The 72,089-nt window shown below is 39.7% G+C and overlaps 2 protein-coding genes across 2 annotated transcripts; one reads left to right on the forward strand and one right to left on the reverse strand.

The window, feature by feature from the left end:
• Nucleotides 1-20,120: 20,120 nt before the first annotated feature.
• Nucleotides 20,121-24,298, reverse strand: LOC141632282 (uncharacterized). Its single transcript, XM_074444842.1, has 4 exons — nucleotides 22,804-24,298; nucleotides 21,478-22,194; nucleotides 21,217-21,363; nucleotides 20,121-20,830 (listed from the first exon to the last, which is right to left on the reverse strand). The coding sequence occupies exons 1-4, from the start codon at nucleotides 24,296-24,298 to the stop codon at nucleotides 20,121-20,123; spliced, it is 3,069 nt and encodes a 1,022-aa protein (XP_074300943.1).
• Nucleotides 24,299-27,930: 3,632 nt separating this feature from the next.
• On the forward strand, nucleotides 27,931-28,593 carry LOC141632284 (uncharacterized). Its single transcript, XM_074444843.1, has one exon. It carries the CDS (start codon nucleotides 27,931-27,933, stop codon nucleotides 28,591-28,593), a length of 663 nt encoding a protein of 220 aa, XP_074300944.1.
• The last annotated feature ends 43,496 nt before the right edge of the window (nucleotides 28,594-72,089 follow it).

Below are 72,089 nucleotides of genomic sequence, written 5' to 3' on the forward strand. Positions count from 1 at the left end.
GATCTTTGTCACCAACCTTTAATTTCTTATTATTCACGTGTAATATATCCGTGGTTTGATCTAAGATGTAAATTCCATTCATGGAAACTGCTTTGCCATAAACCATTTCATTAAAAGAGAAAATACAGCTATTATCCTTTATTGAAAATGCAAAACCCGTGTTTATCGAGTACGGAAACAGAAATAATGTTCTTAGATAAACTAGGTACATAGTAACAGTTATATAAATATAACTCAAAACCACTAAGGAGCTGGATTACATATGATCCCATTGAGACTGCAGCAACTCGTGCTCCATTCCCAATTCTCAGGTCCACATCACCCTTTGCGAGTGGTTTGATGTTTCTTAGGCCCTGCAAATGATTACACAGATGAGAGCCACAACCAGTATCAAGTACCCAAGTTCCGAAACTTGCATGGTTAATCTCAATCATATGAATATAAGATGACATACCAACAGGAGTGACGCGGCCTGCTTTTATGTCCTCACGGTACACGGGACAGTTCCTCCTCCAATGTCCAGTCTTGTGACAATGGTGGCACTCAATGTCACCGCCCTTGCTCTTTGTCTTGCCTTGTGAGCCACTAGTCTCACCAGGCCCACTCTTACCGTTTCCTGGCTTCTTAAACTTTGGCTTTCCTACAGTTAGGTCGCCGGGAGCTTTGCCCTTACCCTTATTCTTGTTGGAAATCAAGAACATCTTGCTTCATGCTCCCACTCAATTTCGTATCCTTCTCGGTCTGTACGAGAAGTGAGTGTAGCTCATGAGGACTTTTCTTCATGTCATTCATGTAGTAATTTGCCCTGAAAAGGGCAAAACCATCATGAAGTGAATGAAGCATACGGTCAATGACTATGCTCTCACTGATTTTGCAATCAAGTGCCTCCAATTTCTCGACATTCTCAATCATCTTAAGAATGTGTGGGCTAACCGGTTGGCCCTTCTAGAGTTTCACATCAAAGAAGCGATAAGTATGCTCATAAGTAACGATTCTTGTTTCTTTTGAGAACTCGTTAGTGAGCATGGTGAAAATCTTGTTTGCACCTTAGGCAATGAAGCGTCTTTGCAAATTGGTTTCCATTGCAAAAATGAGAACGTTCTTTATCGCACCCGCTTCCATGACGAAGTCACTATAAGCAAGTGACTCGTTAACTCCTGCATTGGGGCCTGGGTTTACCGGTATTGGCTCAGTTAAGTACTTGAGCTTCCCGTCAGCAATGGCATCATTCCGCCATGATGCCTCCCAGTCCGCAAAGTTGGATCCGTCATTTTTCAGACGTGTGAACTGATTCATGTGGTCTATGAAAGCTTTCAGCCAGGACTCGCGTCCAAGTGTGGCACTTGGCATTGGGATTTCGTTATTTCCCGCCATTTGTTGTAACAGATTTACAAAATAAAACGTATTCTATCTTTGCGAAAAGAAGAAAAATATAATAAGCATTCTCATCGTTATGATTTAAGTCTAATGCAATCTTTGTTATAACGAAGACTCAAGCATTTATACAATTGACCTCCCTCAAGAATTATATAAATGATTCCAAGACTCAATTATCTGTAAATTGATAAGCCAACCTCTTGGCTAATTCTACTATTAGAATTCTTGGTCGATAAATTTCTGTAAATTCTATCTATAGTCCATCACAATCACGAGAAACTCTTCGGATTATAATGTTGAGGTAAACTAAGTCAACAGAAACTACTTACCCAACGTAGAAGGGGTCATATGGAGAGTAAGGTCCAATATGCCTACCGACGAAGAAGGGATTCATAGTTATTTGCCCTTATAAAGACTATTCTCAATTTCAGTTTTAGAGGAAGATCCCATCAACTTTATTTTAATTCATTTTAAGTGAACTAATATCTAGCATGCGTGGATGAATAAACTAAGATGATGGCTTAAAATGTGTGACATATGTATGTCTATGAAAACTAACATTCAATCTATATGAGTTAATTTTCATGCATATTAGTAGGTGGTTTGGTTTAGGCGAAATATGATGCACTAACTATCATGTGAATGAAAAGCAATAAGAATGGTAAAACGTAAAACAAAAATAAATTCCTAGTGTGGCCTATCTACCAAAATGAATATAAATACAACTTTGGAATCCATCATTGGACCCGAGAAGCTTGTCTTGATGTTCCATCTTGGTCCATATAGCGGGAGTGAGCAATCCAATCTCCATCTTTAGTCTTCTCAAAAATTATAATTTAAAAATTACGTAATAAACCTATTTACATTCTAATTTCAAAACCATAATACTTAAAGAAAACCAAAAGGAGATACGAGATCTCAAAATTACATTAAAAATTATGTTTCCATCATTACGAAAACATAATTTAACTAAGGCCGCACTAGGTATTACAAATTACAACCGATTGCAAAAATACGTAAATTAAACCATTCAACTAAACATTCAACTAAATAAAAATGCATCAACTAATAAATTAAACATTCAAGACATAATTCCTTAATTATGTAGAGTAATTTATCCAAACCACCTATTTAAATGATCAAATTATGTGACAATTCCTCAATTACTCACAATAATTTCATTCTAAAAACATATTAAACTTGTAACATGAATTAATCCAACATTATTTTAAACCTCTTTAAAATAATTAGGTATCTAAAAATTGTGAACTTCTTCACAACAATTAATCATACATTATTAATTTAATGTATAATCAATATTGGCCAAAACAAAACAAACAAAACCCAAAAAAAAAATTTCCTTTTTTTTTGGTCTCGGCAAAACAGGAAAAACAAGGAAAATTTTTTTTTTTTCTTTTTCCAGCTCTCGGCATAATGCCAAAAATAAACCCAAAAACTGTTTTTTTTTCTCTTCTTGTGCTCTCGGCAAATTGCAAAAACAAAAAAAAGTCCATTTTTTTTATTTCGGCAATTGCCACAAAACCAAAAAACAGATTTTTTTTTCTTTTAACTCGGCATAACTGAAAAAAACAAAAAACAGTTTCCCCTTTTTTTCTTTGCGGCATGATGCCCTATAAAAACATTTAGATGAACAAATTCGTTTATAGTTGCTATTAGAACAAGATTGGCATAATCATGAACATATAAATTAATGAAACATGATTCTAAACAACGATTTAAAACCATATATGCCAAAAACTATATAGCAAAAACAAATTTAACATCATCAAACAAGACGATTTCCATTTACATTTTAATTTAATTCTCATTAAATCAAAACATCTACAAATTATCATATTATCATCTTAACCTATTAAAACAATAATATGAATAAATCAAAATGGAACAAATCATCAAAAAAAAAAAAAAAAAACAGAAACCATTTCGGCTGGAAAAATGATTCGGCTAAAAAATTTTTTTTTTTTTTAAAACCGGCCGAAACCCTAATTTTTCCGAAACCCCCTTTTTTTTACATCATTTATGAAAATCATCAAAAATAATTTCGTGGCCTTGGCTCTGATACCAATTGTAGGAAATATCAGTATACTTCCTTTAAGATTATTAGGATTAATAGAAATTATGATTATGAATACTAGTCATAAATGAAATTGCATAAACAAAATAGAAAAGATTAAGAAACAACCTTTGGTCCTAGCCAAAATGGCCTAAGAACAATATCAAAATGATATTCGCCTAATCGTTGCACCTAATATGCTCCGAGAAATGCCCCTCAAATTGCTAGAATGAGATCCCCAAATTCACTAATTAATTTTAGGGTTTTTTGTGTTTTTGATGAGAGAATATTAGGTCAAATTGGAATGAGAAGAAATAATCTCCTCTTTTTCCTTTTGTACCCGTGTATGAGAGTCCAAAGGGGAAGATTTTTATTCTTCCTCTTTTCTCTCTTTATTTCGGTTTTTCCACCTACCAAAATAAGGAGATTAAATCTTCTTATTTTGGTAGTTTTACATAATGTATATAAAGTGTATTATTTATAAATTGTCATTTATTTTATTCCGTATTAATAAGTCTACACACAACAAATTTGCATCGATTTATTAATGTCGATTCTGTAATAATTTATTATGATAATATCGTATAATATATACTTTAACTATAAATATCGCATATTTATAATTAGCTAATTAAATATAACCGATTACGTTTAATTACGAATTAACATCTTAATTCGTTCAAGCTAACATTATATACATTAATTAAATATAACTGTTTATATTCAATTTACGAATTGACAGTTAATTCCTCTCAGCTAATATTATTTAATTAGATTAAATAATCGTCTCATCAACACATTAACTAACTGTTTAATCAAATACATGGACTAACCTTTTAGTCATATAAGGCATCAATGTGATTACATTTCCATAATCACATCTCTCAAACACATCCTTTAGGTGTGACTTTTAGGGACCAGTTGATCACCGCCATCAGTATGATAATAACGTCAAACTTTCTAGCAATCCAACCGTTATTAAGTAATCGTTAATCAACTGATAAAATATGAAGTATACCCTTGTGAACTTATAAGAGATTTATAAATGTTATCACACTAATTGTGGAGGACACAAGCTCCAACATTAATAATATTATCATGCACTATTGTGGAGGACAAAAACTCCAACAATTCGCACTTAGAAAGCAATGAAGTCGGCATTTCTTGAGAAGTTCTACTTCGATTTCCGACACAATCATGCAAAGAAAGCTATCACCTCTCCGGAGCAAGAAGTGGGTGAGAGTTTGTATGAATATTGGGAGAGATTTAACGGCTAGTTGCCCAATGTCCATATCATGGATTGAGTGGTGACGATGTAATACTACGGATTTTAATAAGCTAAGTACTCGACCGAGTAGAGCCTACTCGGCCGAGTAGTGCTAATGGTGTATTCTGTTTTGGTTCTGCCGAGTATGATAAATACTCGACCGAGTAGAGGATACTCGGCCGAGTATACTCTATACTCGACCGAGTATCCGGTCTGGCGTGTAATTATTCAGCGGTTGATGCGGGAGTGTTTAGGGATTATTTATTTGTTAAAACAGTTTCTAAACGCCATTTCACAACCCTAATCACTTTTACGATATTCTAATCGCTCCCAAATCTCCTACTGTGTGTGTAATCATCGTAGCTTTTGCATTCAATCCTTCATCCTTTCGTTGGTAAGTCTTTATTCCCATGTTTGTTGATGATTAATTCTAGGGTTTGCCTTTAATCATGAATTGGGGGAAATGGGGTTTTGCAGTTAGTGATTGGAATTATGTGATTGTTGTTGTAGGTGACGATGTGGTATTTGTTATGCATTTGTGTGGTTCATTGCAGCATAGCGGATTGCGAAAAGGTAGGGTTTCCCTACTCGGTTACTGTTAATTGATTTAAGACTGTGCTTGTGTTGTCATTGTTGTTATCCGCTGATCATCGGAGTATGGCTGTTGTGTTGTGACGGTTGTGGTGTTGGGACATCTGTGATGCTGTGTGTGTTGTGATTGTGGCGGAGTCACTTGCGGGAGTGGCTTCACACCCTAGTTCGCCCTCCGTGGAACCCGTCACGGGAGGGGATGTGCACATTAAGGGACAGGGATTTTTAGTCGCTCGTTGATGAGCTGGACTTGGTGGGATGGGCTGCGGTCACCCACTGGCGGCGTGGATTATACGATGGGTAATCTGGCAGGGCTACACACTTTGGTGTGTAGTCGGTTACTATGTGAGATCGGGAGACCGGAGAGTGTGGATGATCAGGCGGTTGCATCGTTTGTTTGTCTTACATTGATTGAACATTACTGACCACGTTGTTGTTTTATAAAACCTGCGGTGATTCATTCGGGGATAGTGAGCAGGTTGTGACAGGTAATGCAGATGTTTAGCTATGGGACAGTTATGGGAGTCATCACTCGAGTCTAGCTTCCGCCGTCAAGAGATTTAGCTTGTATTATTTGTCATTAATAAATATTTCATCGTTATGCTTTGGTTTGGTGTTGGAGATATGTAATCGCTAATTCTTTATACTTTAATAAAGGTTGTTTGGAATTGGTAACTTTGATATACTAACCTCGGGAAACCGAGATGGTAACAACTTTTCATGCTAGGGTAGTCCTTGGTAAGGAATCTTGGTATGAGGGGGTGTTACAAAGTGGTATCAGAGCCGAAGATTCTGGCACCTAAAACTAATGAACCCAATGAACTTAGGGAGTCTAAATAAAATGAACCCGGGGAGATTTGTTTGGAGCTACCGCAAAGACTTGGGAAACGTCCCGAAGTCGCACTATGGCCCTCACAATCTCAAGCCGGTCACCAGGGGGAATTTGTTGTGAGTCTTTTCGATGCGTGTATGTGGTATGTGGAACTTGGATGGTTGAATCATGTGAAAAGAAGTGAGATGTGTGGAAACATGTGTAAGACATGGTGAAACTTGTTGAGACGGATTTGGTATGAAATATGTTGGCATGTTAAGTGTTTATTATGTGGCTTTCAAAAGAGTATGGTACATGGGTACATAATCATGATGACGTTAATGTTTGGTTGTTGGTAGTAGCATGTGATTAAGGTCATGCGTCTATGCATATGAATGTCGTGTTTAATTTTCATGTGGGTGTGATAAAAGTTCACCTCTGTACTGGTTTTTAGAAGTATTGGGTCGTTATTGTTTGTTTTATGCATGTTTAAGTTGTTTTGTTAAGAAATTTTGATTTGTATGAAAACCGATTACGGAAGGGTTCTCTTAAAACTGTCATAAGTCGAGTTCTAGAAATGATATTGTTGTGATTCCAAGTTGAGGTGATATCTTGTCCTCTTACGATTCTAACGATAGGTCACACGTCTAAAATGACCAAGTAACGAGTGAGATATGACTGTTTTACAAAAACTGGACGATGCTGAAAACTGTGTTGGTACTCGACCGAGTAGAGTAATACTCGACCGAGTAAGGGCTACTCGGCCGAGTATTCCCAATACTCAACCGAGTAATCCTTCTGCGACAATTGAGTTTGCTTCTGGAGTCGAAAACTCGACCGAGTAATATAGTTACTTGACCGAGTACCTTGTACTCGACCTAGTATGTTATGTACTCGACCGAGTACCTCATTGGGCGGCCACTTCGAGTCGGTGGCTATGTTCTTACTTTTATTTTGAGTAGGTGGCTATGTTCTTACATTGTTTGAGTCGTAGGGCATATACACATGTATGATTTGAGTCTTAACGCATTCTTTTATATGTGGGACGGTCTTGATACGTAAGTTACCGGAAGTTATGCCATGGAGAATGTCGGCTTATGAGGGACATGTGTTGGATAAGGAAGACATGTGTTAATGGGGTTGTGAAGGATAGTTGAAAAAGAAAAGGAAGAATGATGAGCTAATCGAGGTAAAGAGCATGTTTTGTGAGATATGATGGGAGATATAGTCGTGTGTTGAGTAGTATAAAAGTAAGTGTATATGGGCAAGGGTGATGTAAGTGTAAAGAAGCATGAGAATGAAAGATTGAGATAAGGGATACGAATAGTGTCATATTTGGATGTGTAAGGATTTACGGAGGGAGACAGCTAGGATAGAGTTGCTTAAGGATATATGTAATGGAAGGTTGTTGTATAGTGAACTTAGAGGAAGTTATGTCGCGATGTGGATTTGTAGATAGTGGCTAAGTTTGGAAAGTTGGAATATCAAGGGGTGAGCCTAATATGTAATTCTTTGGACAGTTAACGGTATGAAGTGAATTTTGGTTTCTAGAGATGCGAAAGGGAGATACGACTAATTGGAGAGTAATTGTTAGTGCGTGGACTTGATGGTGACAAGGGTGAGTGTGAAGCAAGATGAGAGATGATAAATGATAAGAAGAATGATAAGATATTGATATGAATTAATGGAATTAGAGTTGTGGAGCTATGGAAAATAAACAAATGACTAAAGAGTTAGGTAGGAAGAGAAAGGAGATGACTTATTAATTGGTATTATTGAGTAAAAGGGGGAAAGAGGGATGGAAGTAAGTTGAGAGAACGTTGACCGGAGTTAAGGAGCATGAAGGTAGGAAATTATGGAAATGTACGATAGCCTCACAAGAGGGTGTGAGTTAATGGTTATATAGGAGAGCAGGACGATATGCTAGACGTGAGTTTCGAGGTATTAAGGGAATAAGAAGCTTGTAGAGTGTTTGCACGATCTGAGATTTTGGTGGGGAGTTAGGTAACGTTATGATAAATGATAGAATTGGGAATAATGTTGAGGTAGATTTTGTTGATGGATTGGATGTTCGTTAGTTGAGATGATAATCAAAGGGAGGAAACGGATTGTTATATTAAGAAGTGATAGTATGAGAGTAGTCACATGAAGGATGTTGGTGTCGTAGTTTTATCACTAGTGGTTGAGGATGATGTTATTTTAGGGAAGTTAGTTGTTCTAATGAGGTTGATTTTCTGGGAGTGATTAGTATGTTTGGTTGTGATGGAGTTTAAGGTATGGATATATGAGGTATTCGCTGGTAGTTGGGTACAAATGATATGGTTACGTTCGCCGGGTGGTGATAATTGTGTGTAAGAGAAGATATGTTATGAAGGGCACCTGAGTTTAGTCCGGATAAGAGATATTCCTTGTCAAGTGGTAACTTACGTGATCAGGATTGGCTACTTAAATTAGAGTATGGGTCCATGAGGTGTGTAAAACTTTGTGTGAGGTCCTGGCCTCACGAGTAATGGTGTGGCGTGATAGCTACGAGTCGTTATATGTGTGTTCCGCATCATATGTCATACTTATATGTGTATGTATGATATCTGTAAGTGATGTTGTGAGGTTTCGGCCTCAAGAGTCATGGTATGGATAATATCCATAAGGTTGGTATTGGTGATCTTTGTCTAATACGCTGTGTCGTGATCTGGTAGAGTAGTTTTAATAAAGTCTTGTGGTCAAGGAAGTTGTGTTGAGTCAGTGTTATGAGATTGTAAAAGTTCTGATGAATATCGATGTGGTTGTTATGCACTGTGCACGGTAATTCGTGTTGTGATAGGAGTATTTTCGTGTTGTCATAGATCGTTGTTTGTTTACTGCTATTTCTTGTCAGTCTCGGTCGGGGTATATAGGCCGTTGTGTTGGTTCCCGATGTTCCTTACCAGTGTCGGTATGGGTATGTTCCTATTGGTTTGTATAGAGGATGATATGAAAGAGAGTTGGGTATGATTCTCTTGTTGTCATGGTATAGTAATATTCTGTTAATGGGACACAGTTGTGAGAGGTGGTTGGAGTACTTTTGATCTTGTATTAGATGAGGCATTGGTGGACATAGTTGTGGCAAGAGAATTGTGGAACACGTGTGGTATGATCTGGAAACTACATGTGGTTTAGCACCTTTTCTTGGGAACGGCGAGTACGGAGTTTTGGGACTTAACATCATGTCAAGTTAAGGGTGAGTTTTGTGTTAATAAAGGAGATGAACTTAAGAAGCTAATATAAGTATGTGTAACACTTGAGGATTGTGAGATAAGATTGTAGAGATGAGTGTATATGTATATAGAAGTATGTCGTGTTGTGGTAATGTAGAAGAGATGGAGTAGTGGTTATACTGAGGACTTTATGATATATGTTATGGGAGTACCGAATAATTGAGGCACGAGAACTGTTAAAGAAAGAGAGTCTTGGATATAGGAATGGTTGTAGGTGTTGAGGTTATAGTGGGTTATCGATGTCATGCAGTAGTAGTGAGGATTATGGGAGGTATAGCAAAGGACCTAATATTAGTGAGTTACAAGGACGTAACATTTATCTTAAGAGGAGTAGGATGTGACAAGAGAGTTTGATGCTCATACAGATTGCAATTGGAAGTTTGAGTGTTGGTGTAGAGTAAGGATGGATTTGTGTGATTGCCGATTTTATTACAGGTAATGGCAGGGCTGTAACATTCCGTCTGATGTTTATGTAGTTGGTTATGTATGGAGTTAGTGTCGGGAGAGTTTATGATGTAGTTGATACGACATCGTGAGCGAGGTGTGGAGGTAGGAATAGTTGGTAGAGTTGGTGTTAAGAGATCATGGTTTCATATTTTGTAAGTTGGGGTTTTGTTTTGAAGTTCTTAGTAGCTTTGTTGCGTCTTGACCGAGTTAGTATGTTTGTTTTTATGTATGGGTTGAACTTCGGGGACGAAGTTCTTTTTAAGGAGGGAAGACTGTAATACTACGGTTTTATGAGTCTCTGGGTACTCTATCGAGTAGGCCTTACTCTGTCGAGTAAGGGTGTGTTGCGTTTTAAATTAGTTTCTGACCTTTTGGGTACTCGATCGAGTAACCTTGATACTCGATCGAGTAAGGGGGCACTCGATCGAGTACCTCAGCTACTCGATCGAGTAGCTCGGTTAGCGGGTGATAATTCGACGGGTTTTGTTAATAACACGGATTAATATATAAATCTTTCCGTCACTTTCATAATACACCTTTACAAACCCAATAACATTAAAAGGGAGATTCAAGTTACGTTCTTCGCATTCATCCGTGTTGTTGACAAATCCCGGAGCGCGAGAGGTCGGATTCCATCGTTCTTTATACCTTTGTAATCCTTGCGTCGAGGGTAAGATCTACATACCAATTTTATAGTATTTCGTTAAGTTTCGTTAAACCCTAATTTTGGGATTGGGGGTTTTTGTTATGTTTCTTGATTGGTAGCAATTGCATGATTATATGTTAGGAGGAGGATTCGTAGGAGAGGAATTTTGATACAGCTGTTGAGACCGTCTGATTGTGTTGCTGTTCCAGGTAGGGTTTCCCTACTCAGTATTACTTACATAATGTGTGGTGATTGTGTTGTGATTAGTGTAATTGGTTGATTCAGACGGTTGTTGATGTTGTGATTGTGATTGTTTGTCTGTGGTTCTCGAGATGTGTTCTCGGCTGAGTGGAGTCACTTGCGGGAGTGGCTTCACGCCCTAGTTTCGCCCTTCGTGGAACCCGCCACGGAAGGGGATGTGCACATTAATGGGACAGGGTTATCGCTCGGTATGATGAGCGGGGCTTAGGTGAGAACGGCTGCGGTCCCCCATCGCGGGTGGTCCAAAGGGGACGGTCGGTGACGGAGATGGAGTGGAGTGCCCGATTGTGTATGATTGCTTGAGCCGTGTTGGTTGTTGTCTTGTTGATATATAACTTGTGTAAATAGTACCGACCCGTTTAAATGTTTTAAAAACTGTGGTGATCCATTCGGGGTGGTGAGCGATTATTGAGCGGTATGATATGATGCGTACGGGATAGCCGGATGAGTCATCACGTTGCGGTTAGAAGTCTTCCATTTTGTCGACGATGTTTAGTAGCTTGATAGTTTTATTAGTAGACGGATTGAGTACTTTGTAATTCCTTTGACAGTTTTGGTTTGAGATATGTAATCACTTAAATTATAGTTACTATTTAAATATGTTTCTTTATTGTCTTATGATTATCATTGCCTCGGGTAACCGAGATGGTAACATCCTTATACCTGGTTGGTCCTGGTAAGGCACTTGGAGTATGGGGGTGTTACAAGGGCTCGTAGTAGTATGATGTTTATGAGTGAGAGCAACGGATTCTGTGAGGATGTTTATATGTGTGAGTAACCTTCAAGGACGAAGTTCGTTTTAAGGATGGTAGAATGTAACATTCCGTTTTGATGATTGATCTTATTTTATGGATTGTATTGGTATTGAATTTCTAGTGAGTGTTATGGAAGTGAGACAAGGTTGGCAACATTATATTGTGGTAATTCGATAATATTATGGTGTTTTATATCGAGAGGATATGTTATCTAGTAGCTTGGTTGATGGAGTTAGTGTTAGGTGTCCATGTTTTATAGGTTGGGTTGGAACTTCGGGGACGAAGTTCTTTTTAAGGGGGGAAGACTGTAATACTACGGATTTTAATAAGCTAAGTACTCGACCGAGTAGAGCCTACTCGGCCGAGTATGCTAATGGTGTATTCTGTTTTGGTTCTGCCGAGGAATACTCGGCCGAGTATGATGAATACTCGACCGAGTAGAGGATACTCGGCCGAGTATACTCTATACTCGACCGAGTATCCTCCCGCGCGTGTAATTATTCAAATGGTTGATGCGGGAGTGTTTAGGGATTATTTATTTGTTAAAACAGTTTCTAAACGCCATTTCACAACCCTAATCACTTTTACGATATTCTAATCACTCCCAAATCTCCTACTGTGTGTGTAATCATCGTAGCTTTTGCATTCAATCCTTCATCCTTTCGTCGGTAAGTCTTTATTCCCATGTTTGTTGATGATTAATTCTAGGGTTTGCCTTTAATCATGAATTGGGGGAAATGGGGTTTTGCAGTTAGTGATTGGAATTATGTGATTGTTGTTGTAGGTGACGATGTGGTATTTGTTATGCATTTGTGTGGTTCATTTCAGCATAGGGGATTGCGAAAAGGTAGGGTTTCCCTACTCGGTTACTGTTAATTGATTTAAGACTGTGCTTGTGTTGTCATTGTTGTTATCCGCTGATCATCGGAGTATGGCTGTTGTGTTGTGACGGTTGTGGTGTTGGGACAGCTGTGATGCTGTGTGTGTCGTGATTGTGGTGGAGTCACTTGCGGGAGTGACTTCACACCCTAGTTCGCCCTCCGTGGAACCCGTCACGGGAGGGGATGTGCACATTAAGGGACAAGGATTTTTAGTCGCTCGTTGATGAGCTGGACTTGGTTGGATGGGATGCGGTCGCCCACTGGTGGCGTGGATTACCTGTTGCGATGGGTATTCTGGCAAGGCTACACACTTTGGTGTGTAGTCGGTTACTATGTGAGATCGGGAGACCGGAGAGTGTGATGATCAGCCGGTTGCATCGTTTGTTTGTCTTACATTGATTGAACCGTACTGACCCCGTTGTTGTTGTTTTAAAAAACCTGCGGTGATTCATTCGGGGATGGTGAGCAGGTTGTGACAGGTAATGCAGATGTTTAGCTATGGGACATTTATGGGAGTCATCACTCGAGTCTAGCTTCCGCCGTCAAGAGATTTAGCTTGTATTATTTGTAATTAATAGATATTTCATCGTTATGCTTTGGTTTGGTGTTGGAGATATGTAATCGCTAATTCTTTATACTTTAATAAAGGTTGTTCTGAATTGGTAACTTTGATATACTAACCTCGGGAAACCGAGATGGTAACAGCTTTTCATGCTAGGGTAGTCCTTGGTAAGGAATCTTGGTATGAGGGGGTGTTACAGACGACCTAGTTGTGAACTTTTGTGATGGCCTTACTCAACAAGACCAAAGAATGGTGAATGTCGCAACAAGTGGAGGAGTTGACAACTACTCAGTGGCGGAGGCAAATGAGATTATAGAAAGACTTGCCGCAAGCACAAGGGGTTATGGAAGAGGAAGCCGGGGGTTGTCAACTCAATTGAAGCATCCCCTTCCTCCAATCAAAAGCTTGAAAAGAGTGTGGATCATCTCACTAAGTTGGCAGCAAACTTGATGGGTAACACTCAAGATGTGGGTGGAGGACGATGGCTGATAACTCATTATTCTACCTATATTTTATATAGTTATTCACCGTAATTTATATTAGTTTCTGGCATTTTTAGTACGCTTTTATATTATATTTCCTTCATTTGCGGTTTACTACGATTCTATATAATTATTTGCAGGATGGAGTATTTTGTACTAGAAGATGTCGACGAGCTCAGCGGACTAAGGCCCTGTTTTTTGGACTTAAAGTCACTTAATTTAAGTTCACTTCAGATCCTATAAGTTCGATTCGATTCGATTCCTATAAGTTCGATTCGATTCGATCCTATAAGTTCGATTCGATTCGAATCTTATAAGTTCGATTCGAATCCTATAAGTTCGATTCATATCCTATAAGTTCGATTCGAGATCCTATACCTCACTTAATTTAAGTTCACTTGATCCTATAAGTTCGATTCGATCCTATAAGTTCGATTCGATTCGGATTCTATAAGTTCGATTTAGTTCGATCCTATAAGTTGATTCGATTCGATTCAAATCCTATAAGTTCAGTTCAGTTCAGATCAGATTAGTTTCAGTCCAAAAGAATAGGGCCTAAGAAGCTAGTCTATTTTTGAAGACCAATTTCCAGAAAGGCGTAATAGAGTATTTGAAGATTTGCGGAAATTACAAATCGAAAGTGGTGGTGGACCATACACGTGGGCTGCACGTTGGGTTTGCTTGGTTTAGCCCATGAAAAGTGAATTAGCTGAAGATGTACGTATTACTTCCTCCATTCAACTCCACTCTACCACTTTCTTTTTTCACGTTTGCCAACGCGTGTTTTACGCGTTAAATATCGTTAGCTGCGTATTTGCAAAAAATATAAAAGTTAGATATTTTTAATATACTCGTAAAGATTTAATCAAACAAGATCCCACATGAATATATTTCCACTTACGTATCGAGAGAAAATTGAAATTGAACACACAATTATGAATAGTGTACAAAAGTGAAATAGGTAGAGTGGAGTTGAATGGAGGAAGTATTAGTTAAGAGGCGAGATAGCTTTTGGTACGAAGATATATATTATTAAAAAGTTCGTACGTACGGAGACTATAATATATAAGTATTAATGTATTATGGTTAACATAAAAGTTACAATAATTCGTATTACAGCTACTCTAGTTTTATTAAAAAAAAAAAAAAAAACAATTACCTTGCCTTTATCGTAAACGAACGTGGGTTGTGAGGTGCGTATAACCGAAACAAAAACTGAAAACTTATCCTTTATCTGGTCCCACTTTTCAGACTTTAGCATAGAACTACGAATTATTGTAACTTTTATGTTAACCATAATTCACTGCACTCTTATTTATTAATGAAAAATTTACTATAAGTAATTGTGAGGTTAGCTTGAATCCATTGGTTTTCACTGTTAAAGAACAAGTTTACAATTTATGAATTTAAACTACTATAATTAAGTTGTATCTTTAACAACTTATGAATTTAAACTAAAAATTTCTGTTTTTAGAGCATCTCCAATGTTTAAATGTTTGGGAACTTAACTTCATGATATTTACAAAATTATAAGCGTGAAACCACAAATATTACTATACACCCAAATGTATAATAAGCGTTATACAACCCTATACATTAATCCAGAACATGTGCAATTTTATTGAGTTTTGTAAGAATGTATTTTTTATGTTTAAGTGTGTGAGTTAAAAACTTTAAAGATAAATTTCATTCTTTTTAACAAAACTCGAAAACTTTAGTACACAGCTCGGATTCTACACCATACAACTGGTTGTATAATCTACTAATTGTGTAGCTTACCATTGGAGTAGGAAAATTCAAGAGTAGCTTGCAAGCATGTAGCTTTGTCAAGCTACATGGCTTGGTTTTTAAAGAAAAAAACTAAATTATTTTATTGGATGAAAATAAGAATGTGGACCCATGCAAGCTACAAGATGTTGTAGTCCGTTATTGGAGCGATGCGTGAATGTTTGAAAAAAGAGCAGAAATTAAAAATCGATTTGACAAATCAAACTACATCATATTGTAGTTGTCCATTGGAGTTGCTCATGTTTAAACCATAAGATTCTCTAACTGAAAATTGAAGTTAAGAACTTGAATTAATAATCTTAAAAATCAAAGTTTTCAACTTAAAATAAATACTTTTCAACTTTAAAACACTAGTTAAACTAGTTAAATTAAAAGTTTTCAACTTAATATTCTTAGATATCAAAATCAAAACTTTTCATTTATAACCCTAGAGTTTCAAAGTCCAGATTAAGAGAGTAAGTATCACTTTAAAATAAATATCCGATTAAATGCCCTAGTTTTCAACCTAAAACGGCAAGTGTTTTTTTTTTGTTATAATTTTGAAGTTTTCTAATTAGATACGAGTGTTTCCTAGTTTCAGTTCTCGATTCAAAAACTTAAGATTTAAACTTAAAAGCCGGAATTCTAAAATTGACGTCCTAAATACCAAGTTTAAATCCTTAAATTTCCATAACGATCGGATGTGGGACATGAATACCTATATAGTTTTACTTAATTACTTACGTGATATCATCTTAAGGCACACGGATCAAGTTAAAAATTCTCAATTTTCAACTTAAAAATACAAGTTTTTTATATACAGTCAAAATGGGAATCGAACCCACACCTTGTATTTTTACACACGCTCTCCCATTTGAGCTAATCAGCTTTGACCTAACTAAGTAATAAAGCAGTAAAAAACACGAAGCATGATCATCAACATGTTGAATTGTTGATTAAGCATATCTAATTCACAAAAATTAGCGGAAAGTTTAACATGAGTTTGATAGTGAATTCACAGGTTGCTAACATGGAAATTTTTTATGTATGGAGCATATATAGAAAACTCTACTCAACCAAAATCTCAATAATTTATATGTTGTTCAATCATTTGTTTGCGTTTAAGTAGGACGACGGAGTAGTTTTCACAATTAAATCGAGAAGTAAAAAGTTTCATAATGGTCAGATCACTTGAGATATTTTAATACCATCTCATTTCTTTACGTGAGAATAGATTTTTCTCATCTGCAAATAAAACTACAAATAAATTAAAAGTTGGGATAAAAACTTCTAATTTTAACAAACAATGATAGATCATGGTAACATGCAATAATTGATCAACAGAAAAATAAAAATAAAAAAATAAACAAAAAAATAAGGGTAACAAACAAACCTTGTTTCCCAAACCATTCTGGAGTCTTGACATTGGATGTTAGTGGAAGAAGAAGATTATATGAACTGAAATTAAAGAGTTGGAGTGTGATGCCATAGATTTCAAGCTTGAGTAGGATGGAGGAGGTTAAAAATAGGAATATTGGCTGTAACTAGCAATCAAAAGAAATTGAAACTCTAGCGTTTGTTATCATTATAGTTTGTGAAATGGGCTTTGTTACAAGTTTGGGCTGATCTTATGCTATAAGACCGCATTTTCTAACAATTTTGTTATTAGTTAAGAGGCGAGATAGTTTTTGGTGCGTAGATATATATTATTAAAAGTTCGTACATACGGAGACTATAATATATAAGTATTATTAGGTTTAAGTTTGGGTGGGCTCTCTTTGTTTATTTTTTTACGTAAGACTGCGATACCGTTCTTCTAATTTTATTTCAAGACTAAGTTTTTCTTACCTTCTCTTTATTTTAATTATGCATTCAATTATTATTTGTACTTGTTTATTTCGATTTATGAGTAGCTAATTTACCTTTTAGGGTAGAGGGGATCTAGGTTGTTAGAAAGGATTTAATTAATGAGTTAATTGTTAAACTGCTTTTTGTTGTTCAATTATCGTCTTACATCTAGTTAATTAATTACTGAACAGAATTGATTAATTTAGTAATGCATAAACTAGAATTTTCACCGACCGGGTTGAGACTAGTATAGGCCACGATAATTGAATTAGACCGACTTAATAATAACGATTGCATGTTAAGTTTAGATCTAAAAAGACATATTAGAATCGACCGATCATATGACTTTCAACAATATAAATTGCTCAATCAATGAATTAAACATTACCCTTGGATGATTACCTAGTGAACCCGATCCCTAGACTCTTTTAATATATTTGATATCGTCTTATTTACCTTGCAATTAGTTTAGAAATCAAACAATCAAACCCCATAAAATTGTTACCTTTAAGACAAACTTAAATATTAACAAACTAGAACAATTAACTCGCCTCCCTATTGATTCGACCCTTTCTTCCCACTAGCTACCAGTTAGTAGTAATTTAGGATTTATTTTGATAGGCCAATGACTGAAATTAACCTTATCAAATTTGGCGCCGTTGCCTCTTCTGTTTGTTTTTACTTAGTTTGTCTTTTGTCTCAGGGAACTTCAGTTCTTTGACACCGTTCTCATATTTTTCTGTGTTAGTTACTCATATACCCTTACCAAAGAGGATTTAATGGATGATTTGTTGAAAGAGTTTTCTTCCGAGTTCCTTGTTTTAAGCCAATTGGATTGCGAACCTTGTTTAGAGGTTTTTTCAGGTGATTCTTGGGAAGCTCAAGTGGATTGCATGAATGATAGAGGCATTCATTTGTTTATGAGCTACATTAGCTAAATAGCCGTCCCGAATTTAATATTTCCTATTTGCAACCCCTTTGAGCCTTAGGCTTGTTTCTTTGTTACCCGATATTTTAACCCGTTTTCCCACATTATCCTATCCAAGTAAGGGCTAGTGAAGTGTTTGTTTTCCTCGGTTTGAGTAGAGGTATAATACAAGCGAAGCATGGGGGAGTAATTGATGGCAATTTGGTGAATATTTGTCATACGAGAAAGATTGATCTATTTGGAAAAAAAAGGATCAGAAGAAGAAAACAGAAAACAGAAAAAAAAAAAAAAAAAAAGGGAGAAAGAAAGAAAAAAGTCATATATGTAGTAGTATTATTTATTAAATCGGGTTTGTGTTTCATTTCAGATGGAGGAGGTGTATGTCCTAGCGATGGAGATTTTGTTAATAAAATGGTGTTTGTGCTATATTTCATACGAGGAGTATTTGTTTGGAGGTTTTTGCATTTATTCTTAGGCCGAGAATTAATTGTTCTTTTCTAGCTCTTACTCTTTAACACCACATTCCCATAATAATCCATCTTCTACCCTTTAACCCCGAACCCCATTATAACCCTTAAAAGTCCTCTTGACGTGTAGTTGTTGGCAAGTTTAGGCTTAGTTTATATGTTTGACCCGTGTCCTCATCACTTGGACACATGAGAGTGAGTGATTTTCCGCGTTTACATTCCCGAAAGTGAGGGTCCACCAGTTTGTCATTTGTCTAGACGGTTTGTGGTAAGAATGAACGGTCACTTGTGCACATTACAAGATATATTGTTGGATTTGTTAGGGTGATTGTTCTTACTTGCTAATTTGTGATCTTAACTCTATTTCAAAATTAAAATGATTTTGAACTCGTGTTTGATTTTTTTTTTCGAAAACCTTGGTTGGATTATTGCTCGATCCTCTTGTAGTTTGCCACTGTTAGACCTTTATTGTGTATTGCCTTGTTTTGCCTCTTGAGTTTACTCGAGGACGAGTAAAATTCTAGCATGGGGGAGTTTGATAACTCATTATTCTACCTATATTTTATATAATTATTCCCCGTAATTTATATTAGTTTCTGGCATTTTTAGTACACTTTTATATTATATTTCCTTCATTTGCGGTTTACTACGATTCTATATAATTATTTGCAAGATGGAGTATTTTGTACTAGAAGATGTCGACGAGCTCAGCGGACTAAGAAGCTAGTCTATTTTTGAAGCCCAATTTCCAAAAATACGTAATAGATTATTTGAAGATTTGCGGAAAATACAAATCGAAAGTGGTTGTGGACCATACATGTGTTCTTATAGTTGGGCTGCACGTTGGGTTCGCTTGGTTTAGCCCATGAAAAGTGAATTAGCTGAAGATGTACGTATTATTAGTTAAGAGGCGAGATAGCTTTTGGTACGAAGATATATATTATTAAAAAGTTCGTACGTACGGAGACTATAATATATAAAGGGGGGGGGGGGTGGTGCAGGCTGTGGCGTGGGTATGGGTTTGGAATCGGGAATTATCTTAGGATGATATGGGTTTGGAACTTGATTTAAATACATGTGTTTGTTTCAATTTCGGGTGGAATGAGATCGAACTTCACCAAAGTTAAAAAAATTTAAAATACAACATTGAAAATAATTATTTTTGATACCAAAAAATCACGAAAATAAAGAGTTAATCAAATAAATGTAAAAAAAATTCATTTAAAATGTTCCATTTAAATATTTTTCATGTTTTTTGATTTTATTACTTGATACCCATGGATATCAATCTCATACCCATCTCCCCCCTTGGGTATGAGAAACCCATACCTCATGGGTTTGAGGTATGGGTATGAAACCGCTATTTTTGCCAAACAAACACTTGGTATGGGTTTGGCTCATTCCAAACCCATACCTCATACCTTTATGAGTTGAACCAAACACCCCCTAAGTATTAATGTATTATCAGGTTTAAGTTTGACTGGGCTCTCTTTGTTTATTTTTTTACGTAAGACTGTGATACCGTTCTTCCAATTTTATTTCAAGACTAAGTTTTTCTTCCTTTCTCTTTATTTTAATTATGCATTCAATTATTATTTGTACTTGTTTATTTCGATTTATGAGTAGCTAATTTACCTTCTAGGGTAGAGGGGATCTAGGTTTTTTTTTTTTTTTTTGGTACATAAGAGGGCATAGCCCATAACTAAGGAACTAGACGAGGGGTTGTAACACCCATAATATCCTCTCGTAAAATAGTACGGAGAGCCGCAGGGGGTTCATCGAGATGGATCACGGTTGTGGACGACGAGACTCCTTGATTCGCTAACCAGTCACTGGCTTTGTTTGCTTCTCGATACACATGTAAAAGCTTGACCTTCCAACCGGGTTCCTGTATTAGCTCCCTACATCGATTCACAAGATGACGAAGGTTGTTGCTAAGAAGTTGTTCCTCCAACACCAAATTCACACAAGTGACATTATCAATATGGATTAAAAGCTTGTCTATATGAAGCTCCTTCGCGCGTTGAAGACCAGTAAGTAAGGCGAGCATTTCCGCTCTCATCGAGGTGCAAATGCCACCGGATAAAAAGTAAGCTGAAATGAAGTTACCTGTATCGTCTCTAAAAATACCACCGCAGCCTGCAGGACCCGGATTCCCCTTAGACGCACCGTCAGTATTCAAAAGACACCAGCCGAAGGGAGGTGGGTGCCAACGAATGAAAATCTCGTTGCGAATTGATCCGGGTGTAGGTATAAACAGGGAGTATTTATCGAAGGCCTGCTTAGAAGCCTCGAACTGTTGACGGAGGAGAGCACTCGGATTAATAGGGTTCTCATTAGGACGGCCGAAAGCGACATTATTCCTCCACCTCCAAATCCACCAACACGTAATAGCAAATTTCATCGACCAATCTTGTATATCCACGAGCACTTTATTAGAAGCATTAAGCGAAATCCAATCCGAAAACGATGACAAATAGAAAGCGGACGATGAGTTCGATATACCAGTGAGGACCATATTTCACGAGAGATGGGACAATGCCTAAGAACGTGGTCCATACTTTCCTCACTAGCTTGGCACCGTGGAAAGCTTGGATCGTCTGAGAGATTACGCCTGACTCGGTTCACATTACACATAGCTCGACCATGTGCAGTTAGCCATATAAAGAATTTAATTCGTTGTTGGACCGACAGCTTCCATATCACGTGCCATTGTACTTGATTAACTTCCGGGAACGGTTCCAATGCTTTTATAATGTTCAAAGCGGATTTTATAGAAAATTTAACATGTGACGTACCGTTCCAATAAAGAGAATCAGCTAAATTAGGATCCGGAGATAGCGAGAAAGAGGCAATTTTCAGAAGAGCTTCTTGCGGTAAGTAGTTGGCGAAAATATCCCATTTCCACCCGTTATTCTCGTCCCACATATCACTCACCGTAGCTCCTAACAGCGAGTTAGGAATGGGCATTACAACAATGTCGGAAAGGGTTCTGGCTTCAACCCATTAATGGTCCCAAAAAAGAGTCATGTGACCGTTTCGAACTGCCGAGGTAGTACCTTTTACTATATTACCTGCTTGTGATGAGATGCCTGCCCACACATTAGACATATTTGCCTTGGATGTAAACATATCAATGTCGCACCTCCCATTGCAATATTTCGCTCTAAGGACTCGGGACCAGAGACTTTGGGGTTCTGCTAAGACTCTCCAGCCCAATTTTGTAAGGAAAGCGGCATTAGCTTGACGGGAAGATGTAATGCCGAGCCCACCAAGCCCTTTCGGTTTTTGAATAGTTTCCCATGAGATAAGATGGACCTTCCTTTTCTCCTCATTCCCGCCCCAGAGAAAGCTTCTCATTTTGTGGTCTAGCGTGTCGCAAGTCGTTTTCGGGATCTTCGCCGTCTGCATACTATAATTAGCCATCGTAGACAGAGTAGATTGAATTAAAGTAGCTCTACCCGCAAGGGATAAGTGCTTGGTGCTCCAACCTGCTAGTCTCCGATTAAACCACTCCATGATACTTGAGAAAGTGTGTCTTGTAACCCGTTCATTTATGGTAGGCATACCCAAATATGTTCCTAAATCATTAGTTATCTCAAAGCCCAAACGGTTCGAAACATATTGTTGGACATCTATACTCGTGTTTGCAGAGAAGAAAACGCGGGATTTAGCTAGGCTAACCTTCTCGCCATAAGCTCGACAAAAGATATCCAAAACTTTAGTTATGAGTGCCGCCTGTTCAGTTGTAGCCTCTGCAAATAAGACCATATCGTCTGCAAAAAAGAGGTTGGATATACGAGGTCCTTTCGAACATACTGAGATCGGTTTTCATTTATTTTCTCGAACTTCCGCATCAATAAGCTGTTGTAGCTTCTCTAGACACATAACAAAGAGGTAGGATGAGAGAGGATCCACTTGTCGAACACCTCTTGATGGCGTAAACATGTCAGTCGGTTCCCCGTTCCATAAAATTTGCATCCTAGAAGTTGTGACACATTCCATAATAACATCTACAAAGTAAGCCGGTATGCACATGTCATTTAGAGTGTCTCGAATAAAGTCCCAGCACAGGCGATCATAATCTTTTTCAAGGTCGATTTTTATCGCCATAAACCCTTTATTACCCTTCTTTTTTCTCATGGTATGGATGACCTCTTGGAATACCACAATATTGTCGGATATTTACCGGCCCGGGACAAACCCGCTTTGAGTCTCCGAAATTAAACGAGGAAGCACCCGTTTTATTTTATTGGCCAAACTTTTACTAACAATTTTATAAGAGACGTTACAGAGACTTATCGGGCGAAATTGCGTGATATACTCGGGACCTGTTACCTTGGGGATTAAAACGATATGGGTGTCGTTAAAATCCGCCGGGAAACCCTTCCCTTGGAGGGCTTTGATGACTGTCGCACAAACCGACGTTCTCACTAATTCCCAATTCTTTTGGTAAAAAAGAGCTTGAAAACCAGCGGGACCCGGAGCTTTTAAGGCCCCCATATTATGAACTACACCTTCAACCTCAGCCTCTGTATACGGTCGTGTGAGCCAACCAAATTCGTCGGGACTTAATTCGGGAAAATGATCATAAGGGACTTCGGCATTCGCATCATAATTGCCTTCCTGTGTGTAAAGATTTTTATAGAAATTAATAACTAGGTCGATAAGAGCATTTCGATCCTCTACCCATATGCTCTCGCTGTTTTTGAGGGAGTTGATTCGATTGCGCCAACGACGAACGAGGGTACTAACATGGAAATAAGAGGTATTTCTATCTCCATCCCTAATAAACTCAACTCGCGATTTCTGGTACCAAAGGATTTCTTCACGTTCGAGTGTTTCGTCTAGTTCACGACGGAGTTTTGCCTCCAACACAATAGTTCCTTTTTCCCGTACTAAGGCCAACTTCTTTTGGCAGCCATTAATTCTAGCAATAAGTTCTCTCTTCTTTCTAAAAATATTACCAAACACTTCTTCGTTCCAATTCTGCAATTTAGTAGAAAGAGTGCTAAGTTGAGTAGTAAGATCACCAACGGGTTGCCAATTATTGGTAACGAAATCTGAGAATTTTTCGTGTGTTAGCCACGCAGCTTGGAACCGAAACGGTCTATGGATGGCATTGAGAGGGGCGAAACCGTTAGGTGATATTAATAAGGGACAGTGGTCGGACTGAATAGCCGGCAGATGTTTAATGCTTGCCTCGCTGAATAAGAGACTCCAGTCACTATTACATAAAGCACGGTCCAATCTAGCACTTTGCCTGGTTTCGACACTATTACCTCGAGACCAAGTATGAGCAGCACCTGAAAATTCAAGCTCGACCAATTCACATGATTCGATCCAGTTATTAAACAAGTCACAACGACGGGCCATATTTGCATTACCACCGTGTCTTTCAGAGAGATTCCGCGTTTCATTGAAATCACCCGCCACCATCCAGGGCTGATTATTACGCCTCGCGAACTCCTCTAATTCCACCCAAAGTTCTCTCCTATTATGGGGGTCCGGGCTGGCGTAAACTGCTGTGAAAAACCAAGGAGTACCGCTACTTCTTGATACTTCCATGGTAATGTACTGGGAATGTTTAGTAATGGGAGTAATTTCGACGATATCCGATTTCCAATAAACCCAAATACCTCCTCGAAAACCTACTGCATCCACTCTAGCATGACTATCATATCCCACAATTATTTGAACTTTTTCAGCATGCTCTCCGCCCATATGGGTTTCGATAAGTGCAAAAACAGAGGGTTTATAGGTCCGAATAATTTCTTTTAAAGCTGCAAGCTTTGGTTTGCTAGCAGAGCCTTGGAAATTCCATACTATACACGTGATGTGAGGTAAGTTTGGGGTTAAATTTGGTATTCTATCCGACATAAAATAAGGTAAAGTAGACAGCTGCGAAACATACGCTCGACTGACGATAGATAATACCTCGTTAACATTCCATGGAATCGACATCTCGACCCATAAGCTCGTTGGATTCTCCTTGACCACTTCGAATGTCAGGTTCATTGATGGAGACTCCCTTGACATCACCCCCATAAAGGGTACGGCCATCCCCTCCCAAGTCGTGAACATGAACCGGAGATGTGGGGGTATCATGAGGACCTGAGTTAGATCTACTATCGAGTGCTCCAGCCCTGGATTGCACTCGACTACTGTCGAGTAATTGAGCATTCTGAACAGGGTCTGAGGTCTCGATATTTACGGGTGAATTTTCTTTCTGCGTTGGTGGTAGAATAATAGGGTTGATAGGCTGATTAATGGGATGAGTAGATTTGATATTATTGTTTGTAAGCTTGGTTGTTTGATTTTTAGTTGGAATAGGAATATTATTGGAAATATTACGTAGAATATTGGACTCAGTGTGGATAGATGGACTGAGGGGAGATTTTTGCTGGATATTTCGGGTAACTTTATTGTTGCTAATATTTTTAGAAGATGAGATTTTCCTATTTTTTGGTAATTGGTTTGGATTAGGAATGATTGTATTAGTTTTACTATTATTTGGAGAGATATTTTTGCTTGTAGAATATTTCGTTGGTTGACCAAATATTCCATTGGATGAGTTAGAATTGCTATCAGACTGTCCCAAAGTACTAAGGGCACCAAACCTGGATCCGTCTTTGGAAGTGCTCCCGAACTCGAAAGTGCTTTGTTTATGGTTAGGCTGCACATTGGCAACGTCACCTTTTCCTGCTGGCTTCCGACGGGGAGGTTTTTTAACCACCATCCAATCTCCAAAGTCGGATTATTCTTCTGGTCGAAGGCCTGCCTCCAAAGAGTGCTCTCCCAGGGGAACAGAGGAGGTATCGCTTCTATTGTCGGAGTCAGTGACCATAATGGAGTTACCGTCCAGCTCCTTGACACAACTCTCTGCTTGATGACCCATTTTCCCGTATTTAAAACATATCATTTTTAATCCTTCGTACTGAATGCAATAAACTTTTCCATATAATCGAAACTTAGAGAGCAACGGTTTCGAAATATCGACTTCAACACTTAGCCTGGTAAATTGACCTCGTTCCGCTGAGGCCGTATTCTTATCGATTCTGATAACTTTTCCTATTTTTGAACCGACTTTTCTGAGAAAATTCTCGTTAAAATACTCGACTGGCAGATTTGGGATTCTGACCCAAGTTGTCAAATACTTGATGCTATCCTCCGCCGGCACAAAATTAGGCACCTATTTACGAATAGTTAAATAATGATCGTCGATCATCCAAGGTCCGTGGGTGATAACGAACTCATAATCTTGTCTAGATGAGAAACGAGCGATATAGTAAGAGCCAGTCAAATCCGTGAGAGTTAGCTTACCCTTAATCGACCATTTGGCTTGTAATTTTCTCATGAGCGAAAGGTAGCCGATATTTTTGTCAAACATCTTAACGATTAGAGAATGGCGCCATGGCTTTCGAATTTGCGATTTTTCCTGCTTCGTTAGGCATATTCTAGGGCAAGTTTTATCCTCTTCTTTATCGTTGTAATCAATATCATCCTCGGAATCATCTTCGAAATCGTCTAGCATAGGATCATCAAAGGAGTAAGACTCAGGGTTAAATCCTTGTACCATATCCTTGTAAGATGAATTCACAGCCGGTCTCTGCTCCGGAGAGCGAAGGACATTGCTGGGGATCTTAGGATTTTCCTCGGATCCTGCTTGAGTCGGTGAAGTGGCAAGGAAATTACTCAAATGCATAGTCTTTCTCTTTGCATTTTTGACTGGGATAGTGGGGGTTTCACTGGTGGGGTTCTCATCGTTCACCTGTGAATTATCTATAGGAACGGTCTCCGGCGGGAGGCCACTAATAGGGTCAGGCATTTTGAAAAACAAAGGTTTTTTTTTCTCTCTAGGTTTTTTCTCTCTCTAGAGGGGATCTAGGTTGTTAGAAAGGGGTTTAATTAATGAGTTAATTGTTAAACTGCTTTTTGTTGTTCAATTATCGTCTTACATCTAGTTAATTAATTACTGATCAGAATTGATTAATTTAGTATTGCATAAACTAGGATTTTCACCGATCGGGTTAAGACTAGTATAGGCCATGATAATTGAATTAGACCGACTTAATAATAGCGATTTCATGTTAAGTTTAGATCTAAAAAGACATATTAGAATCGACCGATCATATGAATTTCAACAATATAAATTGCTCAATCAATGAATTAAACCTTACCCTTGGATGATTACCTAGTGAACCCGATCCCTAGACTCTTTTAATATATTCGATATGGTCTTATTTACCTTGCAATTAGTTTAGAAATTAAACAATCAAACCCTATAAAATTGTTACCTTTAAGACAAACTTAAATATTAGCAAACTAAAATAATTAGCTCGCCTCCCTGTGGATTCGACCCTTTCTTGCCACTAGCTACCAGTTAGTAGTAATTTAGGATTTATTTTGATAGGCCAACGACTGAAATTAACCTTATCAAGGGCCTAATGTGTAATTCAATTTTTGCCAAGAACCACGCCCGGTGGAGTCATGTCCCATTATGCAAGAACAAGGCATATATAGGAGTTGAGAATGTTAGTGCCATGGGACATGGCAATTACAATTCAAGAAACCCTACCGGAGGTGGCTACTACAAGTATGACCCAAGTGGAAACACTTACAATGTTGGCTCTAGCGATAATCCAAACCTTAGTTGAGGTGGAGATACTTCAAGGAGTTTCCAAAATGGGCAATTTAACCACCTACGAAACCAAAACTCACAAGGTCAAAACCCAAACTATCAAAGGAACCAAAACTTTCAACAAGGAAAAGGGGGGTCTTTTCAATTCGGAAACTAAGGAAACAACAAGAATTTTCAACAAGGAGGGGGTCCCTCCTCTCAAGGGGATGATGACTTATCCACCAAAGAGATGTTAAAAATCCTTATAAAAGGGCAAGCCGACATAACTAGAAGGTTTGAGAAGATGGATTCCTATAAACTTTCAAGTGATGCAAGGGTCAAAAACCTTGACATCCAACTTGGCCAAATCTCTTAAGAAATTGCCAAGAACAATCAAAAGAACTCCATCTCAATCCCTTCCACAACATTCCCTCCAAGGGAAAATGCAAGTGCAATGACATTGAGGAAAGAGAGAACTCTAGATACACCTCCCAAGAAGAAGAGGAAGGCAAAGTCAAAGGAAAGGGAAATGGAACAAATTGGTGAGGATGAAGATGAACTAGTGGCTGAGCATGGAAAAGATTCATCACCAAAGATCATTGGGGAAGAATTTTGAAGCCCTCCAACAATGGGAAAAGGGAAAGAGGAAACAAATAATTCAAAGGAAACAATCGATGAAATCACAAAGGAATACACCGTGGAGGTACCCTTTCCTCATGCTCTCACACATTTTAAGAGGTTTGAAAGAGATGAGGATCTCTATGAAACCTTTAAGAAGTGTGAGGTCAACATTCCCTTACTAACTTTGTTGAAAGGTGTACCTAGGTATGCAAAATTCTTAAAATAATTGTGCACACCTAAGAGGAACACCAAGAAGGGTATCCAAAGGGTGATGGTAAGTGAGCATGTTTCTGCCGTTTTCAAAAAGCCACTTCCTAAGAAGTGTGGTGATCTGGGCATGTTCACTATACCGTGCTCCATTGGGAACAAAACATTTGCTCATGCCATGCTTGACCTAGGAGCTTCCATAAATGTTATGCTCCATGTCATTTATGAGACCTTAGAACTACGCCCATTAGAAAGGACCGACGTTGCAATCCAACTTGCGGACCGATCTAACATTCACCCAAAAGGGATGATAGAGGATGTCTTAGTGGAAGTGGATAACCTCACCTTTCCGGCCGATTTCTATGTCTTAGACATGGAAACAGATGCTAGTTCGACCCCAATACTCTTAGGCCGACCATTCATGAACATCTCCAACACAAAAATTGATGTTAAAAGTGGTGACGTAACCATAGAATTTGAAGGAAAGAAACTCGTCTATAATATATATGATGCCATGAAAAAGCCAAATGACTTGCATTCATGCTATTTCATAGATATATTTGAAGCATTGGCACACTATGTGTATAACTTGTGTCACAAGGACCCACTTAAGGTGGTTCTCACTAACGACTTGAGCCAAGAAGGGTTGCGTTTTTTGTTGTCTCAAGTTGTGCAGGAAAGAATAGGGGAATTGGAGAAGGAAGAAAACCTAGATGAGGCCATGTAAATTGAGACAAACAAAAAAGAGGAGCCAAAAACAACCCAAAGCACAGCCTGCGCAGGAAGGCGCAACCTGCGCAGAATGGCGCAGCCGACGCTTTGGACTGGCACCCCACCCAAATATCCTTGCTCAACACCTTTAGTCAAAAGGGTATATTTCTACCCCTTGAAGCCAACCTCGATAGACCACTCCCTTCTATAATAAAACCCCCAAAATGCAACCTCAAACCCCTCCCAACCCACCTTAAATATATCTTCCTTGGGGAGAATGACACACTACCTCTAATCATCTCCAACAAACTCCAAGTTGACCAAGAGTAAAGGTTGGTGAGCATGCTCAAGAAACACAAAGGAGCATTTGGGTGGAGCATTGCCGATATTAAAGGGATAAGTCCAAGTACATGAATGCACAAGATTTGGTTGGAAGGAGGAGCAAAACCCGTGAGACAACCTCAACGACGACTTAACCCGCCCATGATGGAAGTGGTGAAAGAGGAGGTCATAAAGCTACTTCAAATGGGAATCATTTACCTCATTAATGATTCCCATTGGGTAAGTCCAAATCAAGTTATACTGAAAAAGGACGGGGTGACGGTAGTCAAGAATACCCAAGGGCATTGATCCCCACCCGATTACAAATGGGACCAAATGCTAGAAAGGTTAGGCGGAAAGGAATATTATTGTTTTTTGGACGGGTATTCCGGATATTTTCAAATCCCTATTCAACCGGAGGACCAATCCAGAACAACTTTCACTTGCCCTTTTGGTACCTTTGGATACTGTCGAATGCCTTTCGGATTGTGCAATGCACTGGGAACTTTCCAACGTTGCATGATACGTATCTTCTCCGATTTTATGGAGCGCATTTTGGAAGTCTTCATGGATCATTTCACCATCCATGGAGACTCCTTTGAGTCGTGTCTAAACCACCTAGCTATGGTCCTAACACGGTGCATAGACTCTCACCTTTTATAAAAATTCCGAGAAATGTCATTTAATGGTGAGTAGTGGCATCGTGCTAGGACACATAGTGTCGAAAAGAGGGATTGAGGTTGATGTGGCAAAAGTGGATGTGATTAAAAGTTTGCCATATCCAAATAATACTCGAGACATTAGGTCGTTTTTGGGACATGCGGTTTCAATAGGCGGTTTATAAAAGATTTTTCAAAAATTGCTAACCTCCTATGCAAGCTCTTGCATAAAGACACGGAGTTCTTGTTTGATGATGATTGTAGGAAGGCGTTCGATCTATTAAAGGAAAGGCTTGTTTCGGCTCCGATCATCCAAGCACTAAGGTGGGACCGTCCCTTTGAAATAATGACGGATGCAAGCGACTATGCTATTGGAGCCGTGTTGGGACAAAAAGAAGATAAAGCTTCCTACGTTATCCAATACGCCTCCTCCCTTCTTAATGATGCTTAAAAGAACTACACCACAACCGAGAAGGAATTCTTAGCGGCGGTGTATGGCCTTGAGAAAACCGACCACAAAGCCATCACTCAACTCGTGGGAAAGAAAGATACAAAACCAAGGCTTATACTGTGGGTCCTCCTCTTGACTGAGTTCGATATCGAAATAAGGGAAAAGAAGGGATTAGCTAATACGGTGGCCGACCACCTTAGCTGGTTTAATCTTGAACAAAAGGAACTAGAGGGGATGGGTGTAGTGGATGTGAGCCTACCACATGAATCACTTTATGAAGCATTGAAGATAATGGAACCTTGGTATGCTACTTTTGGTAAATTACTTGGTGACTAAGAAGTTCCCTACTTCTTTATCATCGAGTCAACGCAACAAGATCAAAGCCGATGCTAGGTTCTACATTTGGGATAACCCCTATTTGTGGAAGACGTGCAAAGATCAAGTCATTCGCCGTTGTGTGCCGGATGTTGAAATACCATCCATTCTCAAGCATTGTCACGAGTATGCATGTGGTGGTCACTTTGGACCTAAAAGAATGGCAAGGAAGATACTATAGTGTCGGTTTTATTGGCACAAAATATTAAAGGATGCCCACGTCTTCACCAAAACTTGTGATAGATACCAAAGGTTTGGCAACATCTCAAGGAGGAATGAAATGCCTCAACAACCCATGTTATACTTGGAAATTTTCGATGTGTGGGAGATGGATTTCATGGGGCCATTTCCCAACTCCAATGGGTATATTTGCATCCTTCTATGGACACCTCGTTTCTGCACCTCCCGCCAAACAACCAGTGATGATTGGGCCGCATGTTTAGCATATGTCGCGATTTTATGACGTTTTGTAAATCGGTTAATAAAAGGTAACTCGTACAATTGTGTCTACCCCTTGGTTGTCATCTAGGTGTCATTACGGTCGTTTTGGCAGTAATTAGAGTACATTTGGAGTCCTGGTTAAAAACTGTCTTCATTTCCTAAAACCGTCAAATCCCGAGTCAAAAAGCAATTTTCTTATCTACCTAAGGTTAGGATGTCATAAAATGTTATGAGTATATCTCATTTTGAGTCCCATGTCACTTCTTTGGGCTAAACTTAAAGTTTACATTACAAAATGTGCATTTCATTTAGCTAAAATGAGAACCCGATATTTAGGCCCGTTTTACGAGATGATAACAACTTTTTTGGGTCTGGCTTATTTCACAGAAAGTTCTAGATCTTTCCTTTAGCTTTCAAACGCCACCAAAATCACCTTAATCCGAGTTTTGTAGAGAAAGTTATGCCTAAAATACGACAGGCTGTCAAACGCGTTTTCTTGCGCGTAAGAATACTACCCGAGAAAGGACGCAGTAAGTGTTGCGCCTCTTCCAAGGGTCGCAACACCTGCTGCGCCTTTTCTCAAGGCTTTCTTTTTGTCCGAGTTTCCGTGTTTCAACCTAAGTCAGTTGTTTCCGGATCTTTCCTTCCATATCCCTTTCCTAAACCCTACCCCTTCGCCTCACATATTTTTCATGCGAGTGTCCGCGCTTCTCTTCTCCCTTTGCATTCCAAGACCACGCTCTTTCCTTTCGACGCCTACGTGCTTGATCAATCGACCACGTAAGCTCAGATGATTCTGAGTACCAGTCACGTTTGCATGACCGACCAATTTGACCACTACACAATCAATTGAATCAATTTGTTCTAAATCTTTTTTCAAGGGCACTTTCATATTTGCATAGATCGAGTCGAGTTACCACTAAAAACCGATTTAGTTAAATCTCGTGACGCTAACATGTAAGTCTGAGGATGTAAACTCCCATTTTATTATTGTACTTTTATTTTGTATCAATTAATGTAGACTTATATCAAGAGCACGTTCAAAAACCAATTTAAAATCTATCTTTTAAAACCGTATTTATAAAACAGCAGAGGTCAGACGTCGAGAAGAAACGCAGCAGCAGCTGCGCCTCTTCCAAGGGTCGTAGCATCTGCTATGACTCTTTCAGAGGTTGGTTGCTGCTCCTGCTCTTCTTCTTCTTCCTCGACCTTCTGCAATTTTCTATTTTTCTTATTTCTTCTGTTTTTCTTTGTTTTCTTCGTTATGTCAGTATATAAATCATGTTTTAACAACTCTTTTTTTATTTTTAATACTTAATTCGTCCTTAATCCCGAGTAATTCAATACTTGCGGGTTTTCGCGGTTTTAATTCAAATCGATTCTTCGGGTTTTGACTTGTTCATGTCGGGGTTCTGGAATCCTAATTTGATACACGAGTTTTCTTCCAAGTCCGGCCTATTTTTCTAATTCCGCTCTTAATCTCAAGTTTCCTGTTTCTGACACGAGTTCATCATAATTATGTAAACCATTGTAAATTCTCGTTTTTTATTCGTTTTATGACTTGCCCAGATGCATATAATCAATTAAATCACTTCAAGTCGAGTCTAAAATTGATAATCCATCCAAAATCTACCAACGAACGATAACGATATTGCGATTCTGACTTCACAGCCAGAATCCAACTCAAGAACAGACGCAGGAAGTGATGCGCCTTTTCCAGAGGACGCAGCAGATCCTGTGCCTGTTCTGGGCTGGCTTCTGTCTCTGAACTTTTTCTTGCTTTGACGTAGCTCCTAATTACGGTTTAAATCAACTATCATTCGTATTATCACCTGCTAATATGACGTATTTTCGTATTTTATTTTCGATTTTCTCTTCCTTTTATTTTCTTCTTCGAAATCCCGTTTTGAGCGTGCTTTTGGCGTAGATCAAATAAAATCTTGTAAAGTTTGCAATTTTAATTATTATATTTCATTATCGTTATTATTATTATGTATGATTCTGATTGTATGGCATTCACATATAATTAATCTAACATCAACTTCGACCCCAATTGTTTGTTAAAACACGTGTTAACCAACATAGTATAATTTCACATGCTACGATTAATGTATGTTTGTTGCATTGTATGCATTACATCGACGACATATCAAATATGAATAACTTCCCTAATCATTAGCAGAGGCCGCTATCGAGGCGGGCGGGATTAGGTGTTCAATTAAAGAGCTTCCTAATACGTACCCTCATCTCTTACTCCAGTTATCTCTGGACATCTGTGTCCATTGGCATCTTCGAGAGTCATTCTAGACATAAAATGATAAGGTAACAAGTTCTTAGTGTTCATGTCATTACTTTGTGTCTTGACGTGACGCGAGGTATTCGAACGGTTTCCAATTTTTCCACAATAAATAGGTGGCGACTCCACAAATTCAGGCTTATTCAACCTTTCACTGGTTTCAATGCCTCACCAATCGGTAACGGCCCATGACGTGCTTTGGCAAACCAAGGTTCCGTGGGAGAAGTGTCGCCGCCTCGAAACCAACGCGTGGGTGCGCGCGGCACGGGTGGCCCATGTCCAAAGTTTGGCGACTCCGCTGGGGAAAATACACTTACGTGTTACCCAGGGTGAAACTTGAACAAGGTTAGGGAATAGTTTATACGAGACAGTTGTCGATTTTCATTACTCGACCTTCTTAGGTCATTTCATTTGGTCTTCCTAGGCCCTAAACCAATCCATTCGACCAATCGTCCCGTCCGGACGGTCCAAATTCCTATCTGGGCCTAAAGATGGATAACGATTGACGTCAACCATACTGCGGTACATATTCATGTTTGTATTGAGAGCTTTCACTACTTGAGAAAATGGACTAAGAACCGACCTTAGTCATGTTTGGCACGGACCTCTCCACAGACCAGGGTTTGATTGCTTTTTATGGCAACCCACCTTTTAAGCCAAAACCTTTTAAATTCACTCAGCATACTGTTATAATGCCTGTTTGTATGTTTGTGTTTTCCAAATCAATCACGTGTCTAAATTCCTCATTTATAAACAAAATAATGTCAAAATTATTGTGTAAATAAGATTCATTTCCAAACCTTTCAAATGTCCCATTTGTAAACCAGATAATGCCGAATTTTCTGATTTTCAAATTTAAATTTTCCAACAAAGAAAAAAAACTCTTCAAAAATCCATTTTGTAAATCAAATAATGTTCAATTTTCTGTAGATGTAAAATCTATTACCTTTTCACTTTCTGTAAAATTCTATTTTCAAAATTCAAGTCAATTTTAAATTCTCTATAAATAAAATCCTACGTAAATTCTCAAAACAAAATAAAAAAAAAAAAAGTCCAACAAAAAATGTTTTAAACTAAAATATTTTCAGACCATGTAAATATAAATATGTAAATTCAGTTGGGCTAAGTTAGAGTCAAAATTCAAACCGACTATATCCTAGTCGGAACTTTGTCAGCTATAAACCCGTCTTCCCTTATATTTTGGGTCTTTTCAAATTCAAGTCAAGTCCTAAGGCGTCACGCTGTCATTTTAGTCCCCCATACCCCAATTCAGTTAGGATCTAAACATTTCCAACACCTCGAGTCACACGTGCCCAAGTCGTACACAAAAGACTTATTAACACCTGTAAACACACCTCGAGTATCTACACTTATACCCGAGTCTAGAATCAACACGTGTCATCAATCCCGTCAATAAGGTCAACCATATAAGGGTCACTCGAGTCTAAAATTAAAGTCAAGCACCGTGAATTCAAACACGAGAAGTCGCTCACGACATTTCACGAATTCACAAGTCAAGTCTAGATTTGTCGTCTTATCCTCGTGATTACTTGTCCCTTCCTGTGTACGTTGCTTATTGCCTTAGTATGCGTGATCCCATGTCGAATCGGGTTATAATCCACGTCATTTCTGTTGAGTAGGAATCCAGCAATTTTCGTCAGTCAACAAAGTCACGAAGTAGTTTAAGCCACAAGCACCGTATCTCTCCCAGACGTTTATGCCATGCTCATACGAGTTCAAGCTATAGTGGAAAATTTGAGCATTCGCGTCCTCGCCTTTGAAAATGGGATGGTGTAAGAGAACACGCCACCTAGAGGAACCTCTAGTCTAGGTCGTCGAAAGCTTACCTCTTGCAATAACTGTCATCCTAGAAAGCCGAAAACAACCGAAAGGAAACCTGGGAGGCATCAAAGGGTGCTTTCTGATTTAGGCATGTCTTATGCCGATGCTTTGAAGAGACTCTCTGCCCAAGGTAAGCTACATCCAATAGGTCCGACTCCGGATCCACCTTTAGAGAAGCAGGTGAACCTTTGGAAGGGCAACAAATACTGCCTATATCACCAAGGTAGAGGTCATGATATTGAAGAGTGTTTTCTCTTGAAGTACACCATCCAAGATATGATCGAAGAGGGCAAGCTTCCAGTGCCACCTTCTGCCGGGAAATTCAAGAGGATCAACCCTCTTGGCTCTAGCAACACTAAACATGACGAAGAACATCTCTAGGTTGTTCTCATCTCCTCGATCCTCGTGATGATGGAGAGATCAACATGCTTGTGGAAGACGATATCCAAAACGGATTGCTCGTGCTTTCCGTTGCCATTAACAACAAACTTTCCAAGATAGAGGAAGCCATCAACAGTCTGAACGCTAGGCTTTCTAGTGTAGAAGGCAAGTTTGTCATCTTCGAATAACAACTTGCTATAATGGGTAAGAAGCTTGAGGCCCAACCTCTCAAGATGAAAAGTGTCCAGATAAACAGTCCTAAAGCAACAAGTGAGCAATCTATTTCTTCTCATCCAGGAATCAAAATCAACAATGGCAACCTCATGGAGCCTTTGTCAAAGAAACCTAATAACTCTCCCTGGTCATTCACAAGTCTAGGCATACCATATGCCCTAGCCTTAAACAAATTATCCTCTCTAGGTCTTCTTCAACCAATAGGGCCTACCCCAGATCCGGAAAAGAAGTCAAGTTTTGGGATGGCAATTCGTATTGTCAATACCATAGAGGAAGGGGGCATGACACCGAGAGTTGCTAAAAACTAAAAAATATCATCCAGGATAATATCGAGAGCGGCGAGTATCATGTATCGACCTTTGCTCAAACTGACATTAAGTGTGATAGGGCTAAACTCATGGAAGCTCCACCCAGAAGACCGGGACGGGCTCCTAGAGCATTCGCTAACCTTGGCATCACTTATGCATCAGCGCTACAAATGCTAGTATCACAAGGCAAATTACACCTACTCAGTCCAACTCCAGACCCTGAAAATATACCGCCTAGATGGAACAGTAATGCATATTGCAAATATCATTGTGGTAGGGGACATGATACAGAAGCATGCTTTTGTTTGAAGCATATGATCTATGATATGATTGAAAGTGGGAAATTGTCCCTCTCAACCTTTAACCCACAAGGCAGCTTAGGCAATCCTCATGGATATACTACTTATCAAGAAACTCTTCTTGACTGTTATCCTTCCAGTATTCCCAATGATGAGGACGAGGTGCTCAAATGGGACAATGCTCAAAAACAGATGCCGAAACCAGTTGCCAGAAGAATAAATATTCAAGCATGGGCCGATGATTAGGAGTCTAGATTTAGGATCGAATCAAAGTCTGAGTCCGAGTCCTAGGCTTTATATCCCCTAATTTTTCTAGTGTCTTTCTTCGTGTCCATTTCTATTCCTTGTGACAACCTGGGGGCTGTCCCACGAGTCACATGTCTTCTCGAGTCTATGTTAAATACATTTATTATTCATTTCAATAAAAGTACACTTTTCAATCTACATATTCTATCCTATCTCTTCCTTTACCCTTTTCCTGTGACAACAAGAATTGATTTGATACATTTAAAAAAAAAAAAAAACAACGCATGGCAAGTCGATATGAGTACACTTAAACGATGTTCCATTCCAAGTTGTAGAGGACCCGAAACTCCGTGTCCATTTTCTTACCGATTCCATATCTGGTAACATAAACCTCGCTATACCCCAGTTTAGGACGAGCCCATCTCAAGAGATTCTAGGACGAATCCAGACCATCTCCCTTGTTAACGATCCATGACGGAAGGCAAGCCCATTCCCCACAACAAACAACCTGTTTACTAAAGACCAACCCGTTTCACACCAAAGGTGCTATTCCGACCCAAATCCATGGTAGCAAGCAAATCCAAGACGATATGAGCCCTGATCAAAGACAAAGGCTCAATCAAGAGAAACTGGCTAATATCCAAGGCCGCAGTTATGCCCGTAATCCAAGACAAAAAAGTCAAAAGAAGAAGGCTCCAGCAAGCCAAAGTCAATATCCAAAGTCAAAGTTATCTTCAAAAACCTGAATCAAGAATCTGAGAAAAAAGCCAAGATATATTGTAGACTAAGAATCTGAGTCTGAATCAAGAACCAGTTTGAAATCAAATGCTGGACAAAATAACGTTGAAGTCTATATGGAATCAAGTTACAAGGTAAAATCATGACATCGATAAAGATGGTCAGCTAGCACCCTCACTTAGCCTTTCACACATCACACACCCTAAGTCCTTCTCGAGGCAGTTACAGGGAGATAGTCAGGTATTTTGAGAATCCTCTGATCAAGCTCGTCAAGTATACCCATCCCTTAGGGTCAAGACATGGAAACTTAATCCCGCATCAATTAACTTACCTTTATGTGCTCAGGCTACATCAAGCCAAGAGACTCCATTTCCAAGCCATATTACAAGCCATAATCCCAAAAAGCCTCAACTACACAAAATCAAAGTTCAGAGATTTGCTCATCAAAGCCTCTTATTTCTGAGCCCCATATTCCAAATATCCAATCCAGTTTCACCTTGACCCAGACACGGAGTCTTCAGATACTTTGCTACCTAGGACGAGACGAACCCATATCCATCCTTAGGGTCCACTTTCGAGTGCGCTCACACGACAAGGAATTTTTTACAAAATTAGTTATACCTATTTGGTCTATGATCAGAGGGAGTTATCTCAAATCCATTATTCGAGTCACCAAAGGAATATACTCTCCTGACCCATGCACTTTAAGGCCCTGACAACATAGCTTAGGCACACACCTGAACTACGATCTGGTTTGATTTCACCTCTTCAGGTGGATACATAGGTAGTCCTTTCTTACACAAGAAGGATACAACCACAACACCCAAATAAAATTAACAAAACTTCAGAACTACGATCTGGTTAGATTTTACTTCACGTGAATACGTAGGAAGTCCTCAAGGACACAACCATCCCACTTTTAACTTTAAACCTCAATCATCAACCATCCCAACTTTTAACTTTCGACCTCAAAGCCAGCTCAGAACTACGATCTGGTTTGATTTTACTTCACGTGAATACGTAGGCACTCCTCAAGGACACAACCATACCAACCACCATCTATCAATCTCAATTTCAACCTTCCAACCACAATTTCCATTTATACCACTTTACTAGGGGTTCCTTTTTGTTGCCCAGTCTCCTTTTTACCAAAATCCAGACTCATCTTCTCATCCTGGGGGCTGCTCTTCCGAGATACCACCCTTCCTTTATTCCTCTCTTTTACAGTAAACAGTGGCGAAAGATGTCCAAGTAGACAGTTGATCCATGGCTCATGCCTTAGCTTTATATGCCGTCATCATTCTTGCAATTCTTCTACCTTTTGGAACTGATACGCATTGTCACCCACACTTGGCTAGGGGTTGCGCATACTTAAGCATAGTCTGTCAAAGTCATCCCTGTGTCATGTTGACACTCCGCGATAACGCGGAAACATAACTAATTGTAGATACCCGTATCCGTCGATATTGGAATTTATAGAGAACCCGACAAACACCCGATGATGATAGGACACATGTATTTATTAGTTGTCATTGTCATTATTTGGGTTCGTTTTACGATGTAGAATGAGCGTTGTCGACGAAGTATTTTATTAATTTAAATGATATTTAAATTAAAGCTTTTTTAAGGTGAATTCATTTTACTTTATTTTGAATTTATTTTCTCAAGTTTATTTTATTGAAAATAAAATAAATAATTGATTGGAAAAATCATTTTTATGAGTGTATTTGATTTGAAAAATCATTTATTTTAATGTGTTAATTGATTTGAAAAATCGAATTTGAAAATCGAAAACTCGTTTTAACCACACGTTTTGGAGCTCGATTATAGCTCGGTTTTTGAGCCCGTTTTCTTTACGAGTTGGCACGAATCTCGAGTACACTAACTAACCTAGGCCTCTACCCATCCAAACCCAGTTCGAACCCCCATATCCACATCCCAAATCTCGTCCCAAACATCCCCCCAACACGGCCCAATTCCTTCCTCTACCCGTGTTTGCATAGCCCATCGAAAGCCCTTCTAAACCGACTCAAACTTGGTCCAAACCCGCAACCCAGCACCACCAACCCGTGCTCCACATTACCCACAATAACCCAGCACCTAGACCACCACAAAACCCATCCAAATCCCGTTCCAAATACACCACAAACAGCCCGCAACACAAGCAGCCCCCCCTGTTTTGCGTGCTCAATCCCGAGCCCAAAACCCGCTCCAAATACCGCCAAAACCCGTGCCCATTAACCCTAAACCATACCCTAGTATCCTACCCATATTACCTTAGCTTAACCACCAAGCAAACCCCCAATACAAACCCTAAAAACCCCACGAATAGCTGATGGGCAGCAACTATGCGAAACAGGCCCGATTGCTTGTTGCCCTACTTCTACCCTTCGAAACTCCTTATAAATACCCCCCCTTCACAATACATTCAATCCTCTAAGTTCTCCATACATACTACCGTCACTTACAAGCTTTAAACTCCAGAAACAAACCCTAATTGCCTCTCAAAAACCCTCGACAAAACCGACTTACAAACTGAGAATCAGTTTGTGTGTCCTCTTTGAAACCCTTCGTTCTCCCTTCAAACCTCCATCAAAGTTCGAGTTTCTTGTTCCAAATTAACCATACAACATCCATCTACACATTAGACAAATATTTACGAGCCAAATTGCCCTTGAGAGTACACGAATTCCCTCGAAAAACAGAGTGTTATACACTCTGTTTTCGCGGCTTTTTCTGTCTGTCCATTCTGTTTGTGCTCGTTTTTACGTGCTTAATAACTCAAAACGAGCAGGGATTGTTTTAAGATCTCTGTTCTCCTCTCTTTCTAGTTTTCAAAACATCTTTTAAATCGAATTTTCACCGTGAAACGAGAGATAAATCGCAGTTTGAAAGTTGCTGTCCAGATTTGCAAAAAACGTGTTGTTTGCTTTGTTTCTTCGTCGACGACGGCCTCTCGAGATAAAATCTACCATCGATTACGACCCAAGACGGTGTCAACGATACATGTAGGTTGAGGGTGCATCAAATCCTCCTCTTTCTCCCTTTTATTTTGTTTTTTTATGTTTGTTTTTTATTGTTTCGTTTTATTTTGTTTATCGATTGTTATCATTAACTATGAAACTAGTTTAGTCCGAGTATGAGTTAAAGTACCACCATGAACACCCGCGTTGACTTGAGATGGGAAAGAAATCCGCTACATCAGTCGGTCGTAACCCCCGTCTCATTTACATATCCTCGTGTTCAAGGTAGGGCATTAATAAAACGAATTCTAACTTCGCTCTTCGCTTTTGACCCCTTTCTTGTTTCGTGTAATTCGACCCACCCTAGGACCCTTCGCATGTTAGTATGACCTCTGATTGTTAACATATAACTTGTTAAGATGACATTAGATCAATTTAATAACCTAATTAAACACGTTAGGGTACATCGACATAGCTTTAAAAATCAACTAACAATTCTATAACCTAATTGAACGCATCTCTCTTTTCACTCGATTTCTCGCTAGCATAGGAGTGCGTGATTAGCACCTTCCTATTAACACTCGATGAGTAGCGTTAATATCGTAACTCCTTGACCTAACTTGACCCCTTTAGGCCGTGTAGAACACACATTTGCAAGACATCTTTTCAATCGATCAACATCGTTTCTAACTTGTTTTCTAGCCCGCTTTCGAACTTGTTTCGCAATCAATTGATCTAACTAATGAACCTGACCTAGGACCTAGGGTAGCCATGTCTAGAGTGGCCATGGCTTGGCCGTGTCCTTTGGTCTTTCTTGTTTCGTTTATTTTACATCGTTTGTTCTTTATTGTTTTGTCGCTTGTAATTTATCGTTTGTTCATCGAGTTGTAATTTTCAAGTTAGCTTTCTTTTATCGAGTCAAAACCTCTTCCAAAAACCTTAGTCTTGTTTGGTTAGATGGTTGTGCCCCAATGCATGTAAGAGCGTGGTAAATCGCATGTTGTTTAAAGCAACATGGCCCGATTTATGCTAATGCATGCTTTGGTGTGTGACCCAATGTCTAATTCGATAAAACTAAGTGAAAGCACACATTACGAGGAGTGACCCAAGGCCGTGAGTCATGTAAGCCGTGGGCCACCCCTTTGTGCACGTTTTCCTAGGCCGAATGGCCGTGTAATGTGTCATGTATGGTTTTGTGTATAGCGTTGTATTTTAGATCGACTTGTATCTCTAATTTCTCGTTGTGTCGGCATGAAATGCCTGGGTTGTAATAGGGTAGATCCCAAAGGCTCCCCCATTCCCTCTAAGCCTTGTTTGCTTTGTTTTGTATGTTGTTAGATCAATCAACCCACATGCTAAATTACAACTTTGACAAAGTTAGTTTAGTTGCATCTAAATCGACATAGAAACTTCACATGTTAGGGTTTTGAAAACGATGTTTGCATATCATATATCGTAGTAGCTATGACCTTGTTTGAAATCCGACACTTGACTTAGTAGAGGCCGTTATTGACGGGCGGGGTTAGGTGTCCTTATGGGCTTCCTAACACGTACCCTCACCCCTTACTCAAGATCTATGGTTTGTGGATCCATCTAAATACCATTGGATTACGAGAGTCATTCAAATCGAGTGATATAGGGTACAAGTCTTTATCTTTAATCACTCGTAGTCGATTGGCTTTATGCTTTTCGATGAAAGGTGTAAAGTTGACTTGAACGGTTCCAAGTTCCCAAAAAACTTGGTGGCGACTCTAATTTGTCTTAATTCGATTCGAAAGAACCTCGAGTCGATAATGCCTAGTGTGGATCCCGCGGACGCAGTTCCCGAGGGCCTTGTCCACGATTTGGCGACTCACTGGGAAAAGAGGACTAGTTACACTTTGTTTCTAGGGTCTTTTCCTCCGAGGTGAAACTTGAAAAGAAAGTATTGGAAAGTAAAACATTACTCATAGTGCTACGATTCATGCATAAACCCTTAAGGACTTTCCCGGGCCGTCCCAGCGTTTCTTTGTGATGCGTGGGGGGCGACGTCCCACTATGCCAGGAACTCGCACATTGCTTGCTTCCACTCCGCCTCGTCGTGGTTCTTGATGGTGGGGATGCTCTTCTAGGTACTCTACCTAAAGGCCCTTGCTCTATAAGACCCAAAAAGGATGAAGGGCATAGACCTTCTTGTATAAGACTTGCCGAGACTTAGAGATGTCTAGGAGCATACATCCTTATAACATGAGAATGACAATGTGCGAGATGATTTCCCGAGTCTTTTCAAAATTTTCCGTATCGATTTGAAAACCGAACTTTTGAACAACTCACTTTCAAAATATCATGGTTTTAAAAACGCGGAATGCTGCCCAAATAGGACTAGATTTTTCGGCCCAAAATGAGCTTTTATAGCCGGCATGCTGCCCATTTCAAGTCTCATTTTCAAATCGATCTTTCGTTTTTTAAATTCAATCCAAAATGTTTCTCGAACCTCAACCAAGCATGAAATGCATCGAGTCGTGTCCGGGTCTTGGCCGTGTTAGGCCAGGCGTGTTTCGTTCTAAGAGTCTAGAACACGACCTTGTTGGGTCGCCCAAGCCCACTTCTTGGGATTCGAGTCGTGTTGGTCGACCAATTGGTCTAGGATAGTCCACAGAAACGCCCAAGCTAGGCCATTTAGGGCGTTTCACTTGAACCTAAGGACTATGTTGGTCCAATCACGGGTTTAGTCACACCGAGTCCAGTTTAGAATCGTGCTATGACAGTTTGAGTCTTGTCGTTTTGTCGAGTCTAAAATGAATTGAGGTCTAAATCCAACCGTGAGTCGAACCTTTGGTTAGTCAGTCTCAAGTCGAGTCTTTGTTTGAGTCAAGTTGGTGTCGTGTCCTTAAGTGTGCAGGGGCTCTTACTTTAAATATTGACTCGGTTCGGGGTTTTCTTGTAGAAAGGCCGCCAAAAACCCGACGTCAAGCAATGGAAGATGCTGTTAACAAGCTCACTGAGGCCGTGAACCTCATGATGACTAGAATGGATGCAATCGAATCTAAGGGGTGAAGATTCCTCTTCATCTACCCCACCTCGATCGATCTAGAGAAACGGTTCAAGTTCATCGAAGACCGTTTGAAACTCTCCCAGGGGAAGAACATCCACTATGAAAATGCTAGGGCCTATGCCCCAGTTCAGGATAAGTTGCCCACGAACATGGTACTTACCGACATCCCAAAGTTCAAGGGCACGAAGATCCATCCACCATGTTAAGGCCTATAAAGGGTACTTAGCACCAAGGGGAGTACACGATGATATGCTCTCTGAAAGTTTTGCCCAATCTCTGGATGAACACCCGAAGGCGTGGTTCTATAATCTTGACCTTAAGAACTTCCCCACCTTCAAGATATTACGGTGGAGTTACAGAAGCACTATGCTTGACAATGTCGAGATTCAAACCAACATAAGGACTTTGGAGGTAATGACACGAAGAAAAAAAGAAGGCTTTACTGAATTCCTTGCAAGATGTCGCGCTGAAAGCGTGAAACTAGCCAAGAAGCCTGATGAAGTTGAAATGGTAGATAAGTTCGTAAAGAATCTATGACTGTTTACCGCAATGCTCAAATACCAGAATTTTGGCTCTTTCAAAGAATTGATAAGAATCGGGATAAAGGTAGAAGATGATGTCATAACGGCAGAGGCTGAAAAGCCGAAAGGGTACCAAGGGGCCTCATCGTCTAAGGGCAAGGCCCCAGCAACGACCCATATTGATGAAGCCATCAATCTCTTAGAAGGGCAATCGAAGAAGTCGCAGCGCCAAACACCTAGGGCATTCACCGATATCGGATGCACTTATACATACGCTCTCCAAAGGCTCATAGCCCAAGGAAAGCTGAAGCCTATTGGTCCAACTCCGGACCCTCCCGCTGATCAACAAGGTAAATGGTATAAACCAAATGCCTACTGTGCCTTTCATCAAGGGAAAGGCCATGATACTGAAAGGTGTTATCGACTGAAGCACGAAATCCAAGACATAATTGAGAATGGAACACTCCCGATCCCAACCGTTAAACCCAATAACATCACCAATCCATTTAGCGATCACGCTAATTTTGTTTCTGTCGAAGACAATGTCGATTATTCCCATCTTATCCGCCCATGTCACTTGAAAGGGGTGTTTATCGGGAAAATATTTGTGGATTTCTTTGAATTATTTCCAAACCCGAAGAATGAAATTCAAATCGGGAGTCTCGCTCTAGAATGTACTCCTCTCGTTAACGAAGTTAATAAAGGACAATTCGATTCATCAACCTTCATCACTTGCGTAGATCCTCAGAGGACTACCTCAGGATGGAGGCAGACCGTCAAAGGGATCAAGGACTAGAGCCGAGCATCTAAGCTGACAGCTGAACAAGGGAAAGCTCAAGACCAAATTTGAAAAATTATGAGTGGGGATCTGTTTTCTTATCTTAGTCGAGTCGAGCTTAGGACTTTCTTTTCTTGAATTTGAGTCTTTTGTCCCGCGATGACCTAGGGTGTGTCCTAGGAATCGTTCTTTCGAGTCTATTAAGCTTTTGCCATTCCAATAAAAGGTTGCAGTTTCGTTTCCCAATATGTCTTGTTTTCAATCCTCAATCATTCCGAAATATGATAAAATGCACAACACACTCAAAGGCATCCCTGGGGTAGAAATATGTCTCGTTTCAAAATGTAAGGTACACTAGGATCCTGTGTTTGATTCCTTTACCTATTCCATGTCTGGCGGTAGAAAACCTTCATCAAAATCAATGCTTGTGACAAGCTTTTAGATGATTCTATGACAAACTCGGACTAGCTCCTTGTTTCCCCTATCGAGGATGGAAAGCAAGCCTTTTCCCCAACAAAATCATCCCATCTCGAAGAGAGAAGATATCAACCCGTTCTAACAATGAATTGTTAGTTCCTACCCAAATTATTTGGCGAAGCCCAGTTTTCAAGGTGTATCCATTTATGACTAAGAGAATGAATAGAAGATCATTTTCAAAGAGAGAAAAAAGATGAAAAAGAATGAAAAATGAGAAAAAGAGAAAAATTGGAAAAAAAAAATGAAAAAAAAAAGAAAAATGAAAAAAAAGATGAAAGAAAAAGAAAAAAGGAAAAAAGATGTTGAAGTTATTGCAGAACGCTTTTTGGTTGAATGTCGAAGTTACGGAAGCCAGAATTCAAGTCAAGTACCCATAGTTGAGGTTCAATGGGCGAAGCCCAAAAGCTTAAGTAGTAACCTCTTTACCCTCTAAGTCCTTCCTGAGACAGTTACAAAGGGATAGTCGGGAATTTTGAGAATTATTCCGCTTGTGTTGTTACACCCAGCCTTTAGGGTCCAGACATGGAAATTTGAACCCACATCATTTTTCAACCCATTTGCACTCGTGGTTCATCAAACCCGAGACACCCATTCCAACCACATCAGCAGCCATAGCCCTTGGCCTTAGCACCACAAAACAAACCTTCAGAATGATGGTTAACCATTCCAACTTGTTATTACCAAGCTCCACATCCCAAAAGATCCAAGCCTTTTACACCTAACCCCAAACACGGGATTTAACGGTACCTTACAGGCTAGAATGGGATACGACATAATACCTTAGGTGAAACCTTCGAGTGTGTACCCACAATCAAAATGCCAATTTAATGCACCTTGATCGAACTACGTCGGATTTGATTTCGCTCCACGCGAATACGTAGGCAGTCCTTCAGAATAAGGGATTCAATCCACTCATCAACCAAGTTTTCATCTTGTCGGTTTCTTACGGGTCTTAACCAAGTCCAAATGAAGCCACCTTTGTTTGAGTCGGTCTTAGCACTCGATGTAGGCTAGGATGAGGATATAGGTTCGGATGAATAGTATCAAGTCTCAGAATGAGCTTTATCGAGCGTTTTAGGCAAAGATGCCGAGTCATATAGATGTAGGTTTGTGTTGGGAACAGAAAATATGAAAAGCCCGCTGAAAGAAAGAAGGCGGTGGCAAGAAATGATGAATACTCGTTGAAAAGAAAGGAGGCGAGGAGAAGAGTGACAGAATGTTCCCAACAAGAGTGATGTATGATGTCTAAGTATTCTCATAAAATCAGTCTGTGTTTAGTGTCTGGGCGAAGCCAACGTTGTCGCTCCGTGAGTTTAATCCACCTTGTCAATGCCAAGTGATCTTGATTCCCATGTGCCCTCGGGAGCACGCCCATGCCATACGATATCTCCGTCCCAAGTTCGACGACCTTGTGATTCCCATTTGCCATCTTTTGGCGCCGGAATGTCCAATTTACATTTCTACCCCTAACAAGTCAATAATTGAATTAAAACCTGGGCACACTTACGGTTTTATTTTCCTTTTTTGTTTTACGGTAGCGGGCTACGCCTACGTTGTTTACGGGTCATACAGAGTGTCTGAGTCGTATTTCATGCTCACCCATCAAGGTTCGATTTCAAAATGCCAAATATTTCAAAATTTTAAAATTTCAAAAACTTTTTGCGCATTATGGATAGATGATCCAAGTCAAGGTTCAAATCTCAAAGTTCAAAATCAAATTTTCGGTCAACAACCCAACATCCAAGTGATTCATTTCAAATTCAAAATTTGGGTCGATAGCCCAATTATTCAAAATTTTCAACATGTTCAAATTTCGGGTCGATGACCCAGTCTTTCAAACTCAAATTTCGGGTCGATGACCCAACATTCCAAGTGATGTCAAATTCAAAATTCGGGTCGATGACCCAATTATTCAAAATTTTCAAATTCAATTTTCGGGTCGATGACCCAATCTTTCAAATGATCTAATTTTAGGATCGATGATCCAAATGTGCTTATGTGATGATTATTGCTAGTACGTTTTTGTGTTTCAAATGTAGCAGGATATGCTTCAACTGGGGCTCTAAAGTCGGACAAACTGGGGGCTCTGAAGCCGTTGACTTCAGAGACCATTATCAGGATGTAAAGGATGACCTCCACCAAAATTAAATTCAATACAAGAGTATGAAATGGAAGAATTCCGTAGCTGAAAACAAATGATGAAAGCGGCGGCAACCTCCTTGGAAAGTCCCGTCCCATTCAGACAAGCGCCAACAGATGATAAATTTTGGGCAAATGTCAGCAGATGATGAATTTTGGACAAATGCCAGCAGATGATAAACTTTGGGCATGTGTCGTGATTCTTGCCGGAACTACGACGCGGGTTTGATTCCGTCAGAAACGGATACGTAGGCGCTCGAGGATAAGGCTCAACCCACCATATATGCAATTTATGGGTCGACGACCAATGATTATAATTTGACGCAACAGAAGTAAGAGTTAATCCTGACGAAGTTTCAGGTATGATCTCTTCTTATGGCTGGCGAGCTTATATACGCAAGTCTAATGGACTATAAACGACCCGCAGAATCCTCAGGTCGAGAGGGACCTGGGGTATACTTTGACTTTCGCCTTGTCCAAGCCTCAGTCAAAGTGGGGGCTCTGTAGATACCCGTATCCGTCGATATTGGAATTTATAGAGAACCCGACAAACACCCGATGATGATAGGACACATGTATTTATTAGTTGTCATTGTCATTATTTGGGTTCGTTTTACGATGTAGAATGAGCGTTGTCGATTTATATTTTATTAATTTAAATGATATTTAAATTAAAGCTTTTTTAAGGTGAATTCATTTTACTTTATTTTGAATTTATTTTCTCAAGTTTATTTTATTGAAAATAAAACAAATAATTGATTTGAAAAATCATTTTTATGAGTGTATTTGATTTGAAAAATCATTTATTTTAATGTGTTAATTGATTTGAAAAATCGAATTTGAAAATCGAAAAATCTTTTTTATGAGTGTATTTGATTTGAAAAATCATTTATTTTAATGTGTTAATTGATTTGAAAAATCGAATTTGAAAATCGAAAACTCGTTTTAACCACACGTTTTGGAGCTCGATTATAGCTCGGTTTTTGAGTCCGTTTTCTTTACGAGTTGGCACGAATCTCGAGTACACTAACCAACCTAGGCCTCTACCCATCCAAACCCAGTTCGAACCCCCATATCCACATCCCAAATGTCGTCCCAAACATCCCCCCAACACAGCCCAATTCCTTCCTCTACCCGTGTTTGCATAGCCCATCGAAAGCCCTTCTAAACCGACTCAAACTTGGTCCAAACCCGCAACCCAGCACCACCAACCCGTGCTCCACATTACCCACAATAAACCAGCACCTAGACCACCACAAAACCCATCCAAATCCCATCCCAAATACTCCACAAACAGCCCGCAACACAAGCAGCCCCCCTCCCCTGTTTTGCGTGCTCAATCCCGAGCCCAAAACCCGCTGCAAATACCACCAAAACCCGTGCCCATTAACCCTACACCATACCCTAGTATCCTACCCATATTACCTTAGCTTAACCACCAAGCAAACCCCCCATACAAACCCTAAAAACCCCACGAATAGCTGATGGGCAGCAGCTATGCGAAACAGGCCCGATTGCTTGTTGCCCTACTTCTACCCTTCGAAACTCCTTATAAATACCCCCCCTTCACCATACATTCAATCCTCTAAGTTCTCCATACATACTACCGTCACTTACAAGCTTTAAACTCCAGAAACAAACCCTAATTGCCTCTCAAAAACCCTCGACAAAACCGACTTACAAACTGAGAATCAATTTGTGTGTCCTCTTTGAAACCCTTCGTTCTCCCTTCAAACCTCCATCAAAATTTGAGTTTCTTGTTCCAAATTAACCATACAACATCCATATACACATTAGACAAAGATTTACGAGCCAAATTTCCCTTGAGAGTACACGAATTCCCTCGAAAAACAGAGTGTTATACACTCTGTTTTCGCGGCTTTTCCTGTTTGTCCAGTTCTGTTTGTGCTCGTTTTTCGTGCCCAATAACTCAAAACGAGCAGGGATTGTTTTAAGATCTCTGTTCTCCTCTCTTTATAGTTTTCAAAACATCTTTTAAATCGAATTTTCACCATGAAACGAGAGAGAAATCGCAGTTTGAAAGTTGCTGTCCAGATTTGCAAAAAACGTGTTGTTTGCTTTGTTTCTTCGTCGACGACGGCCTCTCGAGATAAAATCTACCATCGATTACGACCCAAGATGGTGTCAACGATACATGTAGGTTGAGGGTTCATCAAATCCTCCTCTTTCTCCCTTTTATTTCGTTTTTTTATGTTTGTTTTTTATTGTTTCGTTTTATTTTGTTTATCGATTGTTATCATTAACTATGAAACTAGTTTAGTCCGAGTATGAGTTAAAGTACCACCATGAACACCCGCGTTGACTTGAGATGGGAAAGAAATCTGCTACATCAGTCGGTCGTAACCCCCGTCTCATTTACATATCCTCGTGTTCAAGGTAGGGCATTAATAAAACGAATTCTAACTTCGCTCTTCGCTTTTGACCCCTTTCTTGTTTCGTGTAATTCGACCCACCCTAGGACCCTTCGCATGTTAGTATGACCTCTGCTTGTTAACATATAACTTGTTAAGATGACATTAGATCAATTTAATAACCTAATTAGACACGTTAGGGTACATCGACATAGCTTTAAAAATCAACTAACAATTCTATAACCTAATTGAACGCATCTCTCTTTTCACTCGATTTCTCGCTAGCATAGGAGTGCGTGATTAGCACCTTCCTATTAACACTCGATGAGTAGCGTTAATATCGTAACTCCTTGACCTAACTTGACCCCTTTAGGCCGTGTAGAACATACATTTGCAAGACATCTTTTCAATCGATCAACGTCGTTTCTAACTTGTTTTCTAGCCCGCTTTCGAACTTGTTTCGCAATCAATTGATCTAACTAATGAACCTGACCTAGGACCTAGGGTAGCCGTGTCTAGAGTGGCCATGGCTTGGCCGTGTCCTTTGGTCTTTCTTGTTTCGTTTGTTTTACATCGTTTGTTCTTTATTGTTTTGTCGCTTGTAATTTATCGTTTGTTCATCGAGTTGTAATTTTCAAGTTAGCTTTCTTTTATCGAGTCAAAACCTCTTCCAAAAACCTTAGTCTTGTTTGGTTAGATGGTTGTGCCCCAATGTATGTAAGAGCGTGGTAAATCGCATGTTGTTTAAAGCAACATGGCCCGATTTATGCTAATGCATGCTTTGGTGTGTGACCCAATGTCTAATTCGATAAGACTAAGTGAAAGCACACATTACGAGGAGTGACCCAAGGCCGTGAGTCATGTAAGCCGTGGGCCACCCCTTTGTGCACGTTTTCCTAGGCCGAATGGCCGTGTAATGTGTCATGTATGGTTTTGTGTATAGCGTTGTATTTTAGATCGAGTTGTATCTCTAATTTCTCGTTGTGTCGGCATGAAATGCCTGGGTTGTAATAGGGTAGATCCCAACGGCTCCCCCATTCCCCCTAAGCCTTGTTTGCTTTGTTTTGTATGTTGTTAGATCAATCAACCCACATGCTAAATTACAACTTTGACAAATTTAGTTTAGTTGCATCTAAATCGACATAGAAACTTCACATGTTAGGGTTTTGAAAACGATGTTTGCATATCATATATCGTAGTAGCTATGACCTTGTTTGAAATCCGACACTTGACTTAGTAGAGGCCGTTATTGACGGGCGGGGTTAGGTGTCCTTATTGGCTTCCTAACACGTACCCTCACCCCTTACTCAAGATCTATGGTTTGTGGATCCGTCTAAATACCATTGGATTACGAGAGTCATTCAAATCGAGTGATATAGGGTACAAGTCTTTATCTTTAATCACTCGTAGTCGATTGGCTTTATGCTTTTCGATGAAAGGTGTAAAGTTGACTTGAACGGTTCCAAGTTCCTAAAAAACTTGGTGGCGACTCTAATTTGTATTAATTCGATTCGAAAGAACCTCGAGTCGATTATGCCTAGTGTGGATCCCGCGGACGCAGTTCCCGAGGGCCTTGTCCACACTAATAAATTAAAGCGGAAATTTATGATATTTTAAAAACCTTTCATTACTAGTTAAAGATTAACACGCGGGTGCAAAAATGAAATGAAACAAATACAACAATAGATAAACTTAGGTTATTACAACCCAAGTCTAGAAAGCGGGAAAAAGATATCCCACGAATAAACAAATAAAGGGTGGGTTTCTAAACTAGCAAACTAAGGTCCAAGGGTTTAGTTTTCGCTAGCCCACACGTCTTCCTCACGTAAGCATCTGCACCACCTGTCATTCATGTAAACATGAACGCCACAGTCAGTGGGGAGTAACTCAAGGTTCTCCCAGCCACAAAATGTCAAAACACAGATAAACAAGAACATATTAGAATATCATGAATATAACTATTTGATACAAGCACTCAGACATGAGACTACCATTCAAAACAAGCGTAGTCAATCATAGATAAGGCATATGATACATCCAACTTTGAAAACCAAACAACATACAATACATGAAATGGGACAACTAACACCACATAATAGGCAAAGCATCCGGCTCAGAGGCTACCTTTAAATCATGTCCGAAACACAAGTCCTTAAGTACCTTGGCTCATCGGTTACCTTTAAAACATGTCCAAGGCACGACCTCTAAAGTATCTGGCTCAGCGGTTACCTTTAAAACACGTTCAAATACTACAAACAAGTGCCCGACTCAGAGGTTACCTTTAAAACATGTCCGAGGCACAACACATAAAGTATCTGGCTCAGCGGTTACCTTTAAAACATGTCCAAATACTACAAACAAGTGCCCGACTCAGAGGTTACCTTTAAAACATGTCCGAGGCCCAACAAACAAGTGTCTGGCTATGCGGTTACCTTTAAAACATAGCCAAATACAACAAACAAGTGCCCGACTCAGAGGTTACCTTTAAATATGTCCGAGGCACAACAAACAAGTATCTGGCTCAGCGGTTACCTTTAAAACATGGCCAAATACAACAAACAAGTGCCCGACTCAGAGGCTACCTTTAAAACATGCCCGAGGCACAACAAACAAGTATCTGGCTCAGCGGTTACCTTTAAAACATGGCCAAATACAACAAACAAGTGCCCGACTCAAAGTTTACCTTTAAAACATGTCCGAGGCACAACAAACAAGTATCTGGATCAGCGGTTACCTTTAAAACATGGCCAAATACAACAAACAAGTGCCCGACTCAGAGGTTACCTTTAAAACATGTCCGAGGCACAACAAACAAGTATCTGGCTCAGTGGTTACCTTTAAAACATGGCCAAATACAACAAACAATCACATAGGACGGGATTATTAATGTCACATTCATACTTATGGCTTGCATCTCACCATAGGTACCGATGGGAACATCAATCCCGACGATCTTATCGCAACTAGAGGGCCTATGGCTCACCTATAGTATCCGATAGGACCAAGACTCAGCGACGGGATGATTAATGTCACATTCATACTTATGGCCTGCATCACCATAAGTACGGATGGGAACATCACTCCCGATGAATCATATCGTAACTAGAGGGCCTATAGCTCACCCCTAGTGTCCGATAGGACCAAGACTCAGGGACGGGATGATTAATGTCACATTCATACTTATGGCCCGCATCACCATAAGTACGGATGGGAACATCACTCCCGACGATCATACCGCAACTAGAGGGCCTATGGCTCACCCCTACTGTCCGATAGGACAAAAGCTCACACAACCGGACAATACTAGACATTATCTAGAGTACGTCCCACTACAAGTAACTACTTATAATAAATATCTCATACTTGTATTAGATTAATAAATATTTCACTTTATAATTGAACATGCCGGTTAAATAAAATATAAGGAGCGATAAGATATAATTTACGTTAAATGAATTTACGGAATAAAATGGAACCAACTCAAGTAGATCATTTTTAAACATTCCCATGATAATCGGTTGGCCCAACTAAGGAAAAACATACAAATCCACCCAAGAAGAGTATACAAACCCAATTTATGTGACATGGTAAGCCCAACAATTAAATTGTGGTGAGTCCAAAAATTTAATAAGATTGAGCCCACAAAATATTATTCATAAAAGAATTACCAAGGCAAAAAGAAAGAAAATAAGAGAGAGCACAGACAGCTCTCACACCGTGACCAACAATCGGGTCACCAACCATGGCTATGGTCGTGTGACGACCAGCCACTGTCGTGGCCACTGCCACCCACATTCAGCTCCATAGCTGCGGCCAAACAGCCCCCCTCACACCTCCATCTAACCGCATAAAACAGTCCTAAACACGAGATAAATGGGATGTGAGCAAGATGCAAAATGCAGACATAACCCATGAACCAAAATCACCAAGTTTCGACTATGCAGGGCTCGGGTTTTGCCGTCCCAAAACAGAGAATCAGGTGGCAATATACACGTATAAAACCGAACTCTAACAGTCCAAAAGTGGGTTTTCAAAGCGGGAAATTTCAAGTGTACCTGTGACCATACTACCGTGAATAAAACCAGTACGAAAACCAATCCGAGGGACTGATTTGTCCGTCTCGAAACAGAGAACAAATACAGCAAAACAGAAAATAAGATAGAAATGAGCAGCCTATCAGTGCACGTTTTCAGACGGGAAAACAAAAGGGCATATTCGAGACGAAAATGAGTACGATTATAACAAGAATAAACCCATACATTTCACCCAAAACGGAGCTCAGTAAAACAGGGAAAACAGGACAGCCATTTACTCAAAAGGCAGAGAAGTCACCCCGTATATTCGAAAGTTTCCATAGCCGATTACTTCATGAGGATTAAGCCGTGAAAACAACCAGGTAACCATGTAAAGTGACTACCAACATTATAAATCCAATCACACACAAGAGGAACAGATAAAGGTTTACACTTTACGATAAACGAAAGCAAAAAACCGAGTAAAAGGAGAAATATCGACACTTTGTCGAATAACCTAGCACCGTTACCTCATAATTTATTCGAATAAATTGCCCCCAAAGCTTGAGTATTCCACTGGGTCTTCGAAACCTTCATCAAGGAGCAAGAACACGAGAGGATTGAGACAAAAACCGCAACTTTTATAAGACGGCGAAAGACGAAACCACCACAAGGACGAGACTTTTTGACCTTAAAAGAATGAGGAAGGAAAGAGGAAGCTAGTGGTGTAAAAATTAGAGAAAAAGGTTGAGAAATGGAGAAGGGATCTTGGTTTGAAAGGGACGAAAATGGGGTCGTACGGAGCTCTGTGTTTTTGTGGTTGTTGCTGCTGTGTTCGAAACAAGAAGAAAGAAAGAGGGAGTATGCATGTGGGTGTGGGACGTAGCATCAAGACAACAACAATAATACTATATAATAATAGTAATATATAATAATAATAATAATAATAATAATAATAATAATAATAATAATAATAATAATAATAATAATAATAATAGAATTATAATAATATATAATAATATATAGAAGAGATATTTAAAAGTAGAGTGTAAGAGGGTAGGTGAGTGTGTTGTCGATATAGGATAGGTCGAGAAAAGATTAGTCTCACAAGTGGAAATGTGACGGTCTACAGCTAGACGGAATAATGTCTCGACTCTATATTAACTTGAGACGGAAACTAATATTATTATTGTCACTATTATTATTGTCTGACTAAAATACGTATTTTTATATAAATTGAGCTTTACAATATTACTTTTATAAAAATTGTATTTGAAATAAAATTAAATAAATTGAATAATTCAAAAATATAAAATAGAGTAATTAAAAGGTTTAATGAATTATAATTGTCAAAATGGGAAATTCGCGGGTGTTACAATCACCCCACCTTTTAAAAAGTTTCGTCCTCGAAACTTGAAAGTAGAAGTGAAAGACTAAATAAAATAAGACTGGAATTGGAATCGGTAACCAAAACATTTAAAAGGTTACTTATCGTAAGAATTAAAATTCTTTCAAAAGTTTCACATAAAATTTTCCGACAGAACCAGATTGAAAAGTAAATCATTGGTATAAATCAAAAATCAAAATGCTTTCAAAAGCATTATTGAAGAGTTTTCAAAAGTGTAAGTCTCATTCATGGAACGAAATTGCTCCTGTCGTGCACACAAGAACGATAACTTTCCAAATCAAAGACAAATTTAAAACAAAGTCAATTCACCGACAAGCGTAGGACAAGTTATTAAACGTCTCTAATAACGAGTTTTTGTAACACCCCCTCATACCAAGGTGCCTTACCAGGACCACCCTACCATGAAAGTGCGTTACCATCTCGGTTTCCCGAGGTTAGTATATACCAAAGCGTCTGAATTGAGCATCATTATTAAAGTAATGTAAAATGCAAAGTTTACAATATCCAAAACCGAATACTGTCTAATGAAATACAACCTCAAAGTCTTAACAATAAAAGAAAACTCGCTAAGACTCAGACGGTGATGCTATGACTCGTGGTGGCAAATCTCCCAAGATAACCCCCAAGCTCTCACTAGCAAAACCTGTCAAGCCTGCTCACCATCCCCGAATGGATCACCGTAGATTCCACAAACAACAACGGGGTCAGTATTATGCAACAAACAAGACAAACAAATGCAATACTCGTCTGATCATCATCAACTCCCAATCACCCAAGCTCACATAGTAACCGACTACACACTAAAGTGTGTAGCCACGCCAGATTACCATCGCAATGTAATCCTCGCCGCCGATGGGTGACCGCAGCCGATCCCACCTAGTCCAGGCTCCTCAATGAGCGACAACGATCCTGTCCCTTAATGTGCACATCCCCTCCCGTGGCGGGTTCCACGGAGGGCGAACTAGGGTGTGAAGCCACTCCCGCAAGTGACTCCACCACAATCACCATCACATGACATTACTTTGTCATCTCAATCCCCTCACACCAACACATCACAACAATCTCCATACTACGATGATCAACGGACAACGATAATTACAACAACATGTCATGTAAAGCACGAGAACCGAGTAGGGAAACCCTACCTTAGCAATCACAAAGCGATGCAACACGGACAATAAAAAAGGCTCCTCTACGAAGTCTTCTCCTATACAATGATCATACAACACAATTACACTTTGTACAATTCCCAACATCCCCTTCCCATATAAATGTACAAAGAACTGAAACAGATGCAATAATTACAAAGATAGAACTTACCAACAATTGCAACAAGAACTTATACGCAAGAATCACCGCAATTATCCACACAAAGATGCTACGAAATGCTCAATGGAAGGATTAGGGAATGATTTGGGTATGATTAGGGTAACGTAGAAATGATAATGCTGTGAAAAATGATATTAGAAACTGACGCGGAAATATAAAATACCCTAATCACTCCTTAATCAAACCGTCGAAATATAACTTCGCCAAACCGGACACTCGGTCGAGTAAGTGCATACTCGGCCGAGTGTCCAATACTCGGTCGAGTATTCACTATACTCGGCCGAGTATTCCTCGGCAGAACCAAAATAACACGCACTCAGAGCACTACTCGGCCGAGTAGGCTCTACTCGGTCGAGTAGGCTTCAAAAGGTGCCATCCCAATGCTTGTATGATAACTATTATTGTATGAAAACTCGATCAAATCAAGTCTGTCTTCCCAACTGCCTCCAAAGTCCATAACACATGCCCTTAGCATGTCTTCTAAGGTCTTGATGGTCCGTTAATGTCGACCATCGGTTGCTTGGATGAAAAGTGTACTCATCTTGACGTTGTACCCATCAACTCTTGCAGTTCTTGCCAAAACTTTGATATGAACCTCGCATCACGATCGAAACAATATCTTTCGAATACCATGTAACCGAACCACATGCTTTCTGAACCCAATGCCACCGCATCTTAGACCAAGTATCCTTCATGGGGACGAAATGGGCTGATTTGGTTAACCGATCCACAATCACCCAAATCATGTTGTTACCTTGTTGTGACCTAGGTAACCCCACAATAAAGTCCATGGAGATCGACTCCCACTTCCACTCGGGCACCGTCGGAGACCGAATCTTACCTTGAGGTCTCCTTTGTTCACCTTTGACCCTTTGGCAGGTCAAACATCTAGCCACAAACTCAGCTACATCTCTCTTTATGTTCGGCCACCAAAAAGTCTTCTTAAGGTCTCTCAAAGCTTGTCACCACCCGGTGAACTGAATAAGGAGTGCAATGAGCCTCGACAAGATCATTCTCCTTAACTCGCATCGTCAGAACACACCATCTCCCATCAAAACGAACACTCCCATCTGGATGTATAGAGAACCTGGAAGCTGCTCCACTCTCTACCTTTGACTTCCACTCCTGGATCTTAGGATCAAGCTCTTGCTTACTTTTGATGTTTTCATACAACTCAGGCTCGATCGTCAAATCCCCGATGGTATTCCCCTCTCGAATCATAAAGATCCCCAATCTAGACATCTCATCTCTCAACTTCAAACAGGACATAGATGTACATAGCGAATGAACGCTCTTCCTACTCAAAGCATCTGCGACAACATTAGCTTTACCCTCGTGATAGATGATCTCCATATCATAATCTCCAATCAGCTCCATCCACCGCCTCTGTCGCATGTTAAGCTCCTTCTGAGTGTAGATATACTTTAGACTCTTATGATCGGAGAACACCTTAAAAGTTGCGCCATAAAGGTAGTGCCTCCAAATCTTAAGAGCGAACACAATCGCACCCGACTCCAAATCATGAGTAGGGTAGTTCTCCTCATATTGCTTCAACTGCCTCGAAGCATAAGCTATCACTTTCCCTCCCTGCATCAAAACACAACCTAGACCGTTCTTTGAAGCGTCGGTATAGACCTCAAAGTTCTCACAACCCTCTGGCAAGGCTAGGATAGGAGCTGTGGTCAAGCGTTCTTTTAAGGTCTGAAACGCCGTTTCACAACTCTCATCCCAAACAAATCTGACTTCCTTCCTCATCAAGGATGTCATAGGCCGTGCTATGGTAGAGAAATCTTTCACAAACCTCCGGTAGTAGCCGTGAAGGCCTAAGAAACTACGAATCTCAAGAACATTCTTCGGCGATTCCCACTTGGTAACGGCCTCAATCTTACTAGGATCCACAGATACCCCCTTCTTGGATATTACATGGCCTAGAAAAGCCACTTCCTCTAACCAGAACTCACACTTGGATAACTTGGCATAGAGCTGATTTTCTCTCAAAGTCTGCAAAACTATCCTCAAGTGCTCTTCGTGCTCTTCCTTAGTCTTGGAATAAACTAGGATATCGTCGATGAAAACAACCACAAACCTATCCAAAAACGGTGTGAAGATCCGATTCATCAAATCCATAAAAGTGTCTTTGGCGCATTGGTCAACCCAAAAGGCATCACTACATACTCGTAGTGACCATAACGAGATCGGAACGCTGTTTTAGGAATGTCCTCATCCGCTATCCTCGATTGATGATACCCCGACCTCGAGATCAATCTTAGAGAACACACCAGCTCCACTTAGGCCGATCGAATAAATCGTCAATCCTTGGCAACGGATACTTATTCTTCACTGTAACCCGATTGAGCTCTCTGTAATCAATGCACAATCTCATACTCCCATCTTTCTTCTTTACAAAAAGAACTGGAGCTCCCCACGGTGACACGCTAGGCCTGATATAACCCTTGTCTAACAACTCATGTATCTGCTTCTTCAACTCAGCCAACTCTTTAGGTGCCATACGATAAGGTGCTTTAGATATAGGACCCGTTCCCGGCTTAAGCTCCACGCTGAAATCGACATCCCTCTTGGGAGGCAAACTCGGTATTTCCTCAGGAAAGACATCTTCAAATTCTTTCACCACGGAAATCTCAGAAGTTGTCGGCGGCTCTACTCGGTGATCTCTCACATGACAAAGAATTAAGGGACACTTCTTCCTTAAACATGACTTTAAAGTCATAACCGCTATAAGCCTACACTTAGGCTTTACCACAAACCCTCTATAGGACACCTTAACACCCTTGGGACCCTTTAAAGACACTCTCTTTTGTCTACAATCTATCCTGGCGTCATACCTACCTAGCCAATCCATCCCGACAATCACCTCAAACCCATCCTTAGGAAACTCTAACAGGTTTACTGGTAAATCTACCCCTCCAATCACCATAGATATACCCTTATATAACTTGAGACACGACACAGACTCCCCCGAAGGTATGAACACATCATCTTTTACAACCTCAAACTGTCCCAAACCCATAGACACAGCATGACTTTTAGACACAAAAGAATGTGTAGCCCCGGAATCAAACAAAACAAAGGACGGTACATTATTAACAAGAAAGGTACCGGTAACTACATGAGCATCATCTTGTGCTTCCTGCTTATCCATCATGAAGAGCTTTCCACTATTCATCTGTCCTCCACCCTGAACTGAAGCATTGGAGGTACTAGGCTTAGCTGCCGAATCCTGGGTGACACTTTGTTATTACAGCGCGGTAAGATCCACCACCACCGCGGTTGTAACCGCCCGGTTACCCCTGTCCACCTCTGTTGCCCCATGAACCTCCCGGTCGGTTACTAGCAAAACTCTGAGTCGGCCCCTGAGAGAAATTTCCTGATCTAGCTCCTGAACCATTGCCGGGCTTGTAGCTCGTGCAGTCTCGCCTTTTGTGACCTATCCCACCACAGTTGAAGCACGTAAGGTTGGTGTTGTCACTTACAGCCCGACCTCCATTCTTTCCCCAGCCACGAGAACCTCCAGAGAAACCAGCTCCACTAGAGAAAGCCTTGGCATGATTGAAATTCCCTTTCTTGTTGGTTGGCTGATTGTTGTTCCCGCTATCACCTTCCCTCTTTCTCAGAGCGGTCCTCTCCTCGATCTCCCTTGAGAGATCCACCATTCTCTCAGCTTGACCCGCTCTCAGATACACTTCCTTGAGGTCAGTAGCAACCCCAGCCGGCATACGACTCACGATCTTAGCAGACAAACCCCTCTCAAATCGGAGAGCCAAACCTCTTTGTCCGAGCTGCAAATCTTCCACATAACGAGATAGCTCCATAAACCGATGATAGTAATCAGTGACTGTCATCTCCTCAGACATAGTGAAAGATTCAAAGTCGGATCTCATCTTGTGTCGGATATGCTCCGGCACAAACTGCTCTCTCATAGCACTCTTCAACCCAGACCACGGAATAGCCCCTTCCGCCTGGTAGTAAGCTCTAGCATCATCCTTGACGTTACGCCACCAAATCTGCACTTCTCCTCTTAGGTAGTACACTACCTGCTCAACAATCATGTCCTCAGGGCACTTAACCATTTCCATGAGAGCTTCAATCTCACGGTGCCACTTCTCGAGCAGCTTTGGTTCACCTACCCCGTCATATGTGGGAGGGTGGAAACGAGCAATGTTGATGCTAAGCTGGGTTGCATCCATCGTCTTCTCGTTTCCTTTTCCCACATTTTTGAGAGCTTCAAGGAGAGCCTCTTGTTGCTCAATCATGCGAGCAACCTCATCAAGAGACATCTCTGAAGCTTGGATCTGCGCGGGAGTTCTTTTGGGCGGCATTTTGAGCTGATAAGAAAGAAAGAAACGTAAACACATGCTCAAAATTTAACACCCTTCCGCCATAAGAACACTCGGCCGAGTATACATCATACTCGGTCGAGTAAAGATAACTCGGTCGAGTACCTTCCCAGATACTCGGTCGAGTATCGACTCCAGAGACAAACGCCAAAACACCAAAAGAACACTCGGTCGAGTGCAACAACACTCGGCCGAGTGGACGCTACTCGGTCGAGTATACACTCATACTCGGTCGAGTTATCACAAACAGTAGCAATTGCTACTTCTTATCAAACAACACTCGGTCGAGTTTTGGCTACTCGGCCGAGTACTCCATACTCGGTCGAGTGCCTACCCTGCTCGGCCGAGTTACGCTATAAAAAGATTTACAGATTACGATTCCCCTATCATGCTCACTATTCCCGCAGCAAATACTTAAGGATTTAAAACCATGTTATAATCACGTCAGCATGTAATGCATATATTAAAACTTTAACACCATATTGTAACCATATCAACATCCAATTTGCACATATGCTAAATCCAACGTTGAAATCACAACCCGTTTCATCTATTACTCCTCCCATCACAACAGTTAAGAACTTCATCACACATATATGCAACTATCGACTTTTACCAACATGTATCTTCACATACGTGCACATACAAAGCCTAGTCCTCATCACACTTTCCCCCATGTTACCGGCTCGAGTTAGTAAGGGCCAATGTGCGACTCCGGGACGTCTCCAGGAGTCTTTGCGGTAGCTCCAAACAACTCTCCCCGGGTTCATTTTATTTAGACTCCCTAGGTTCATTAATTCATTTGTTTAGGTGCCGGAATCTTCGGCTCTGATACCACTTTGTAACACCCCCTCATACCAAGGTGCCTTACCAGGACCACCCTACCATGAAAGTGCGTTACCATCTCGGTTTCCCGAGGTTAGTATATACCAAAGCGTCTGAATTGAGCATCATTATTAAAGTAATGTAAAATGCAAAGTTTACAATATCCAAAACCGTATACTGTCTAATGAAATACAACCTCAAAGTCTTAACAATAAAAGAAAACTCGCTAAGACTCAGACGGTGATGCTATGACTCGTGGTGGCAAATCTCCCAAGATAATCCCCAAGCTCTCACTAGCAAAACCTGTCAAGCCTGCTCACCATCCCCAAATGGATCACCGCAGATTCCACAAACAACAACGGGGTCAGTATTATGCAACAAACAAGACAAACAAATGCAATACTCGTCTGATCATCATCAACTCCCAATCACCCAAGCTCACATAGTAACCGACTACACACTAAAGTGTGTAGCCCTGCCAGATTACCCATCGCAACAGGTAATCCTCGCCGCCAGTGGGTGACCGCAGCCGATCCCACCTAGTCCAGCTCCTCAACGAGCGACAACGATCCCTGTCCCTTAATGTGCACATCCCCTCCCGTGGCGGGTTCCACGGAGGGCGAACTAGGGTGTGAAGCCACTCCCGCAAGTGACTCCACCACAATCACCATCACATGACATTACTGTCATCTCAATCCCCTCACACCAACACTGTCACAACAATCTCCATACTACGATGATCAACAGACAACGATAATTACAACAACATGTCATGTAAAGCACGATGGCCGAGTAGGAAACCCTACCTTAGCAATCACAGCAGTATGCAACACGGACAATCAAAAAGGCTCCTCTACGAAGTCTTCTCCTATACAATGATCATACAACACAATTACACTTTGTACAATTCCCAACATCCCCTTCCCATATAAATGTACAGTAACCCAAACAGATGAAATAATTACAAAGATAGAACTTACCAACGGTCTGACAACAAGAACTTATACGCAAGAATCACCGCAATTATCCACACAAAGATGCTACGAAATGCTCAATGGAAGGATTAGGGAATGATTTGGGTATGATTAGGGTAACGTAGAAATGATAATCTTTGTGAAAAATGATATTAGAAACTGACGCGAAAATATAAAATACCCTAATCACTCCTTAATCAAACCGTCGAAATATAACTTCGCCAAACCGGACACTCGGTCGAGTAAGTGCATACTCGGCCGAGTGTCCAATACTCGGTCGAGTATTCACTATACTCGGCCGAGTATTCCTCGGCAGAACCAAAATAACACGGACTCAGAGCACTACTCGGCCGAGTAGGCTCTACTCGGTCGAGTAGGCTCCAAAGAAAATCCGTAGTGCTACAGTTTTAACATCCGATCAACGTTAAAATCAAAAGAGAAATGTAATTCACTCAAATTTTCTTTTGCAAAAGCCAAAATAGAGATAAAGGTTTCACTTTTAAACTCAAAAGGGAGTCAAATTCCTGAAAATATAACATTAAACTTTCACCAAGAAATTTTAAATAGATCAAAGTTAACAGGAATTGTATAAAATTTAAAGGAATCTCGGGTTTATCAATTAAAATCATTTTAAAGAAGTCTATACTCAAGGAACAAAAGCAGAATTAAGTCAAATTTTCATTTTCAAACCCTTAAAATAGGTAAGGTTTTGTCAAAGTAACATAAACTTTTAACAACAAAACAAAAATGGTAGCTTGAGATATTTAGAAATTGTATGAAATGAAAAGCAATTTAGACATCATAAAAGCAAATTACGCTAAGAGAATCCAAACCTAACTAACAAAAGAGCTATGATGAACTTCCTAGAGTAAGAATTGAAGTCAAGTCAATAAGAATGTCAAAGGTAGAGTTTTTATAGGTCACTAGCATCAAACTTAAGGGAGGAGCAAGATGAAGCAAGGAAAGAGAGGTATGAACGGTAACACTTATGGTCAAAGAAGAAGGGAAATTAGGCAACAAGGAAATGCCAGGTACTCAAATCCCAAACAACAACATCATCCTGAACTGTTCCGAAAACTTTTAACAACAAAACAAAAATGGTAGCTTCAGATATTTAGAAATTGTATGAAATGAAAAGCAATTTAGACATCATAAAAGCAAATTACGCTAAGAGAATCCAAACTTAACTAACAAAAAAGCTATGATGAACTTCCTAGGGTAAGAATTGAAGTCAAGTCAATAAGAATGTCAAAGGTAGAGTTTTTATAGGTCACTAGCATCAAACTTAAGGGAGGAGCAAGATGAAGCAAGAAAAGAGAGGTATGAACGGTAACGCTTATGGTCAAAGAAGAAGGGAAATTAGGCAACAAGGAAACGCCAGGTACTCAAATCCCAAACAACAACATCATCCTGAACTGTTCCGAAAACTTCCTAACCACAAAACTTATAACCACATAGCTCCCAAAGATTTCCTCAGATCACTTACGTTACTTCATCTTAAACTATTCCCCGAAACAAGGTACTCCACTATAAGTGTGATCTTATCACTCCAAATCCTCAAACATCTGCGAACAACTTCCACAAGATCAAGGTCAAAGTTTTCAACAAAGCTATACTCATATCCAACTAGTGTCAACTATACCATTATCCATTCTAGCTACTAAAACAAGCGCTAAGACTCCCCAACAATGTAGCTTAGTCTCACTCTCATACCATACCTCAAGTAGTAATCAAGGTCACTCACTTAGACTAACTAATAATCCCACAATTAGCATTTATCACATGGTAACAAATACATTATCAAACCCTCATATCCAAAGTGACTACGAAAGCCAATCACAAACTCGTCTTACTTAATCGATCCTACATCCTCAAATCTACCATTCAATCTCCTCCATTTTAAGTGAAGTACTAAGCACAAGTATCCCAAGACACGTCTCACTACACTTCCTAAGGTTTTCAAATCCCAAACATAAACAACAAAGCCAAGTTCTACAACCCTAGTACAAATGCAACTCACACTTGGCAACACAAATAATTCCACTAATTAACCACACTCACTTTATCAAGGATCTGGGTATAAAAATCACTAAGTATGTTTTATCACACTACCTAAGTCTTTCTAACATAACAACCTCTCAAAACTAGGGTTATGGGTTAACCACAAACAAACTCCACAAGAGTCAAGTTCTCCAATCAAGGTCAACATTCCTCAAAAGAAAGAGTACTATCAAAAGGCGTTAAGGGAGGATAAGCAAGGAACAAAGGACAAGTTAGGGGTACAAGAGTAGCTTTCAAAGTAAAACAGAAGAGAGTTTAGAAGGAGGATAAGCACCAAGGGAGAAAGAATAAGGCAAGATACACAAAGAATGAGAAACATCTTCGAGGAAGTAGAATCGTTCTTCAAAGTTGAACAAATCTTCAATTTCCGGCAATAGGCAGCAAATCTTGATCTTCATGTAGGTAAGCTCACGGTCATTGATCCAAGGGAACAACAATTATTAAGTGACAATCAAAAAACATATTAGAACCTAACAAAGAGCAAACACACTACGGACTACCACCTTAGGTCCTTAAATCTATGCATCTCTCATTCATTAGTCAAGGTCAAGTTCAAGTTTAAATTTGGGGTACACGTGTGTGCGTCGAGAGCAACATTGGCTCTGATACCAACTGTGACACCCCGCGATAACGCGGAAACATAACTAATAAATTAAAGCGGAAATTTATGATATTTTAAAAACTTTTTATTACTAGTTAAAGAATAACACGCGGGTGCCAAAATGAAATGAAACAAATACAACAATAGACAAACTTAGGTTATTACAACCCAAGTCTAGAAAGCGGGGAAAAGATATCCCACGAATAAACAAATAAAGAGTTTCTAAACTAACAAACTAAGGTCCAAGGGTTTAGTTCTTGCTAGCCCACATGTCTTCCCCCACGTAAGCATCTTCACCACCTGTCATTCATGTAAACATGAACGCCACAGTCAGTGGGGAGTAACTCAAGGTTCTCCCAGCCACAAAATGTCGAAATACAGATAAACAAGAACATATTAGAACATCATGAATATAACTATTTGATGCAAGCACTCAGACATGAGACTACCATTCAAAACAAGCGTAGTCAATCATAGATAAGGCATATGATACATCCAACTTTGAAAACCAAACAACATACAATACATGAAATGGGACTACTAACACCACATAATAGGCAAAGCATCCGGCTCAGAGGCTACCTTTAAAGCATGTCTGAAACACAAGTCCTTAAGTACCTTGGCTCAGCGGTTACCTTTAAAACATGTCCAAGGCACGACCTGTAAAGTATCTGGTTCAGCGGTTACTTTTAAAACATGTCCAAATACTACAAACAAGTACCCAACTCAGAGGTTACCTTTAAAACATGTCCGAGGCACAACACATAAAGTATCTGGCTTAGCGGTTGCCATTAAAACATGTCCAAATAATAAAAACAAGTGCCCGACTCAGAGGTTACCTTTAAAACATGTCTGAGGCACAATAAACAAGTATATGGCTCAGCGATTACCTTTAAAACGTGGCCAAATACAACAAACAAGTGCCCGACTCAGAGGTTACCTTTAAAACATGTCCGAGGCACAACAAACAAGTATCTGGCTCGGCGGTTACCTTTAAAACATGGTCAAATACAACAGACAAGTGCCCGACTCAGAGGTTACCTTTAAAACATGTCCGAGGCACAACAAACAAGTATCTGGCTCAATGGTTACCTTTAAAACATGGCCAAATACAACAAAAAAGTGCCCGACTCAGAGGTTACCTTTAAAACATGTCCGAGGCACAACAAACAAGTATCTGGCTCAGCGGTTACCTTTAAAACATGGCCAAATACAACAAACAAGTGCCCGACTCAGAGGTTACCTTTAAAACATGTCCGAGGCACAACAAACAAGTATCTGGCTCAGCGGTTACCTTTAAAACATGGCCAAATACAACAAACAAGGACATAGGATGGGATTATTAATGTCACATTCATACTTATGGCTTGTATCTCACCATAGGTACGGATGGGAACATCAATCCCGACGATCTTATCGCAACTAGAGGGCCTATGGCTCACCGCTAGTATCCGATAGGACCAAGACTCAGGGACGGGATGATTAATGTCACATTCATACTTATGGCCTGCGTCACCATGAGTACGGATGGGAACATCACACCCGACGAATCATATCGTAACTAGAGGGCCTATGGCTCATCCCTAGTGTCCGATAGGACCAAGACTCAGGGACGGGATGATTAATGTCACCATCATACTTATGGCCTGCATCACCATAAGTACGGATGGGAACATCACTCCCGACGATTATACCGCAACTAGAGGGCCTATGGCTCACCCCTAATGTCCGATAGGACCAAAGATCACACAACCGGACAATACTAGACATTATCTAGAGTACGACTCACTACAAGTAACTACTTATAATAAATATCTCATACTTGTATTAGATTAATAAATATTCCACTTTATAATTTAACATGCCGGTTAAATAAAATATAAGGAGCGATAAGATATAATTTACGTTAAATGAATTTACGGAATAAAATGGAACCGACTCAAGTAGATCATTTTTAAACATTCCCATGATAATGGGTTGGCCCAACTAAGGAAAAACATACAAATCCACCCAAGAAGATTATACAAACCCAATTTATGTGACATGGTAAGCCCAACAATTAAATTATGGTGAGTCCAAAAATTTAATAAGATTGATCCCACAAAATATTATTCATAAAAGAATTACCAAGGCAAAAAGAAAGAAAATAAGAGGAGAGCACAAACAGCTCTCACACCATGACCAACAACCGGGTCACCAACCATGGATATTGTCGTGTGACGACCAGCCACTGTCGTGGCCACTGCCACCCACATTCAGCTCCATAGCTGCGGCCAAACAGCCCCCATCACACCTCCATCTAACCGCATAAAACAGTCCTAAACACGAGATAAATGGGATGTGAGCAAGACGCAAAATGCAGACATAACCCATGAACCAAAATCACCAAGTTTCGACTATGCAGGGCTCGGGTTTTGCCGTCCCAAAACAGAGAATCAGGTGGCAATGTACACGTATAAAACCGAACTCTAACAGTCCAAAAGTGGGTTTTCAAAGCGGGAAATTTCAAGTGTACCTGTGACCATACTACCGTGAATAAAACCAGTACGAAAACCAATCCGAGGGACTGATTTGTCCGTCCCGAAACAGAGAACAAATGCAGCAATACAGAAAATAAGATAGAAATGAGCAGCCTATCAGTGCACGTTTTCAGACGGGAAATCAAAAGGGCATATTCGACGCGAAAATGAGTATGATTATAACAAGAATAAACCCATACGTTTCACCCAAAACGGAGCTCAGTAAAACAAGGAAAACAGGACAGCCGTTTACTCAAAAGGCAGAGAAGTCACCCCCTACATTTGAAAGTTTCCATAGCCGATTACTTCATAAGGATTAAGCCGTGAAAACAACCAGGTAACCATGTAAAGTGACTACCAACATTATAAATCCAATCATACACAAGAGGAACACATAAAGGTTTAAACTTTACGATAAACGAAAGCGAAAACCGAGTAAAAGGAGAAATATCGAAGCTTTGTCGAGTAACCTATCACAGTTACCTCATAATTTCTTCGAATAAATGGCCCTCAAAGCTTGAGTATTCCACTGGGTCTTCGAAACCTTCATCAAAAAGCAAGAACACGAAAGGATTGAGACAAAAACCGCAACTTTTATAAGACGGCGAAAGACGAAACCACCACAAGGACGAGACTTTTTTACCTTAAAAGAATGAGGAAGGAAAGGGGAAGCTAGTGGTGTAAAAATTAGAGAAAAAGGTTGAGAAATGGAGGAGGATCTTGGTTTGAAAGGGACGAAAATGGGGTCGTACGGAGCTCTGTGTTTTTGTGGTTGTTGCTGCTGTGTTCGAAAGAAGAAGAAAAAAGAAAGAGGGAGTATGCAGGTGGGTGTGGGACATAGCATCAAGACAACAACAATAATACTACATAATAATAGTAATAGTAATAATAATAATAATAATAATAATAATAATAATAATAATAATAATAATAATAATAATAATAATAATAATAATAATAATAATAATAATAATAATAATAATAATAATAATAATAATAATAATAATAATAATAATAATAATAATAATAATAATAATAATAATAATAATAATAATAATAATAATAATAATAATAATAATAATAATAATAATAATAATAATAATAATAATAATAATAATAATAATAATAATAATAACAATAATAATAATAATAATAATAATAATAATAATAATAATAATAATAATAATAATAATAATAATAATAATAATAATAATAATAATAATAATAATAATAATAATAATAATAATAATAGAATTATAATAATATATAGAAGAGATATTTAAAAGTAGAGTGTAAGAGGGTAGTTGAGTATGTTGTCGATATAGGATAGGTCGAGAAAAGATTAGTCTCACAAGTGGAAATGTGACGGTCTACAGCTAGACGGAAGAATGTCTCGACTCTATATTAACTTGAGATGGAAACTAATATTTTTATTGTCACTATTATTATTGTCTGACTAAAATACGTATTTTTATATAAATTGAGCTTTAAAATATTACTTTTATAAAAATCGTATTTGAAATAAAATTAATAAAATTGAATAATTCAAAAATATAAAATAGAGTAATTAAACGGTTTAATGAATTATAATTGTCAAAATGGGAAATTCGCGGGTGTTACGTTAAATCTAAGTCGGCATTGCGTCAGTCTATCATCCTGCGTCCTTGTGAGTCGATGTCGTGTCAAGTCATGCATCTAAAGCTAAATTGGATATGCATAACACATTACAAGCAACAAATCCCACCTTTATGTCAAGTTTTAAGCAATTTTATAGAGAAAGAGCATTCAAAACTTGTATGTTTCCTTCCTTATTTGAGGTCCATGTACTAATTACGTTTCCTCATGTGATGTGTGCTATTTGCCTATTAGATTGCGTTCTTGTGTGGCTACTAACCATGCAGGTGAGTGTCAGAAGCAGTGCTCGCTCCAACTGGGGACTTCGCTCAAGTCTTCATTTTCCCCAGCCACGGTCAAGATATTCCCCAACAATATTCGCAGTATTACTCAAGGTTTCTTCCATGACAATCAAGAAAATTACAAGAATTCATGATCACTAAATACAGTTCATGGGCTTCTCCTCTTTATCGGAATTTCGCTTGCGACGATCCGAGCGAATTTTCTCCCCAGTGGTGCTAAGGACGCGCCGTTGTCGATCAAACACTTTTCTTCAGCGATGCCGAGGGCGCGTAGTTGTCGATCTATTATTTTTCTCCTCGGCGGTGCCAAGGGCACGCCGTTGTCGACTAAACATATGATTCTTCCCCAACGGAGTCATCATTATGTTCCCCAGCGAGAGTTCGTTGTCGCTTACGGCCCACGTATTTCTCAGAAGCACGATTCGCTTGAGACCGACGCAAGCAGATTCCCCAGCAGTTTCTACCGACGTCCTGCTACCCTCAATATTATTGTTTCCTCGCGGAGTTCAGCAAAGGTGTCGTTCTCCAGAAATTCCCAAACCAGAGCCTCATTTCTTAGGTTTGTAAACCCAAAGTTAGGATTCTTAACCCTAGATTCTTAGATCCCAAAATAGCTTCACTTAGGTTCGTAAACCTGAAAGCTCTCATACCAAATGTCTTTAGGTTCATAAACCCATAAATCCTTTTGAAGTTCCCATACCATATAAAGCTTGGATGCATGTGTCCGAAACCAAAATTAATATCCCAATAGCTCCTAAACTAACCCTTAGGATCCTATCTCCTTTTAGGTTCATAAGCCAGTCTTTTGGGTTCATACACCCCAACTTCCCTAGAGTTCATAGACTTCTACTCTTAGGATCATAATCCTTTAGGATCACATTTTCTTAGAGTTCCTACACCCAAACCTTGGTTACCCCTTAGGTTGAACTTATATTTGGCCTCCTTCCCGTCGATGTTTTCCTTTAGAGCCTCACACCCTAGCACTATTCCTTACATATCTTTTAGGTCTTACCCTCACCTCCTACGCAACTCCGGAAACATCTTGGGAAAGAAGTCTCAGGTATGATTTCTTCTTATGGCTGGCGAGCTTCCTTACATAGTCTAATGGACTTTAAACGACCCTCCCCGGAAGTCAACAGACTCTAAAATGTCCCCGACGACAGGTCCTTGGCTCATACCCCTTGACTCGCCTCGCCTTGCGTCGCCATAGTCTTCAGGTTGTAATCTTCGATTGACCTGAGGGCTATACTTTTACTTTTGCCTTGTCCAAGCCTCAGTCAAAGTGGGGGCTCTGTAGACACCTCGTTTCTGCACCTCCCGCCAAACACCCAGTGATGATTGGGCCGCATATTTAGCATATGTCGCGATTTATGACGTTTTGTAAATCGGTTAATAAAAGGTAACTCGTACACTTGTGTCTATCCCTTAGTTGTCATCTAGTGTCATTACGGTCGTTTTGGCAGTAATTAGAGTACATTTAGAGTCCGGGTCAAAAACTGTCTTCATTTCCAAAAACCGTCAAATCCCGAGTCAAAAACCAATTTCTTGTCTACCTAAGTTTAAGATGTCATAAAATGTTATGAGTATATCTCATTTTGAGTGGAGAGTCACTTCTTTGGGCTAAACTTAAAGTTTACATTACAAAATGTGCATTTCATTTAGCTAAAATGACAACCCGACATTTAGGCCCGTTTTACGAGGTGATAACGACTTTTTTGGGTCTGGCCTATTTCACAGAAAGTTCTATATCTTTCTCTTAGCTTTTCAACGCCACCGAAATCACCTTAGTCCGAGTCTTTTAGAGAAAGTTATGCCTAAAATACGACAGGCTGTCAAACGCGTTTTCTTGCACAGAAGAATACTACCCGAGAAAGGACGCAGTAAGTGCTGCGCCTTTTCCAAGGGTCGCAACAACTGCTGCGCCTCCTCAAGGCTTTATTTTTGTCCAAGTTTCCGTGTTTCAACCTAAGTCGGTTGTTTCCGGATCTTTCCTTCCATATCCCTTTCCTAAACCCTACCCCTCGTGATTAGTATAAATAGAGGCCTTCGCCTCATATATTTTTCATGCGAGTTTCCGCCCTTCCCTTCTCCCTTTGCATTCTAAGATCACGCTCTTACCTTTCGACGCCTACGTGCTTGATCAATTAACCATGTAAGCTCATATCATTCTAAGTACCAGTCACGTTTGCATGACCGACCAATTTGACCACTACACAATCAATTTGTTCTAAATCCTTTTTCAAGGGCACTTTTATATTTGCATAGATCGAGTCGAGTTACCACTAAAAACCGATTTAGTTAAATCTCGCGACGCTAACATGTAAGTCTGAGGGTGTAAAATCCCATTTTATTATTGTACTTTTATTTTGTATCAATTAATGTAGACTTATATCAAGAGCACGTTCAAAAACCGATTTAAAATCCATCTTTTAAAACCGTATTTATAAAACAGCAGAGGTCAGACGTCGAGAAGAAACGCAGCAGCAGGCGCGCCTCTTCGAAGGGTCGCGGCATCTGCTACGCCTCTTCCAGAGGTTGCTTGCTGCTCCTGCTCTTCTTTTTCTTCCTCGACCTTCTGCAATTTTCTATTTTTCTTATTTCTTCTGTTTTTCTTTGTTTTCTTCGTTATGTCAGTA

This window comes from Silene latifolia, chromosome Y (genome assembly GCF_048544455.1).
Source record: "Silene latifolia isolate original U9 population chromosome Y, ASM4854445v1, whole genome shotgun sequence".
NCBI lineage: Eukaryota > Viridiplantae > Streptophyta > Magnoliopsida > Caryophyllales > Caryophyllaceae > Silene > Silene latifolia.

Coding starts and splice junctions, on each gene's coding strand:
- LOC141632282 (XM_074444842.1), bottom strand. CDS start 24,298: ATGTCGGATAGAATACCAAATTTAACCCCAAACTTACCTCACATCACG. Junction 21,364..21,477: donor AGCAGGTAATATAGTAAAAG/GTACTACCTCGG, acceptor ACTCGCTGTTAG/GAGCTACGGTGAGTGATATG. Junction 20,831..21,216: donor TGATTCTCTTTATTGGAACG/GTACGTCACATG, acceptor TGGATATACAAG/ATTGGTCGATGAAATTTGCT.
- LOC141632284 (XM_074444843.1), top strand. CDS start 27,931: ATGGTAAGTGAGCATGTTTCTGCCGTTTTCAAAAAGCCACTTCCTAAG.